Source organism: Falco biarmicus, chromosome 8 (genome assembly GCF_023638135.1).
Source record: "Falco biarmicus isolate bFalBia1 chromosome 8, bFalBia1.pri, whole genome shotgun sequence".
NCBI classification, from domain to species: domain Eukaryota; kingdom Metazoa; phylum Chordata; class Aves; order Falconiformes; family Falconidae; genus Falco; species Falco biarmicus.
The window spans coordinates 51,836,048-51,906,397 of NC_079295.1; the positions used below are offsets into that span (position 1 = coordinate 51,836,048).

Below are 70,350 nucleotides of genomic sequence, written 5' to 3' on the forward strand. Positions count from 1 at the left end.
TGGCCGCCACTAACTCAAGAAGGGAAACTTTCTAAGCTATGTGTCTCTACTCTCACCCAGCCTAGAGGGTTTTCCTTTAATACTGGCCTGACAGTTTTGAAAAGCCAAGTTGGACATGTCTTTCTTAGCACTTCCCTGGTCAGGGAGAAGCAGGAGGGGCTGCCCATGGGGCAGGCGAGCAGGCCCAGCTACCCATCTGCTGGCCACAGCCCCTCAGCACTGGCAGGGAGAGCAGGGGGCAGTGGTAACCACAGAAAGCCTGGGGGGCAAAGGCCCAGGGACCCTTCCCACAGCTCTTTCCCAGGGAGCCTCTGAGCAGCCTGATCCTAGAGCGTGCTGCATTGTGTCAGGGCTGACCCCGCACCACAGTCAAACCCAGCTAGGGCTAGGGAAAAGGGGCTGCAGGGCCGGTGGCACCCTCAGGCACGTGGTATCTACCTGCAGTACGCCCTGATGAGCCTAACACTCCACTATTAAATACATTGCCTTGCATCTTTCATACATGGTATTTGCTCCGTTTCCTATATTGTCCCTCACAGTTATTGCCCTGCTCTTACTCTTCCGTGTTATATCTCTCCTTTCCTCTTCAAAAATCAGCGAAAAAGAGACCAATCATAACCTGATATCTGGACTAAAATGGAAATGAAAGAAAGACTGAATACAGAGGGTAATAATTCTGCTAAACTTCATTAAAGTCCCCATGTATTGCCCCAGAAAAGGGAGGAAATAAGAGTCCTTTGCTCTGTACTGTGAGGGGCCTAGAGCCAGTGTTTCCAGAGTTTTGTCCGGACTTCTTGTTTCTAACTTGCTCTCTTCCCTTTCTCTGCCTTAGTTTCAACACTTGACTGCCAGAAGTGAAGCTTCTAGATCTGTAGTATATGCAGGCACTTAACAGGAATGCCCCCGTGGTCACAGTTTGATGAATCAGGTTTCTGGAGGCTGAAGAAGCTGCACGTTTCTCCTGATAGAATAAACTAGAACAGTTGTCAGCAGGAGGGAGGAAGGCATTGTGCACAGCTGCCCACAATTGTAATGAATAGATAATGAAGAGAAGGGGTGTCAAAAATACAAGTAAAGGTTCAAATAAGTATTATGCATCCAGTTCACATTGACTGGATATGTAATATTCTTTTTCTGCTTTTAAAAGTCAGGTTGAAATTAACAGTACGCTTAAGTATGCAGGCCATGTATAAATTGAGACGAGCCCTGTCTGCTGCAGAATGGTTAAAGACTTAGTGTGTATGATAGGTATTTGCATGTTCCACTCAGTGCCTGGCTCCTGAACAGCCTTGAAATGCCTTTGTAAAAGAAAATGATATAACATGTTGTACATTGCTTACATCTTAGTAGGATGAAATATCTCTGTAAGGCAGAGGTTTGCTTTTACAGTATTAATATATATTATTTACATGTAGTTTGCATGAAAGATAAGATGAATATTATGCATGTTAATATTTGAGTTATTGGGTTAGGTATATCTTCATTTATGCTAATGTCTTTAACTTGTTTCCAGAGAGAGGGCTTTGTTTAGGGATACTAGCTATCTTGTACTTTCACTATGTCTCTTTAGGATTTTTTTCTTCTTAACATCTGTTGCCTTTGTGTATTGCTGTCATCAGTGTATATGTTGTATGTGACAGTTGCATTTATATTGGAGCTAACTATCAGCTAAAGACTTTAAACAGTCATACACAGACTTGGTTCCTGTTTGTTTTCCTTTACTAATTAAAGTACAGTCCCCCGTAGTCCAGGACGTATGGTGCTCTAGGCCCTCAGGGAGAAAATGTGAAGCTACTTCTTCACCTACGTGAATCAAGAAACTCTTCATAATGCCTCTTTGATGTTCACACACCTGGGAGGGAATAAAAAATATCTGCTGCTGTCATCCACTGGGCTATGTGTGCTTGTATTGCCTGTTCTTGCAAGGAACAGTAGAACTATTGCAAGATTGTTGACTTACAATTTAAATTAATTATTTTGAGAAAATACACAGAACATCACACAAAGGAACATATTTTGCTTTCCTTTGGACCCTTCTCCTTTTCACATGCTCTTCCCTTCCTTCTATCTTCCCGTGGAAACTGAACTTGGTCAAAATAAAGCCCCCTTGTATACGAGGGCATGTTTGTTCATTTTCAGCTCTTCAGATCCACCTACACCCATCTTTTGAAGCTCCACTGTTGCAAAGCATGTGCTGCTCAAAATGTTTCTCTTCCCTCTCCTGCTAGGATACAGAAATATATAATTTATCTTGACCTTGTGCCTTGTCAGCTTTTAATACTTCTAATTGCCTGCCTGCTCCAGCATAATCATAAAACCTTTTAACATCTCACTTACTCTGGTTTCCAGAATTTGACCTTCTTCAGCCTTTCTCATGAATAGCGGGGTCAAATAAATTCGCTTAGACTACTAGGAGTGCCAGCAACATTCATCTTAATCTTTTCTTACTGGGTTTCCCCCTGGCTATTTGCTGCTTATAAATATAGAAGTGTTTCACTTATTTCTGCATTTCTTTAATTCTTGTAACCTTTTTCTATTACAGGATCATAGGATGACTCCAGTTAGAGGGGACCACAGGAAGTCTCTAATCTGACCTGCTCTAAGCAGGGTCAGCTCTGAGGTAAGGACAGGTGGCTTTATTCCATGTGGTCTTGAAAATATGCAAGGACAGAGACTGTACAGCCTCTCTGGGCAACCTGTTCCAGTGTCCAACTGTCTTTATGGTGTGAAAGGTCTTCCCTATGTCCAGTCTGAACCACTCATGTTTCAGTTTATGTCCATTGTCTCTTGTTCAACAGCTCCCTGTCTGCAGGACCCCAGGGCCTTTCCTGCAGAGCTGCTCCCCAGGCTGGGTCAACTACAAAGGGCTCTTCCTTCCCAGGTACAGCACTTGGTATTTCTCCTGGATGAGTTTCGTAAGGTCTCAGTTGTCCTTTCCTGCAGCCTGTTTATATCCATCTGAATGGCAGCCTCGCCCTTGAGCACACTGCTCGTCGTAATTTGATGCCACCTGCAGACTTGCTGAGCATGCACTCCACCACCTCCCCCAGGTCGTAGATTCATCCCATTTGTTTATTCCAGCTGTTACAGAAAAGGACACCATTTTCTTCACAGTAGAAATGGTGCACTTGGCACTGTCCTTCAAATACTTGTCTCAGGGCTGGGGTTTGCCTCAGAGATGAGTTCTTCAGGGTTATTGTTGAACTAATTGAAGTGATATGGGATATTTGTGCTACCTCTTCACATCTCCTGAGTCAACAGAACTAAGTGGCTAGGACTGGTATATAAATCCAAGCTGCTTTTTTATTGATTCTTTAACCTTGACTCCTGTTAAGCCTTTTTTCCATATCTTCTTTTCCCATCCACATGCAGGACTTTCAAAACTACTGTCTGATTTTTCCTATATTCTAATGACTCAGAATTTGCAAGCCACTCACTATTAGATGAAGATCGGTAATTGTGAAAATTAGGCCATTTGCTTGTTGAGTTGAAAATAAAAATGGAGTGGTTAAACCAACAGGCAAGAACAGAACCTGGTACGTGAAATTATAAAGCACAGGGCTGTTTGAGAAACTTCCCACACAGGCAGTGACAACAAGCACAACAAGCTGTGCATCAGCTGTATGAGGCAAATAAAACAAGTGTGTGTGTGTGTGTGTATGTATATATAAAATGAGGATCAGAAACCCCAAGCAGTTAAAATTCCTACTGATGACTAAAAAGATTTGTGTGCTGGAGTGCTGGTGGAGGGAGGAAGAGGACAGTAGGAGGTCAGAACATGTTTATGTGCACAACCAGGGGTTAAAAGCACATCAGTCATGAGGGTTCAAAAGAAGCTTTACCTGGACATATGGGTCAAATGTCTCTTTTCTGTCTTCTGTTACTGGGCCAACCAGAAGGACTAAGAGCCTGTTACCACAACTGCTAACCACATAAGGTGTTCCCTTAGCTGAAACGGTAAAAGAATGTGCTTTGGTGTAAGAGGACCATTTCCTATAAAATGTTTCTCTGCTTTCTCTGTTCTACTACTACTAACTGTGTGAGCAATTATTTTTCCCAGATTTTGTTAAAGTAAAATCCACAAGCTGTTTACACCCTCCTTTGCCTTTCACCAACACAACAATCCCATAAAATGCAGTGCAAGCCCTATCTGCACATATTCTTGCTGGTACAGAATTGTCACTGGGGCTGGGGTACAAGCAGTGGCTTTGGGGATCTGATCAGGTCCATCCCCCTGTGATTGCACCCAGCGCCATCACTACCACTTCCTAGACTGCAATAAAAAGATTTGGAACTTAACTACTCCACGCTTTGATACTGATATGAATTCCAGTAACCTCAACAGAGTACTATAGAAACTTAAAAATACGTGTGAGGGGACATCTGTATCTTTATTCACCTTTCATGAAGGTACTCCCAAGCATTGATGCTTCCGAGTTTTATGTCTGTGCTTCAATGTAAGCATGGTAAGGAACCCTACTGAAATCAGTCAAACATTAAGCACAGATAGAAATCTTTTCTATAATAGTTTTCTTAATGTAATTCCTAATCCCTGCTGTCTATACACTTTTTCTTTTTCCTTAACTATTAAGGACAATTTTTCATGCTGGCAAATGCCCTATAACATTACACAGCAGTCATTATTTTGGAAGATAATGTCACAAAACAGCCAAACCTCCTCGAGAGCCCTTTCTCACATTATAAAGAAGCCATTTCAGACAGAAGCCTTTCTCCAAGGTTTTAATTAGATACAAATTCAGGCAGGTAAGAGTTATAAAGTAAACAAACAACACTGCAAAGCCACAAAATCCCTGAGCTCAAAGGTGCAACTCAAGGTCCCTCAACATAGTGCTAAGCTTACCGTTCAATTTATCTCTGAACTCCAAAATCTCATCAAAACCAGTGTATATCGTAGGAGGCTATATATTTCTATCTTATTATGCAGTTCATCTAAGCTTCTGTTACTCTGTAATCCCTAGATGCTCAAGCACTTATATATGTGAGTGATTGGTTGTGAAGTTAACACATTAAACCAACAGCTTAAATAAAGATGTGCCACTTAAAGAGAATACCCAGTTTTGATTTAATTATAGAGCATGTGGGAATAGAATGGTTAAAAACTTGGATAATTTATGTCATCAGTGAGTTAGTGCAAATCAGGCTTACATAAATTAGGTCAGAAATCACTGATAACACTTGAAATCAAGTTACCTGACAGGTGTGCACAGGCCTGTCACAGTTCACTAATGTGTTTTCTCCATTCGTTTAGGAAGTAAATTAGATTTAAATTTGGATTATCCATTTTGGCATGCTATTGCAGCCAGTAATGAAAGAGAAAAATTCTAAGGCAAAATGAAACGCTGCTTTGAAACTTTGGTTCCTGCCATTCACCCCCAACATACACCGAGAACACCCCAGTCCTCATGGCCCTGCAGCTTCTGGCCCTGTCACCCGTCCATGCACAGCAGCACACATGTGAGCATCCCCTTCTGCCCTCATACCCCACTGACTGCTTGCCCTGCTTTTTGCCTGCTCTGACAGATGCCACACAGGCACGGGCCACCATGGAGCTCCTGCAGGTACCTCCTGAAGGTACATTAGGGTGGTCTGGAGCAAGTGTTAGCCTGCTGCCATCGTGCCCTCCACAGGCAGCATACTTCCTGAGCCTCCTGGATAGACGTGCACTCCCTCCAAAGCACGTACTGGGATGGGGTAAAATCCTTCTTTAAAGATTTGGTTGTTTCTTGTGCTGTTAACCACTGAAAAACCGGTTTCAGCCAACTGTCCTAATTCAGATACCCATAATCACCTCTGTAGCAGAAAAGACTCAAATGCAAGGAGTTCAGATACATGCTTATATGGTTGTGATGTTATAGGTGGGTGGTGTCAGCCAAGGCTGAGTAAATTATTTCAGCCATCTCTTAAAAGCTTGAACACAGAGAAGAACTTCATTCATAGGAATGAAGGAAAACTTTTAATGAAGTTTTCCTGTGAATCTGTACCAAGAAGTGAACACATTACACAAACACTGATGCCAATAAAGCCTGGACAGCAAGATGACTAGATTTTATGAATTAGTCTGCTTAGTGTATTTCACAGAATTTGAGATGGTCCCCGAGTGGTATCCTTCTCATTATGGAACACACACTTGAAAATGCCCAACCCCACTGCTTCAATTGTAGTGCCCATGTTTCACAACAGCTTTTTAAATGCATCTTCTCAAAGGCCCATAACGGGTACGGGAGGAGAAAGCGACTCATATGGCTGAATCCTAAGCCAGCTGTAGCTTGGCAAACCAGTGTATGAGTTCTGAGGGGACTACAAGACAACGGTAGCCTTGTGGAGTGATCTGGGTATGAGAATGTCGGCTCTCCTTTGCTCAGGGATGCAGCAACTGGTGCAAATTGCTTCTGTCTTCCTTCAGCTATAGCAATTTAATATGGAAGTGACAGGTGCATTGATCACTCAGCCAGATCCTCTTCCAGCCAGCAGATGGAAGACGGGAAAAATGCCAATCTGCCATTTTGTAACTTACATTTCTTTTTGTGTGATGAGAAATGTCACCAACTTCTGTCAACCTGGTTCATTTGAAGTCTACTGTATAACATACAGTAGGAAATGAGAGCTACTAAAAAATTGTTTTGAACTGAAACTATGTTTTCCTAGAGATTTTCACATATTTGCAAAAATGTGGGTCTTACCAAAAGGATTTCATGCATCATCTGATTTTCCTGTTTCACCCCAAAAAGTACCAAAGCAGAGTGGATATGTAGACCTATGACATTTTATTTTTCATTCAGTGTTTAACAGAGAACACAATAAATTTTGGAATTTAAGAGAATCTAGCAGTCCAGAATCCAGCAAGTTTTGTTCATACATTTACCTTATTATTATTATTATTAATAATAATAATAATAATATTTTGCAAAATCTTTAGCAAATTGGGAATTTGTCTATTAGCAAATTAGAAATTTGGAATGCAAACAGGCAGTTTAAACCTTCTTTTTGAAAAAAAACTCACAACAATTTGTTTTGTAAATCTGATGGGCATGAAAGTCTAGCTGTGCACAAAAGCCCTTGCAGATGACATCACTGGCACTTCTGTTACAGAGCTTCTACTAGAAAGCAAACACTTATTATGTCTTAGTGCTTCCCAAAACAGCCAAGAAATTTCCTCAAATAACTTACTCCTGAAAAATGTCATGTTTCTATTGAGCTCACCGGAGCCCGGTTTTCCGGGACATTAACAGTCGGTGTTGCTTCATGGCTTCAGGGCCATAGGGCTAATAAGAAGTCCCCACCTTTCTGTGACGGCTTTTCAGTTTATCAGTTACGAGAAAATAAACATGCCAGTTTTGGAACTGATCCATACTTCAGTTACTTACAACAAACTCTTAACAGCAAAATGGAGTCAAGTGGAGAGAATGACAACTCTGTGAAGGTTTACCGCAACAACCTTTGTGCAGTGCCTCAGCCCAGCAATAAACCAGAAGGTAGAGTTTAAAACCAGAGTTCTGTCACTGAAGAACAGTATGAGACTCTTCTCTGTGCACAGATGGTAACAGATATCACTGCCGTGCTAATAAATTTAGTTCTAGAAGGTAGAGAAAGGACACAACACTAGTCAACGAGTTACATTTCTCTTGAAATGGAGTAAATAGGTTGTATTATTTTTTTTTTAATTCCAATATTGTATTTCCCTAGAACAAGAGTGGAGACCTAGAAAAGAACTGAAACATTTATAAAATGGTAACTTCAGCTTAGTTTTACTTTCATTTTGTTTAGGGACAAATCTGTATGATCTTTAGCTCATCTTTATGTAGAAATGAATCAGAAGATACCAAGTGATATAACAAACTTTGTTTCATTCATGAAAATCTGCCCATTGAGTTTAGAAGGCCTGGAAGGTAAAAAGTAAAGTTCATCTTTGCGGTCTAAATAGAAAATGAGACTTTAAAACCAGTGATTTTTCTTTCTTTAGCCCCTCAGGTGATAGAGGGCAATGAATAAATGAATATAAACATCAAGGAACCCTAGAATGAGGATTCGAGCGGGACTGACTTTATATTGCTGTAATTTCACAATCACCAAGCTGGCAGAAATTGCTACTGCTTTTGAAAAAGAAGCTATTCTTTCCTCTGCACACAAAGGTTGCGTCTCAGGCAATCACAACAATTTTGACCCTGAACAGTTCCTGGGCTCTTGCTGACCAACACAAACACCTACAGAGCCACGGAGCCAGAGACACAAAGCCAGAGACCAAAAAGGAAGAGTATGACTGATTCTTTAAATAGCAACACAGCTCAGTGATCGGCCAGTACTAGTTCCACTGCCTCTTGCAATACCTCTTGGACATCCATCACCAAAGGAGGGAAATGTTACAAAAGCTGTCTGTCTAGCAATAAAGTGTCTTTGAGACTTGATTCTCCAGGGCAACTTCTGCTACACTTTACAGTGCTGGGATGCTGAGCATGCAGAGCCCCCTGGCAGGGTGTAATGGAAGGGTAGTCTTTTCTTCACATAAATGAGTTAATACATTTTCATTTCATACTAGAACCCTTGAAATAATGATTCCTTATTCCTGACTTGGTATGAAGAAAGAGGAACTGTTGTTTCCATGATGATAGACTGTTACTGATTTTGTAACTGTTATCATATGTAAACGCTATGATGTTCACCTTTTAAGCATTAAGAACAATTTTTCTTGGCAGGAAAACTATGTAGCAAAAAGACATAACATTTAAGAAAATACTTGCCTTTCACCTTTGTAAACTGTCACAGCCTTCACATTATGGTAGTAAAATAAAGAAATGATAGCCAGATGGAATTTGGTATTTATTTTTTATAGACTACATATGGAGCAAAATGGAAAATGCAGTGCTAAATAAATATCAATTGCTAAATTTTATCATTAACGTACTGAAATAAAGTGTATATTTATCTGAACAGAATGCGGAACTTAACACACATTTATACAAAACGACTGAATATCTCAGCTTGGGACTTCCCACATATTTAATCATGACAGCTTGATGTTCATGATCATTCTGCCAGAATTTAGACAGAATTTCCCCAAAACTCCTGGTTAAAAGGATTAACGTAGTGAAACTTCAATCTAGGTTATACTTTTGAGCCATGCTATAGGAATTAATGAATGAAAGGAGCTACCCATGTAATCCAGTTATAGTCAGCGTGACTTACTTCAAAACCTTTTAGGTCGATTTTCCTTACACTTGAACATAAATTTTGAATTGCCAAAACCACATCCAAGACATGTCTTAAAAGCATGAGTAGCAAGACCCTTGGACTGCAGTCTAGATGGCAGCCTAGTTTCCATTGAACATTGCCTTTGAATGTATCTAAACAATTTTTTGTGGAAGGGATGCAGTAGGAGGTGGGAAAACTCCCGTCGCCTTAACATTTGATTTTTTTGTACCTTTGGTCATCCAACTGTTCAGGCATGCAGCTAAGAGAATCACTTCTCTTCATCTTCATGTCTTCCAGTCATACTATCATCCTTGGAAACTTACTCCAGAGTTACAGCACTTCACTGTAACTAGCTCCAAACCCTTATCTTACACATGAATATATTCTCCCTCTTCTTGAGTGGAAAACTTAAGTATTGGGCTGGGTAACAACATATACAAGTCGCAATGCATACAGAAATTCAATCAGATTGCCAGCATCTTACATAGAAGTGTTCTCTGGAATGTTGCCTAGAGCGCAAGAGCTCCCCAAACCACCCCTTCCTGTTTGAACAATTGTCCATTTTACTGAACACAAAAATGATTCTGCAGATGTTGAGCTTAAGGAAAACAAATAAAAGTGCATACACATTTCCTTTGTTGTTTTGGGTTTGGGGTTGGTTGTTGGTTTGGGTTTGTTTTTTCCTGGGAAGTTCCATATACCCTAGGATGAAATGTAAATATTCATCCAATTTTAAGAGCAGGCAAGGTTGATCTGCTCCATATTTGAGAATCGAAACCAGTTAGAAACTCGAATAGTTAACTCCTATATTTAAGTGCTAAAAAAACCCAACAAAACCAACCCCAAAAACTGAAACAATTCCTCAATTAACTGCCATCTAAGTTTCCTTGAAAACTACGGACAAGATACTTTCAAGATGTAAGTTCCAAAATTCTGCTGCTGTAGCACATTTGGGTTTGTTTCAAGAGTATCCATAGGGCTGCAATAAGTGACGTAGGTGTTTGCCTGCCCACATCCCCTGCAGTAGTTGTAGCACTGGCTGCTGAACAAATTGTGGCAGGTTAAGGGGTAAATTACTTTTTATTTTGCAGTTCAGCATTTACAGCACTAAGACTGGGACTCATTCACTTGCTGAGTGTGAGAAAAATTCATAATTACAATTCTATCCTCCCAGTAAAATGCCCAACTCATCCCCATTAGGTATTTCATGCTGGGAGAGAAGTCCTCCTTCCTGGGCAAACTTCCCGGCTTACAATAATGGCTGTGGTGCCAACTAATGTATGCCAGTTGACGGGGATGGACAGTTAAAACACTGTCCTGCAGGTGGAACAGGCATTTTGCATCATCTTGGCAGGGGGTGGAATTGGGGGATGGGGGGGGAGGGCAGGGAGAGGTGGGAATCGAACTGACTAATGCCCTTGTCAGTACTGTAACACCCACATTCGGTTTTGTGCACCTAGCAACAAGCAATTTCAGAACAAAATTCAAATATAATTAACAAAAATCAGCAATAAATCCAGAATGGCATATACTGCCTTCCAGCTATTAATGTATTTTCCCACATTTTTAAAATGGAGATGAGATTAAAAGCTCCCTGATTTTAATAAAAACACTGTCACTCCTGATTATGTATGCCAAGAAAAAAAAAAAAAAAAAAGTTAAAAAAGGGGAAAAAAATAAATAGTAAGCCTACTGTCCACCTCAGTGTTCCTTAATCTTTTTCTTCTTGTGGCTTTTATCCCCACCTCCAATTGTTAATATAATTTTTAAATTTACTGTGATTTTTTTGAAAATACGGTGTCAAATTTAGTAAAAACTTAGCTGTCTGGAAGCACAGGGGATGTGCTCAGAATCTTCCTGCACTAAGGGTCAGGATGTTTCAGGCTCGTATTTTCAAAAACTTCTGAAGCTTTATTTTTGTGGGTGTACACTTATCATAGCCCCAAGGCAGTGGCACACCGATAGAGAAACACTGATCCAACGTAATTAACTCTGGAAATAGTTAATTGAATGGGGAGGCAGGAGTCACTGAAAAGACACACACATTTCAAGAAAAATTGCAAATATTTATGATTAAGATAAATCCTGATGGTAAAGAAAGACTCAACAACTGTTTCTCATGCTGGCAATATATATTTATTGTAATCTTGGAGATAGGTTACCATGTGTATATCAGGAATTCAGACTAAAAGCAAATCAAGATTATGAACTCTTAGCATATGACAGTTGGAAATTAAATAACTGGATGTAAAGCTGACCTTCAGAAGATCTTCAGTAGGTCTATTTTTGTGGGGACCCCCCCTTTTTTTTTTTTAAATCAAAAGCTAAACCTTTTCCCATCCCCCTTCTTTTCAACCACAGAAAAATATATGATCATCCAAATGCAACTTTTCTCAGTTTTACTAATAATCCGCTGGCAATATCAGAACATTTATAATGTTGATTCTAGAACTTCAGAAGGCAGCCACCATTTACAAACCATGTTCCGCCTCCACTTTGCCTGGCTACTGAGTCCAGCTTTAAGGACTAGACTTCAGCAGATTAAAGATTTGCTTATATGAGACTATTGTGGTTACATTATTACGGTGCAAACCCTCAACACGTGTGCTTTGCTGTTCCAGAACAAGCTACATCAGTGCAAGATCTGGCAGTCTGTGCAAAAGAAGCTGCAGTGTTGACTAACAAACATCTTCCTTACCATTAAATTCGCCGATCCCAAATACTGCCCCCCAAAAAAGAGAAAGATGAAGATATTACATGCTTCTATAAAAAAAAAAAAACAACAAACCCCAACTGAAAAAAAAATAATCCTCCAACTCCAGTCCCCCCCAAAAAAACACCCCAGGTCAAAACTATTTGTTCCCTACCCTCCCAGCCCTTTTCTAGCTTTTTTATGTCACCATTAAAACAAATGCATACAACTTACTGTACAAATATGAAGCTGCAGGCATTCAAGTTACAGAACATTCTGAAAATATTTCAAGCATAAAAAGTACACTTGATAATTGCAAAAATAAAGTTTCACTTTTTTAAAAAACATTTTGATCAGAGCTCAAGCAAAACAAACATTTAACGATTCCTACTTCAGTTTAATTTCATAAGAACACCACCTTCAGAAGTTAAAAACAAAAACCTCATGATTTTTGGTGACAAAGTAACTGACAATGTCTTTTAATGAAGAGAAATGGTATATACAACAATGGCACAGACCTTAAGCATCAACAACAGATTTCAGCCAAAAGTAAGTACACAAGTGATGAGTCATTCTTAGCATCAAATGGTACTTACTACTAAGAACCATAATCCGCTAGGAACAGACATGAAGTTAGACTGGTACGAACGGAAGGAAAGATCCATGATGTTGAATAGGCTCAGTTTCTGTCACTGAACTTTTTTTTAGGCTAATAATTCCACTAGTGCAAGACCTTATGTTTACCTGATTAAATGAAAACTCATAAATGTCACAATTTAAGAACACTCATACAAAACTATTTTCTTCTTTTAAAAAAGTGCCACATAACATACTTTTACTAAAAAAGTTACAAACTAATGGAAGACTGTCTGTCTCCATCTCTTGTCGACAAGGAAAGGCCAAAGTGATTCTTTGATCCCAGCTCGAAACGGTGTTCTCTGACCTATCCCCAGCATCTCCAACTTGGAGCAGTCTAGCTGAGCATTCCTCGGACGAAGAGCACCCACAACTGGACAATCAGTAATCTAAAAAATAAACAGAAAACAACCCCAACACACCAAGAAGTAAGCTGATATGACAGCAAAATATTTCTTCTTACATAAGCTCATTTAGACGTTTTCCTTCATAGCTGTATAGAAAGCTATGTTCCCCTCCTTCCTTCCAACTACTTGGTGGAGGATCTTTTTCTTTGTTTCTTTGCTTTTTTTATGGTTAACTTCATCGCAGTGTAAGAGACGTCAGGCAGAGCAATGGGAAATTTAACTTCTCAATTACTCTCACCATTTATTCTTTTCTACATTTTACTCCTATTTTCACCCTATAACCATAATCACAAGGTAAAAAATGCCCTAAAATGTTGACAGAATCATGTCTGGATCAATGTACCTGAAGAGAAACAGATCTGGGCAGAAAAAAAATCAGACTAACTTAAGTGTTTGCCGTTCTTTTTCTCTCCATCTTCCAAGCCACATTTCAGCTCCAGCCTTTACTAATTCAGAATCCTTGGAATTTATTTTGGATATAAATAAAGTCTTACTTACATGTTATGTTCTCACAACTTTACCAGTATGCCTTTAAGAGTACTCTTAAGTGTCAATAAAAACTGCAGGACAGGTGTTTTAAGCAAAGCAATAAATGATCCGAAGTTCTTAAGTGCATCTATTCAGAGACAAATCTGGACATTGACAAGTTCTTACAGATTCCCACCTTCAAATTAATATACTGTGAATCTGCAAGCTTTTTATAGGATGAAAATACAACAAAAAATACTGACTTACTCATGACTAAAGGGAACTGTTCTGCAGAAATACCATTACACTACAGACTATGAAACTGATTACTGACCGATTGGGTAATTTTTTTTGTAATTCAGCGGGTCAAAGCAGCTGTTGTTTTCCCAAGTTAGATACCAGGCAGCACCCTCTGCAACACATCTGCTGTGCCAGACATACACAGATGTCCCGAAGAGGAACCTTATTTGTATAGTTAGCGTGAGACCTACTACTTGAAACAACAAAGCACATCCACCTTTCTACAGGTGGAACACCACACCACTTACAGGTCTCAGGTGGCTGCTGGGAAGGTTGAAAGCATCTGCAATTGCACATGCCATTTCATACTTAGTCATCTGTTCATTGCCAGACCAGTGAAATGTTCCTTTTACTGATGGGTCCTACAGAAGAAACAGGAAACACAGGTGAAATAAAGCAGTTAGCCAGCCCTCAGACTAAATCCTGGGCAAGAATTGTGCAGAACAATCCTCCAGCAAGACCCCACCTTGAAAGGCACGTTACAGGACCTCACCGATGTTCTAGAAACATCTCGTGCATTTTCAGGGAACACCTGACTAGGGGTTGAAACTGAAAACCGGTGTTACATGAATTTGACCTGGCTTTTCACAGACAGCTTATATTCTGTAGAATTAACAGGAGGGAAAGGAGCAAGTGAACCAAGCAACCAAGGTCAAACAGCTGGGGAGGAGCAACTTGGCTGTTCTAAACTATTCACTATTCAAAAACAAATGCACAAGGCACCACACATTTTGAAAGTTAAACTGCAAACCATGTACGAGCCCAATCAAACTGACTGCGCTGCGTCCACCGTATGTGTATGGTCCACCTTTTTCCAAGTTACACGTACGAAAATTAAAGGTAGTTGGTTGGCTTTGTTACCTTGCAAAGGCGGTAATCTGAAGATGCTGTGGTGCATAAGCACAATAAAATATTCAAATCTAGTGGCTTATTTTTGCCACTTCCTTGTTCTTAATACAATAAACAAAGGCATCTTTGAAAATGACATCTAACCACCATGGATTATTTTTTTTAGTCCAAAAATGGCAATTTGTAAAAAGCGTATTAGAGTAAGTTTGATATTTGCATTTCTCTCCTCTATACTAGCAAGACACATGACAATTCTCAGAAGCATCTGTCCCATCACTTCCCTTGCTTTTGTTTCAAGTATCAGAATATCCACGGTCATGTGAAAATACAGCTAGTTCTTTACTCCCCCCGCAGTGTTCCAGAAATGCAAAAAACAATGCAGGTTATATGCAGTTCTCAGTTGTTCAGAAAACAAGCCAAGAACTCAAACTGTTTTTATCTTGAAGAGGCTTGTTTCTTTACATTCTTACCAGCATTCTCTTCTCTGCTAGTTGTCTACAAACAGTAGCTACGTCCTTGACGTTAGTAGGAAATCTTTGCTGCCAGTGGTCCATGTTGGCAGATTTATTACTGAACTGCACTTTATCAAACATAACAGTCACAGCACTTTCTTCCAGTCTTTCTACCTCTCCATACAAGACAGGAATCCTAAGTACCGCAGCACCTAAAAGAAAATTTAAAAAGTATTAACATTGTTATAAATGGGTATGAAGCATAACCTGAAAAGTGTTTTGGAAGCGTTAAGAAATATGTTGGCGATATTATGCATCTACAAATCACAAAGAAAATGCAATTAATATGTTTGCCCTCAGAATATAGTTTCAATTTGTATCAATTAAAACAGTTTATAAACACTATGTTTATATAAACTTATTTTCATTTATGCCATTGATTTCCAGAAAGTTAACAAGCTCTCATTAGCGCTGCAAGAGAAAAAAGGCCTGTTTGGGTTAGAACAAAAATTTAAAAAGCAACTGCACTATGCAGCTACTCCAGCACTCCCCATCCTCCCTGGGTACGAGCAAGAACAAAACTCCCACCAACCACAAATCACCGTATTCAGCCAGCAATTACAGACAAGAGATTTTTCACCCAGCATGCAGAAGCCTCCTGCATAAAGGAGGGTATTATTTACCAGAAAAAAAGACATGAACCTTGGAACGAATAATTAAAATGCTTGACAAATAAGGAATACTTTCACAGAATGCAGCAGTAAACAGTATTAGATTTCAAATAGTGATTTGAGAAATTAAACTAACAGTAAACAAGCGCAAAGAGAAAGACGTTTTACAACGGAATACATCGTACTAGTCTATCTCAGCCATGAAGACTCAAAAGGCTTCTTTGAGGGGAAATCCAAGAAGGCTATGACAAATTCATTACAAGCAATACGGATACTTTAGCTTAAAGAAAAGAAAAAAAAAAACATCAGTCCTGAAATGAGAGGAGGAAGTCATCAAATCATTGCAATTCATAAAGATTTGTAGGACAATGCTATAGCTATTAAAAAGACAAAAAGGAAAAGCTGACACACAAATTATTCTCACAGAAAAGTAAACTGAAAGAAGTACTCGTACAAGAAAAACAAATACAATAAGAAGTCCAATATGACACTGATTTCCTGCTGCTCTAAAAACAGCTATTTGGTCACTCAGCAAATATGTCTCTCATCTCTTTAAACAGTAGTTGAAATATCTCTTTTTTAAGTATCTTTAGAAGTATTCTTTATTTGAGGAAAAGACTGCCTGTCTTGTGTTCTCAGAGAGCATTAGCTTCATTACCAATGGCTCAAAAGACCTACTGAAACTTTTTTAGTTTTATAGGCATGAATATAAATCTAACTTGTATCCCCTCCTAACCAAAGTAAAATATATTTTTAAAAAAAATACGCAAAACCCCCCAATTTATTGGTGAGATTCTTACATTATACAACAGAAACGGATAGGGAAGTTTTCATGCATCTGCAGACATTTGATAGACTGAATTCTACCTACACAATACCAGCAAATTCATGGCTGGAATACATGTAAAATATTTATATTGGTATGAAACAACAGGATTTACATTTTCAAGCATCTTACTCAGCACCATCTCAAAACTCCTTCCGCTAATAATACCACTGCTGCAACCCACTACTGCCTGACAGGTCATACGCAAAGAGGTCAACAAACAGAAGTGAGGTGTTGAGTTGGGGGAAGGATCTAGCAAGATACCCACACGTACTTGAATGTGGTGCAGTCTTATCTTCATTACCAATCTAGAGGAGGGAGCAAACAGCATCACAGTCAAATTCAGAGATGATATTGCAGTTAGAGGTGGAGTGAATAACTTTTATTTAAATTGATTTTCACTGAAGTAAGACTTTTTGTATCAAAGTATCTTTTGGAAACTCTGTTTCTTACTAGTAATGACAAACCTATATTAAGGCCTATCATTTTGACACATCATATATACTTACTTACTGAAAGACCATCACACTAATTTATCAAGTTCTCTGGTTAGGCAGAACAGAATCACAGTGCGAGTATCACACTGACAGACCAGAAGCCTCTTCTGCAAGTGCACCGAGATTATTTTCTTCAAATTCTTCTAGAAAACAGAGGTGCTTCTTTCCTTATATGTGAGTGGAAACTGACAGAATACTAACTAGAAACAACCAAACCTCTTTTATACAAGAAGCAAGTTGTCAGTGCAAGGGAACATGTCCAGTCCCAAGCTTTTTTTCTTAGCAAGTAGAATTTTTAAAACTGTGTTTGTCTATTTTGAATGTCAACATTAATTAAGAAAAGTTTTAAATAATAAATAAAAAAAATAGTTGCTTAAAACAAGGAATACGTCACTAACACTTTAAGCAAGCAGAAACCTGACGTGTGTGGTACAGTAGGTGGGTTAAAGTAAAATAGATGGCTTGTTGGCTTATGTAACAAGAGCAAAACACGAGTTCAGCAAGAAAACCAAAAGAGTAACAACAAAAACCTATGCTGATTTTATCTGCATCATTACTGAACTGCAAGTCTGTTTTTCCCTTTAAGTAAATATACATTTAGAACAATTGCAACGCATCCCTGTAAATAACAGCAACTATACATTAAGTGTCATAAAGCTTGTGCCATTGCAATATATGGATGATTTTATCTTTCCCTAAGAATAGTTGATTCACAATAGGCAAAGGCTTGTGAAAGTCCATCAGCAGAAACTAGTAACACAAACAAGGATTGGAAAAAATAAGAAATAAAGCTTTAGTTAACCTATAAGCAACAGGAATCATTTATAAGTAAGGAGACTGACTCCTAAGCACATTCTTTTCTGAATCTCGTTTCCATGGTTTTGCAACTTCACCACTGACTTATGACTCTATTAAGCTAGTATACAAGTAAGTAAAAATAGAAAGCCTCTATTAAAAATGTGAGTATATTCTTACCTTCATTATTTTCCAGGACTGCCTTTTCACCTTCCAGTTTGGTTTTACCGTATAAATTGAGGGGATTTGGTACATCAGTCTCTTTATAAGGAGGGCTTGTTCCATCAAATACATAGTCTGTGCTGATGTAGATCAGAAAAGCTCCAACTCCAGCTAGAATGAAAATGTTTATACATAGCCTGTTTTAATTCATGCCTTGTTTGAAATCCCAATAAACCTTTAAACAAAACTCCAAAGGAGCTCATCTTCTAGCCCCATTCATTTGCACTGCACTGTCTGCTCACCGTCACACAGACAGGCAAGCTACCCGTATGGAAAACGGATCGACAGCAAACTGATCACACAAATGACATTCAGCACTTTCAGTAACTTATTTATGTCCCTGTACAAATAAATGTGGCATTTTTGCAAGAAACCAAATCCATTTGACTGTCTTACCTGCCTCTTTTGCCAAGTTCCCTGAAGCAGCCACATTGAGCTGAGAAGCAGCATCTGGTTGACTCTCTACAACATCTGGCCTTCTCTCAGCAGCACAATGCACTATAACATGAGGCTGAAAATTAAAGACTAATTTTAAACAACAAACATTGTCAGGAGATTGCAGTTGTACCCTAACTCTAGCTATGAACTCCCTTCAAACAAAAAGGCATTTCAGTAAGTTCTGAAAAGCAATAAATGCAGTAGTATTATTTTTAATCATGGCATTCTGAGGAGCATGTTTTCCCTGGGAAGTACATTAGAACCATGCTGCTTCAAGATACAAAAAAACCAGATCATGAATTTTGCAGTTATGATCTTCAGTAGCTTTGACTTTACAGCAAGATTGAGGCTGCTGTTTTTTTCTTTTTAACTCTGTACAGTAATAGAAAATATAATAATATAAGATATATCTCACACAAACACACAATGATACTTAAAATTTTTATAGACAAGACATTGACACATGGCTTATTTGACATATGCAGACTATTAACAAGGTATTTAAAGCCATTTTATAGAATGGCGCCCTTCATAAATGTATTTCAGGTTTTACATATTCCTCTTGCAAGTTAGACTGAAAAAACAATGGACTTCTTACTGCACTGCACGCCAGACAGAGTCACTGCTGTTGTATTCAAGTACCCTTCAACTTCCAAAGAAGTGCTTCACATCAATAACTCACATTTATCTTTTTTTTTTTTTTCAACTATCAATGCAAATGTGCTGGCACATACACCTGTTACCTACAGCCTGTCTATGGTGTTGATAGCAAAGTTCAGAACTATCTGTAGCTACAAAGCAAACGCCAGACGTGGCAGAACAGGCAGCTGTACATTTTTTAGAGCTCTGCCACAGCACTAGCCCCACCAAAGCCACATCAACTCAGTTATCAGAACACTGCTATTAACTGATTACTAGGTGTGTAACGTACCCTTTCCATCTACATCATACTCCAGAAACTTACCTGAAAATCGTGGATGATGTCATGAACTGCAGTAGAGTCCAGAAGATTAATCTGTTCAAACCTGGGCTGAGCTCTCCTATATCCACAGCCAACTGCATTCCAGTTATTTTCATTGAATTCTTTAAACACAGCTCTGCCAAGAAGTCCCGTGGCACCAGTAATCAAAACTCGCCTACTGGGAATATCAACATCTTCCTATGGAAAGGAGAAGAGGAAAAGTTTTCTTTCTACTATTATTTGTTACTGTTTTTTCTTACAAAGTATGCAAGGCTACAGTCAGAGCTGTTGTATTAAATAGCCTTCATTGCCCCACGAGTGTTATGGAGTGTCTCACGGAATACAAGAACCTGGGAGCACCAATACTGTACCTAGTTAAGTATTAAAACATATTTTTGAAGACAACAAAAACAAAACTTAAAGGGGAAACTCATTCACTTCCACAACAAAAGGGGAAAACAAACCGAACCAGTAATGAAGAGAGAATTTTAAGTTCACTCAAAATCTGATAACTACGTGCGAAATTTGAAAGCAGGGAAATAACAGCTTCTGAAAACGGACCCAAAACATGTAACATTTAGGGTCCACAACCTGCAACAAGTAATTTTGGATAGACTGTGCCTGTTAGAAGCTGCAGCAATACAATACAACTCACTGTGGGCCTACCTACAATGGCTGTGAGAACTGAAGACTTGAATTTTACTTTTAAAGAGAATAGTAATTCATTGTTGCTCAACACAATGGTCTAACAGTAAGTAAAACCAAGTTACAGCTCAGTTTTACAAGATGCATCTTAAAGTGATTTGATAATTTAAACTCTCAATCTATAAAACATACTAAAGCTTTACTTCAGCTACCACACATTCCAGTACTTGAAACAGTTGCGTACATCACTTCAAAGTTCATTCCCCTCCACTACTCACTGGACCATCAAGCTTTCAAGATGGCAAACATAAGATTCACGTCCGTCTGTGCAATCTTTATTTTCCTTTCATGCTTTCCTTCTGCATGTATCATGAACATGGACCCACTAAAACCAAAAATAAAAGCATATGCTTACATGCCAGTCCAGAAGAAAACTTTGGGTGTGCAGAATCCATAAATCTTGGATTTCCTGACCACTTCAGGGACAATTTGCAATAATTTATTATAATTTTTGGAAATGCTCTCTACTATGCAATTCATATAGCCCAGTTACTTCTGAGCATTCTTAATACTCAGCATTGTAATAGGCCACTATTTTTTGACTGCACTTTGTTACTTCCAAATTACTCTCTGTCTTTCACTCTTCAAGTTAAAAAGCTTTTGCTCCATAACACTACATGCAGAGGTTTGTTATGGAAACAGTCTTTCCCAAAGCAATTGCTGAAAGGTCACAGCACAGCACGTGCACTGATCCCAATCCTAAATCTTCAGGCAAAGGATAGCTTATTCCCATCAGTACTAAATGAAAATTAGTATCTGGAGTTTCCTGAAAATAACAAACTACAGCAAGTGATGTTTTAAAACCTTAGCTTTATCTTTACGGTCAACTTGACCTCAGAACACAAGTTTGTTTACAATTTTTTAGGGCTACCCATGTTTTTCTGAAAAGCATATGCAACAACAAGCAAGTGCTGTTTTCTTTTTTGTTATGTACTTTTTATCTTAGCGAAGTCCAGACAGGGCATCACAGGACAGGTTATCAGCGCCTCCACAGCCAAAGGGTACCTGCTAATCACTACCAAAAAATAGCTTAAAAAATAGTAGAATGTGATGCATTTCAAGGGGAAAACCAAGGCACAGGTACTTTTTAAGCTTTACATAAAAACTTGACAAAGGTGACTACTCAGCTCTGGTGAGACCCCACCTGCAGTGCTGCATCCAGCACTGGGGCCCCCAGCACAAGGACATGGACCTGTTGGAGCAAGTCCAGAGGAGGCCAGGAGGATGCTCAGAGGACCGGAGCACCTCTCCTGTGCAGACAGGCTGAGAGAGTTGGGGTTGTTCAGCCTGGAGAAGAGAAGGATCCAGGGAGACCTTACAGCGGCCTGCCAGTGCCTGAAGGGGCTACAAGGAAGCTGGAGAGGGGCTTTGTACATGGGCATGTGGCAAGAGGACAAGGTGAATGGCTTTAAACTGAAAGAGGGGAGATCTAGACTAGATAGTAAGCAGAAATTCTTTGCTGTGAGGGCGGTGAGACACTGGCCCAGGCTGCCCAGAGCAGCTGTGGGTGCCCCATCCCTGGGATGCTCAAGGCCAGGCTGGACGGGGCTCTGAGCGACCTGCCCTGGTGGAAGGTGTCCCTGCCCGTGGCGGGGGGGGGAACTGGATGATCCTTAAGGTCCCTTCCAACCCAAACCGTTCTGCGATTCTAAAATCATGATGAACTCATTAACAGTGGTAAGGAGCGCCCACTAAAACCAGAAGCCAGCAGGTCACGCAGACTGCACCGAAGCCAGCCCAGGGAAGGCACCCGGAGCCCGGGCCCTGATCCAGCCCCGGCATCCCAAAGCTCGAGGCGAACCCCGTGCTCCCCGCAGCCCCGGGCTGGCAGGCGGATCCCTGTCAACGCTGACAAAAAGTTACTCCGCGTTAACCCGCGCGTCAAGCACCCACAGCCGCAGCGGCGCGGAGCGGCGGAACGCTGCTGGGAACAAGCCGCGACCGCGGGGGGTACGCGGGGAGGGGCCCGCGCACAGGGCCCCGGCAGGGCCGCCCCGCCACAGCGCGGAGCCCGGAACGAACGCGCCGGTGCCGTGAGGAGCCGCAACGCCTCCGAGGGCCCCGACCGCGGGGGACTGCGCCGGGGACCCGGAGCGCCAAGGGCAGAACCCGCCCCGGCCCGTACCCAGGGAGACTCGGCCGCCGCCGCGGCCCCGCCGCACCCCGCCCCTCGGCCCGGCCCGGCGCCGCAACTCGCCTCCACCAGCTCGCAGCGGCCCGGCGCGAAGCGGATCTTGAGCTCCTTCTCCCGGCCGACCATGGCGGCGGCGGGGCCCGGCGGGGCCGCGGCCTGGGCCTGCTTCTGCTGCGGGGCCGCCCGCGGGGCTCGCCTGGCGCAGCGGGGGCCGGACGTGCCCTACGCCGCGCAGCAGGACGCGCCCTCATTGGCCGGCGGCGCCGCGACCGACGCAGGCGCCTCCTGCCGCCGCGCGCTCATTGGCGGAGAGGCGCGGGAAGGGCGGGGCCCCAGCGGGGTTTAAAGGGGCGGCCGGGGCCCGCCTGGGAGGGCGCCGCGCTGGGGGCGGGGCCGGCCGGGTCGCGGGGCCCAGGGCGCCGCGGTGGGACGGGAGGTGGCGGGGACCGGGCCCCCGGCTCCCTTCCGCCGCACACCGGCGCCCCTGCGTCGGGGGGGGAAACAGTGGGGCAGCGCAGCGCGTGCAGTCACCGCGCCGCGGGGGGGCCCATCCAGCGGCGAGGGTCGCGGCCGGAGCCCCCCCCCCCGGGCACAGAGCAGCGCAGCACCGGAGGCCGCAGGTGCAGGCGCCCCTCTGCGCCTTGTGAGCGCACCCAGCAGCGAGCGCCCCGCGCTGGAAATGGTGACCCAGCTGGGCTGCCTTGGTCATAGACAGACGGGCACTCCCTGGCCTCCACGTACAGTCTGCAACCCCAGTCTCCACAGGGTGCAAGTCCCCCTAAAAACAGTCCGAAAAGCAGCCCCGGCCCGTGGTTTCCCCATGGGACAGGAGAGAACAGGGCACCCTTTGCCCAGGGAGCGGCACCGGCGCTGGGCAGAGCGCCCTGGCCGCGGTGCCTCGGCAGCACTCGCAGATGCTCCAGCAACCGCCTGCTGGAACCGTGTGCGACCTTCCGTGCACATGAAGGATCAGGTCCCACCCTTTCTAAAGTGAAATTTCATAATTAGGCCAAAATATCGCATTTGGCTTCTAAGAAATGCCATTAGTGTAACCCTGGCACAAACTTAACAGAAAGCACATAGTTTTCCTTTTAGAATGGTAGAAAACTGCATGCATTTTCCCTTTGTCTTAATCCATAGCTTTTGTGTAAAAGCAACTGGTATATCCCATAGCAAAGTAGGGGGGGTGGTTTTGAAAAAGCAAGAAGTGATTATAGTCCTTACCCTCTACATGTCATTTCATGCTTACAGGATGATAAAGTTGTGTAGGTTTTTTTAAAAAAAGCAAACTTTGGAAGTTACATGAATGTGTACACGAAGCTTTTTATATCTGACTCACACAAAGGCAAAGAACCTAAGTTAAGCAGATGCATATAATTAGTGTCTATGACTTAATTTAGCTATTCACACACATATTTCAGCTTGACTTCATTAAAATTATTAGTAATCAAGGGAGAAAACCAGCTGATACTAACTGTATGTTAATTCCTATAAAGAGAAATGAGGAAGTCTACTAAAATTGAGTAGAATCGCATTCTAAGCAACCTTTACTTATGACTAACTACTGACATATACAGGACAAAGTTATACGTATATAAACCCGTTTCTGCCTTCTTGAAATGCAGATGCCCTATTTTTCTTTGTACTAAGCTGTGGACATTTAATCCCCTTTCACTAACCTGAGATTTCTATTGAAAAAAATAATCAGTAATTCATAACTTGAAATTCAGAAGAAAAATCTACAGCGAAATACTGAACTGCTCAGCAGCACTAAGGTAACAACTCCAAGCACATTTCAAGTCACACCTCTTCTTCCCAACACAGACCAAAATGGCACACTGGACATCTTAACAAAAGCAACTGCCTGGAAATAGAAATTTTGCCTTCCAGGCTTAGAGCAAGAGGAAAATAGGGAAAGCATTAACACAGAAGGCACAACCTAGACCCATAAATGGGCCTCTAAAATATCTTCATATTTTTGTCTCCAGCGTAAGTTACAAAAACTATGTAATTTGTTACCTTTGTGACAGTATTTTTTTTTTTTTTACATTGAATTCAGTAGCATTCCAGCTTATATATTTTCTGTATTACACTCACTTTGTGGAACACTACGATTTCATGCATTATGTTTAAATAACTGATATGGTCTGGAATAAAATTTTTGTTTATCTATTCCATCACTGGGTGACTAATAAATGCACTACTCATTAAATTAACATTTCAGACTGTAATGCAGGGACTAAAGCATAATTAACTCACTCTCTCTCTCCCTTCCTGTTTCCTTTTCCCTAGATTCTGTAATCAAAGCGTGGCAGCAACCCATTAATGCAAATATCCAGAGCCTTACCTGCTCCATTTCCACCAGCATTTCAGGCATTGCCTCAAACTACAGAAGGAATCATCAGCCTTAGGAAATAACTGTTCAACTGCACACTTGTCCCTTTGTCTGCTTTTGCCTGCAGAGAGCACATGGACTGAAAGCAGTAGCTCGGTTGACCTTTGAAACCAAAATGCTACTCCAAGCCCTGTATCATGTGCAGCCTGAATCCTGTTAAGCTTTTGGTTTATCCCCAGTGGTACCATTTAAGCAGCTCAGGATGAACTTAAATTTTCACTTCGTAACAGCCAGCATGAGGCAAGTGCAGCCATTGTGTGTACACGATTTAGTCAGAGCACCGGCACTGAGTCTTAGGCAGTTTTCCTTTTACGGGACACAGGAGGAGGGCTCTAATTAGGTCAGCCAGGTTGAGGATGCTAGCAGCTCTTTATTTTACATTTAAACCAAGTACAACCCAGATCTTGTGACAATATAGTGAGATGGATGCTCAGAGAAATAATTTCTTGTTAAATTATATATTTTTTCAATAAAAGAGCAATTGATTCCTGCAGGGAATACTTAAGTCAGTTGAGCTACCAGTATGAAGGTTTCAGTTCTTAATATGTATTATTTCATGCATGCATGAAACTGGCAGAACGACTGCAGTTCACACAAAGCACTGTTTCCCCTTTACTTCTCTCTCCAAATCTGCTCTATATTATTCATCTGTTTTAAAGCTAAAACAAGTATCAACATTGCAGTAAGGCTAGTATAATTATTTGCTCTACTTCCCCAATTCTTTTGTCTATATAAGTATGCTCTTGATAGCCTAAAAAGGATTTAAAATGACACTTAGAGCTTTCTAGCTTAATTGGCAGTTTTGGCTAAGAGCAAAGGCTGTATGGAAAAAGTAGCAGCCATCATAAAAGCAGTCTCTTGTGATAACTGCAGTATTTGTTTCACTTTGTGGGCTTTCACCCTTCAACAAACTTTTGCTAACTTGATATCACATGCAAACATCAAAAATGAGGTTCAGATTGCATTAAAGACTGGGGGTTTTTTTCTTAGTGTCCCCATTTCTATGTTTTGAGTTTTGTGGAACCTTCTGTTAACATTCACTTGCCCTAATCTACTCTCTCCTGAAATAAAAGGCTCATTTACATTTCTGAAAAATGACATTAAACTAAGGATGCCTTTCATTTCTTGGCATGAAGGCTTCTCAGACTCTGACATTCTGATTTATGAAGAGTGATTTTGCCTTAAAAAAATCCCCATATGAGTAGAACAGCACAGAGCATGCAACTTCCAGCAACCTCACAGCTAAGATGTATGCCATCTTGTGAGAAGACCTCTAGTGTAATAGCTGTAGTGTTATTACTTCTATATTCAGTTGTTTACAGGTTCCCCCTGACCCATCCATTGCTCTTTGCCCTGCTGCTCACTAGATCAAGTTTGGTTTAACAAGCTGCTCATTTCCTATCCACTGACTAGTGGATATACCATCAGGATTTCTAGTAAAACCTTATTCTCATCCAACAAGTCAGGCTAATGCCTATTTCCTCAACAATTTTCTTTTACCCCAACGACACCTTTCAGACAAGAAAATTTTTATCTTTTCCTCCACAAGGAGAGCTAACTCCAGTCTTAAATCATTTCAGCAACTTCTTTATTAAAATACACCTCTCAGCACTTCAGGCAAACTGCTAAATTGAACACTAAGTATTTCTCAATTCAAACACCTGAAGTTAATCCTCATTCTTGGTCATCAGAAGTTCAAGTAATCCAGCAAATATGCTATTTCTTTCCTTGGACTTAATACGCATTTTGGTATCTCATTTCCTAGGTATTATCAATTCTTTGTAAGCTTATAGTATCAGTATAAATGGCAGTATATTCAACATGCTAAGCTTAGTGCACTGTCTCTCTGCAGCACCCATATGCAGGATATTAGTAGATACAATAACAAGAACACCGAGTTCTACATTTTGCTTAATACAAAAGTAAACACTGGAACTTAAGAAAAATTCACAGGAAATGAGAGGATAAAGGAATTGCAGGTTGTATGTATTGCACAGTTCAGCCCAATAGTGTGTGTTCTCTAATCTCACAGAAATTGAGGCAAGACTGACATGGGCTTTGTTGTGAAGATTTAAGACTAGAACAAAGAACATCAGGTCAATTACACTATGTAATCTGATCTTTGTTTCCTTCACAAACCAGGGATAAAAATAAACTCTTTAAATTTAAATTTTTATTGTGCTAAAATATTCTTCATGTTAGATGCAGTTAAACCAATTCTTTCCACTTTGCTAAAATTCAAGCCTGTACAATAAATGCATGTACAGCAGTTACCCTCCCACCCCATTAAGACAAGTTCAGTTATTCCTCTTCATATTGCATTGATTAACTACAACAGCTGGCTACAAAGATATGACAATTTAAGAGCCCAGTGACCACAGCATTCATAAAATAGACATTTCTCTTAACACACTAATCAGCCACAGCAAGCAAACCATTTAGGTAAATGCAGTCAATTTGCATTTGACCTGAAAATCCTCTTCTGAAGATGAACAGCTGCAATATCTAGCTTCAGGATTTAAAATTAGCTTGTCCTGAATATAGATCCCATTAAGAATACAAAAACTAACTTCACAGACCAATTTTCTAGATTGGATATATATTATGTACGCCAGAGAGGAAAAAGGATCTTTTGGCAGCATTCCCACCCTTAGCATTGAAGCAACCATGAACAGCAAAATTATTTTAATATAAGTTTTTATGCATGAAATTGATGCAAAAAACATCTTTTGCGAAATCAGATTTCATTTGCATCCTTATTCTTCAGTGCTTATTCACCTTTTCTGAACAGAAGCAAACTAAGCAGCTTCAGCATATAAAAAACCCCAGTGTAACTGAACACTTTTTGGAATTCAGGAGTGCAACGATGTTACCAGGGGTCTGGAACACACAGTCACCTAGGGCTTCTCAGTTAGAGTACAACCAAGCATAGCTTTCGTAAAAATACAGTTTTAGACCATTTCTCTAGTACTGCTACTAATTTTTACTATATATTGCATCCAAGTTCATCTTGAATAAGTAGTCTGTCAAAGTCTTCCGTCATACACTACTATTGGCGATTTTTTTTTTCTTAATTCCAAGAAGAGATTAAATTTTGTTTTTATTACCTGCAATGGAAAAAAATGTTACTAAGGTTGGGGTTTTCACTATTGCTTGCATCACATGGAGTAACTATTTGTCTGGTGGGGTGAGGAAGGCACTACACTAAGTAGCAGGCAAGCCAGAATTTCAGACCCTGGAATATAGCATAAAATGACTATCTGGCTGTGATCTATACCCTCCCACACCCTCTACTGCACTGCTTCCCTTTGTGGGCCCCTAAGCTTTTGCCATCTTTCTCTCTGCTCCACACCCATCAGCAGGCCTTTTGCATCTTACCTTTACACCTACAGCAGTATAAGGTCCTGCCAGGTAGCAGCTGAAGAACCAGGGCTGAAAACTCTTGGCTGAGACACTCCTCCTACCTACCACCTGTGCAGGAGGTAGAGCCCGCACAACCTGGCTAGCTGTCACGTGTAAGCAGTACATCAGAACTGAGAATATTGTAGACAATACACAGCAGCTAAGCAAGTTCACATCTTGTGAGATCGTGCAAACCAGCTGATGCTCTAACTCACTCTCTTCCTCTTCACTGTGTAAAACACTCTCTGGTCTCTGACCTGATGTGTCCCCTACTCAGGTAGGCTGTAAGAAACTGGGCTAGAAAGCACAATAGCAAACCGTACACTGGAGACACCCATTGACACAGCCTGCCAATACCTGCTGTGAAACACACCAGAGATGCCATTCCCTTGCCTTCCCCAAACGCAGCAGACTATGCAGGAGTGTCGTACCTTCTTTGGTTAATTTTAAGAGGTACAAGGACGTGGTTATCAATATCTAAGCTTACCTTCTTTTAAAGGAGTTTTTGGAACAATATTTTCCTTGCTATCATGCTGGAAAGCTTTGGAATAATCAAAACGCCTAATGCCCTGAATCGCATACAGCTGCTCCTGAAGATCTCTGCTGGTCTGCTTTTCTTTGGCTAGCAACGCACGCAGTTTTGAGATATCCTAAAGAGAACATAATGCTTGGAAGTTAGATTAAGCACAGGAGAAAAGCCTGCTTCATCATTTACTGAAGTAGCCCTGTTGTCTAATGCTAAATACAACCACACACAATTATCGGTGGCATTAAAAAAACACAACCAAACCCACATCATCCAGGTGTAAGGAAACCAGCACCACCATGTAATTGCTGTATAACACCATAGTAGCAGTATAGTAGCCTCAAGCCTCCAGCAGGTAGTTTACCAAGTCTAGAACCTCCAAAAAATATAGGAAAACCCAACCAAGCTAAGAGTGAGGGTAGTTATTTGCACTTGTGATCGCTCTGTATATCATATAATCAGTTGAAACTAAACTAGATTCTTGTGGTTTTTCTGGAGGCCAGTGGTTTGTTCTAATCTAGCTCTTGCAGGGAATTTGAGAAGCATAGAAAACAAGTAGTTTGCAGGATTAGTCTACGAATATTTAGAGCAACAAAAAAATAAATCAAGCAAATAATTTAGATTCTAATTTTTCATTTCACAAACCTGCTTCAGGTGGGTATTCTCTTCTTTCAGCTTCATAACATGCTTGATTTTTTGCTTCTGGTTCTGGTGGCCAAGTAATTTAGCATATGCATCACTTAGCTTATTCAGTTCTTCTTGGGTTGCACCATGCTCATTTAAAAGCGCAGTCTTCTCTGCTTCAAATGCATCTAGTTGTTGCTGAAATACATATTGAATCTTTTAAAAAACTTTAAACCTAGCTTTCTCTGCACTCTAGAACAAAAAGATTGGTTGAAGAAGGGGAATAGCTGACTCTAGGGATACTAACGTAAGCAACCTTAGAATGGGAAATAGCATGTTTACTTCTCAAGAGTAGAACTTGAGTCAACTGCAGAAGCTTTTAATCTGATACTAACAAACAACTACTCCACAACACACCTGAAAAGGCTTAGTTTTGTTATGTAAATCTTCATATAGATTACGCCAGGTCTTTATCTCTTCTTTTAAGCTAGAGGTCACATCCTCGTTTATGGTTTTCCTAAAAAAGCAAGAAGTGGAGTTTCATTATGTTCATTGTTAGCTCTCTGCACTTCTTGACACTAAAACTTTGATGTGCTATAACATGCAGGTTTAGATTCAGAAGTCACCTTGATCTTTCCACTTCAAGTTTTCTTTTCAGATCTTCAGTTTGCCTTTCCAGTTTTTCCTTAAGTTTAGCAATTTGTGCAAGGTAAGACTCTTTTGTTCCCTCTGTTTCCGCTTCTTTCAGTGCAAGCTTTGTCTGGACTTCCAAAAGCATCCTGAGGAAAACATCATCCATCCTTAATGAACCCTTTAGTTTAATTTTATTTGGGTTTTTTACACTACTCTAAATTTGAAAACACAAGTAACCATGATTGAAAAATCTGTTAGTAGAAGAACTGAAATAAAGGTTTGCATAAACAGTGTTTATGAGAACAATACAGAAAGCATTCAATTTCAAGGTGTGGACTATTTTTAACTTCTCATATGAGGAATCAAGTAATGCTTTTGAAGGAAGGGAAGATAGAACGCTTCCTATTTATGGCTGCTTAATGCCAGCAGCTTTTAGTGGAATACACTTTAGCAGTTGGGCTTCACATGCAGAAGTTTGCCCAAGCAAAAACTAGTCAAGACTGTTCAGTGTGGAAGTACTCCAGGATTCAAAAACTCTACATCTACCAACACTGCCCTCCCTCTCCAGCCTCAGCTGTTTGTTATATCATGTAGGCAGAGGCTGAGAATCCCTTCCCTACCACACACAACCAGCAAATCAAACACAAAACTCTTCAGGTGGTTTTCTTTTTGCCGGCTCTAATGGCAATTGAAAGCAATGTTAAGCAGATGGGGAAGACAGAAAGAGCAACATCTTAAAGCAGCACAGGTGTTCTAAAATAAGCTGGGGTATTGGCCTTTGGACAACCTTAATATACCAGCTATAGGTGTACAAGACAGCAGAAGCATTACAAAACTTCAAAGGCATTTTACAAATCAGGAAAGAAAGAGAGTGGGGAAGATCAGAAATGCCCAACTCAGCTTGGCCAAGAGAGCATTTTAATGCAGTTAATTAAATTACGCATGTGTTACCCACATGCAACAATTAAAAACAGTTGTTGATTAAAATTTGACTTCAACTTCAGAACCTTGCTAGGGATTGCATTAAAAGAATTGAGAAAGGGTATCTTCCAGCAGATAGACAGTATGTTCTGTAACACAACTAATGTACAGATAGTCACCACAGTTGCCTGGTACAGGTAATTGTACTCCAGAACCTTTTAAGATCAGACTCCCCCACTTCCTCAAACAGCTTCTTTCTGTGGGCACATTAACAGACTTTCTCATGCTCTGTGCAGCGAGCTGCAAGAAGAATGTACACCACTAAGCTGCTGTTAGCCAGAGAAACATCCTCAGCTAGTGGCCTAACACAACTTACCGGGTGTTACTACTTACTAGCTGCACTGTGTGCTTCATATTAGGCAGAGAGGACCTTTGTCTACCTCACCACAGTGTGGTAATTCATGGATGGTTAACTGCCATCTGCTTGTGAGCAGAATTTGAGGTGACACATTATTCAGAATAGAGCAGCAAAGGGTGAGCTCTGCATTAAGTACTTTTTTGCCCCTGTAGATCTTATTTGTGGAGCAGTCACTGTAACTGGTATTTCTGTTAGAGACAATATTGCAACGTATTTCAGTTACTTATTTCCCTTTTACTATATGACCCACAGAAGGAAAGTCCAAGTAATTGATTGAATGGACCAGTTTTCTAAAGCATATAAACTTGATTAATTTTGTCTGTCAATATTGTCAACCTTCTGCACTGGGAGAACAAAAAAACCTTAAGGCAACACCAAATAATGATTTTATCTGGCAAAGCACCATGTTAAGTTCAAGTTAAGAAGGCAAGCCTAAGGAAAAGTTTGTCTAGTACCTTGCACATTCTTCTTTTGCTTTGTTTTTAGTTTTTTCTGCTTCCTGAAGCAGCTGTAAATTATCTTGGCCTATTTTCTTTAGGTTAGCAACTTCTTCTTGCAGAGAGGTGTTCTCCAGTTTAAGACTGTGTATTTCTTCAGCTATCGTCTTCTTGTAGCTGACATGACAATGCAAATAAGAATTCTTGTTACTTTATGCAAAAAACCGATTGACATGTTCAGGTCCCAAGAGCAATACAAGCTCATGCTAACCAGTATAAGGGATTTTACAGTCTGGACACATGAGATGTTCTGACACTGATAAATCCAAAGTTAAACCCCCCCACATTTCTGTAAAGCCATAAGCAGTAACATGACAAACTGCACGAAAACACACACAAAAGACCTACTAAATCTGAAGCTTATTTGAAACACCACAAGACCTGCTATCTGCAACTTGCCTTGGCAAACACCCCCTGGATCCTTCATGGGTGTCTTGCGTACTTAGCAATAACAGTACCGCTTTTTTTTCCATAGTTACACAACCTGAATATTTTGAGAAGAAAGATCTGCAAGAACTGTAGGAAAACTATCTTGATTCAGTGCAAGTTTTCAGCCTAAACAGGAAGTCTTTTTGCAAGAGATTTTAGTGCAACATAACACCATCACTAGTTACAACTCGCATGGACATTCAAAACCACTTGAGTGTTTTAACTGGTTACACTTGGGAAGAAGAAACATCCAGTTTACTGAACTGGATACAAAGTATGTCATTACTCTTGGCTAGTACTCGAAAGGAATAAACCCATTTAATATCATCGAATGCTCCACCACAAAGTCCTCTGCTCTAATACTGTACCAACACTCATATACAGTGTTAAGTACCAAGGAACGTGAATAAACATCATATTGTTATTGTAATCCTAGAGATAATCCCCATCCTAGATCTTAATTAAACTCAAATACCTTTCAAACTCTGCAACACTCTTTCCAAGTTTACATAATGTATTGCTGTGCTCTTCCTGCATTTGCAGAACTGCATTGCTGTGCATTTCCTTGATTTGCTCCAACTCAGCATTCTTCCTACAATAAAAATTCAGTATTCCACACTGCAGTTAAATATGCCTGAATACATTACCAAATGCTGTTATCAGTTACAGAAGGCTTGCAGTGGCAGCAATAAACTGTGACAAACTACTAAATTCAAGTATTAAAGCACAATCTTCATAGGAGATTTAACTGAGCATGTCCACCCCTCCCCTCCTAAGATGGCTATAGAACAGATCAAACGCCTGACGATAAACTTTCAATATGTTAAAGGAAGAAACAACTTGCTTGAACATCCTTCCTAGTCATTGCTGTCCCCAAGGCAGAAACATCCGATACAACAGGCACGTAGCTTACCCTTCACAGCAAGGTCATATTACTGCAATATTGGCATTTCAAGCAAGTCTTAGCGGTTTTAAATTAAGACAATATAAAACTGATTCAAGTAATTATTGATATTAATTAGATCTAATCACTATCAATAAACAGCAAGAAATAAGTCTAGATCTGTTCAGGTCTCTAAAACATGAATTAGGCTCAGAAGCTTTGTTTATACTACTGATTGAACATTCTTCCTTTCAAAGCTTTAGAATCAGAAAGTTTATTTCACAAACCCATTTAACTTGACTTCCATCTGTGCAAGTTCAAGAGCTTGAGATTTCATTTCTTGTTCCAGCTGCTTCACCAACTTTTCAGCTTTCTTCTCCTTAGCATGTAATTTACTCAGCTCATTCATTGTATCATTCAGCTCTTCCTCAAGAAGACGTCTGTCACTTGTTACCTCATCTTGAAACTCTAGTAACTTCTGATGCATTGATGCAGATGACTCCTGCATACCAGAATACCACAGATTTTAAAACTACCACTACTTTTCTACATATTAAAGGCTAATTTGTAGTGTTCAAACTTTAAATCACAAGTATAAGGTCAAATCTACAGAAGAACCAACGCACCCATCACACCAGCTATGACTCTTAGACCTACTACACCACACAGTGTCTGCTGGCTAGCACACACTCATACATTCCATAGATTAAGCCATTATTTATACAGCCATCTGATGTGTAACCAAAATCAGAACCTTTAGTGCCAGTCATTGGGATTATAGCCTATTTCGGTTAAAGTCTGTATTTACCTTCTCTTGCTGCAGCTGAGAGACAACCTCCTCATGCTTCTGAAGCAGCTTTTGGTGTTCTTGTTCTTCTAAGCACATTTTTCTTTTCAGGTCTTCTATTTCAGCATTCAAACTCAAGAATTTTTCTCTTGTTTCGGACAACTCTTTCTCTGTATAGAGGAATTGTCAATATAGCACAAATTCCCTTCCGTGTTCAAAGAACTACATCTGTTCTTCATAGTACTCCCATTCTAGCTTTAACATTAGTTAGGCAAGGGGTGGGGTGGAAATAAAACACAAAATAAAACCGTATCTTTAACCCATCTGGAAACTCCTCAAAATTGGCTGAAAGTGCGCTGCTACAAAAGTGATTTTAACAGCAGGAATCTTTAGATCAAGCAATTAGCCTTCATCAGAACAGCAGTATGGCTGGACAAAGACACCGAAATAATTTCCCCAAAGCTTTTCCCACATAATAGTAGCGCATAAAAGCCAACTGGTACACAGAGAACTGATTACCCATCTCAGGCTACAGAGCTGCTGGTTTGGGGCAGGGGGCATGTGTGTCTGAAGGGTTCCTAGACACATCTCTAATACCTGAATGAACTTATGCACAAGCTGTTGACAGTGAATTGAGACACTATCATACTGCTTCTCAACGAAGAGTGAAGAAAAATAAACTTGTGTTCACCTTTCAGATTAAAGCCATTCCTACTATGCAATCAGATTTCATTCCATACCATCTACCTTAGTAACCCTCCATGGAAATACTAATCTAAACTTAACAAGTATCTAATTCAAGGTAGTTTCATTATTGTTAGAAATATGCCTAGCTGTTTCCAGCTGGAGCTCAGAGACCTAACTTTTAACTTGCAACAAACCAGTCTAAATTGACATTTTCAAACAAGCTTATTTGAGATGCTTTAAGACAGCTCAGTGATCCCAGATATGCCAGCAGCATACAACCACTAACAATTACCTTTTTCTTGTTGAAGCAATTGACACTTTTCATTAAGTTCTTTTATCAGTTCAGATGATTGTTCCTCTTCTGTTTTGAGAGTATCCCTCAGGATCTCAATATCTTGGTCTTTCTTTATCAGTGTCTCCTCCATTTGGGCAACATCTAGTTTGTATTTCTCAACAGTTTCTGCAACATGACTATAGGAGCAAATTCAGGTATTTGTTACCACTAAGTTTTGCTTGTACGCTTACACTTCAGCACAAAGGAAAAATGCTTAGGACTGTTTGTTTCCAACAGGGAAACTGCCTTCACCTACTTTCCCAGACAAAAGTATTTGCACATTTAAAAATATTATATAAAAAAATGCAAGGATTTGATCAAAACAGAATAGTCACTACAATTTACAGATGACTGCTACATCTAGGGCTGTTGCTTGGTTTGTTTTTTTCACAGAGCTGAGTTTGCACAGAAAAGCATACATATTAATAAATGAAATTTTACATGAATAAGCAGAATCTTACATAGCCAGTAAATAATGAGTAAATTTATAGTGGCAGGAGAGCAAATAGTTAACTAGTTAAATTTAAACACTTTAATATTTTTACCATGTTCTAAGCTAGGGACACATTACTGAAGACTGGTTTCAACCAGTTACAAAGGACTGGATTAGTACTTTTTAGAGTCAGATTGATGCTCATCCACACATAATTATCACAACTCTTAAATGCAAATCAGACTATTGTAAGTTTCACTGGAAGCCATAATTGGGGGTGGGGTGGGGGGGTTGCTCTACTGTACATGGATTTACAAGAGAGGGCTAAAAGACATTACTGTCGGTAACTTAGAAGATAAAGATTTCTTTATTTTTGTACAAATAACTCAGGCTAAAAACATGATTTTGGGAACCCGATGCCAGAAAAGCACAGATATATCTAGGAAGGTAATTTATGTACCATCTTACAACTTCTTTTCATTGTTTGGAAAAATATCTAACCCCCTCCCCCTTTTACTTTAATACTGTTAAACAGAACTGTTGCCAAGATTCTACTTCACCAGTCATAAAGGAGACTTACTTTTACTGCCTTTTAACTTACGCAGTCCAATTCAAGAACAAGTTGTTGTTACCTGAGCTCTGTGATATATTCCAGGAGTTTTTCAGTGTCAGATTTTTCTTCAGCTTTCCCTCTCTCGGTAGCAGACCTAAACCCAGGAAGTTTTCATGATTGATGCAATCACACACAGTCAGTGCTACTTGCAAGCTATTTGTTTACAGATAAAGTAGATATAAACCATTGAATCACAACTTATTGCTACTAAGTACTTTTCATAATCCAGTTTGGCTGACAAACTGGTATTGGCTCTAAGAGGTGATTCTGCCTTCTTTTGATACTTGTTCTATATGGTCTTCTCATTTGTAGTGAAGATGCTGAGCCATATTCTGCCACAAGCAAGTATGCTACAACAGCTGTATTAGCCAGACACATTACTATTCCCTCCCTTTGTGAATTGTACTGCCTGCATTATTAGCTTTGTGTATTTTAACTCTAAGTATAAAAATTCTGCTCAACACTTGCAGGCTAAGTAAATACAGAAAAAGCACAAGAAGGATGCTGCAGTGCCAGTCATGCAAAATTGACAGAATATACATCCTTCTCAGAGTGCCATCCTCAGAAATAGCCTATATGTTAGCGCGCTGTTCCTGTGCGGCAAATGACATTGTCGGGGCAGAATAGAAAGCGTTGATATAGAACTCTTTTCCTACATACAGCTACTTAATCCAAGACTCTTAGCAGTCTCCTTTCTTCAGGGAATATGGCTACTATGAATCGACTCTTTGTTGTATCACAATACAAGCTCTTCAGTACACTTAGCTGGAGAACATGCATGTCTCTATTAAATCTGTGTCATAGGCCCGGCTACTGAATTAGGATTTCAACTCCTGGTCCAATGCTTGTTCATTATTTGCTTATTCCCCACTTACTGAAGTGGCAGACACTGAAGTATCCAACTCCATGAAAGCCTTTCTCCAAGATGAACAACAATTCTTTTTGCAAGACATGTCCTCTCTTCCCACCCTGTATCCAAAACAATTCCACCCATACCACACCAGAAGACTAAAGTTTCAGATGATACAGTTTGCCTTTTGGAAAAAGGTTAGATACACTAGAGGAACGATATTTTGTATGTTCAGTTTACAAGAACACAGCAGTTGCTAAAACTTAAATTCCATCAAATTTATTCCAGGCTACAAATACTAGTAAATTCTGTTCCTTCTCAGCAGGGAGATGACCTGTATTTTCCCTAAACTACATGCTTACTATAAAGCATAAGCATGTCAGCACAGCTAAATGACATGACATCTGCGTAGGCTCTCTTCCTTACTACTTACAGTTTTTCTTCTAACTGTGCTACTTTGCCTTTGGAATGCTCTAGATTCCTTTGTACTTCCTGCAGCTTCATTTCCATGTTTTCCTGCTTTGCAAGTGCAGTCTTAAAAAAAATAAAAAGACTAATATTACCACCAAAATGAGATTTAGTAAAAAAAAAAATAAATCCATTGTGTAAGAGATAGCGTAAACTGAAATTCATACCAAAATACTGTTTAATGATAGCGCTTGCTATTATACTAGATGTGATTCAAAGTATCCCTCTATAAAGATATTACCCATTTGTTAAAACAACCACTATCACCCAAAAAATGCAAACATGTAAGAGCTCCAAACTATACTCAGGACCACTGGCTTTCAAAGAAGTTAAGTGTGACCAACAGATTGATATTTTAACAGAGGTATTTGTAGGCTTCCTTACTTGAACTCAGATTTACTCTGCACATCAACAACAAAATCAAAAGTATTCATTGTTTGATTCCCCCCCCCCCCCCCATCCCCCTCTATTTTCACTCCACAGAAAGTAGAGGAAACTACAAAGTTAAGGACAGAAAAAACACATAATCTGCATTTGTGGTAAGCCCTTCATTGCCCATCCTGAACAGCTCGGAATTACTACCCTGTGCAGTGCAAATAGTCATACCTTCTCCTTAGCATCCCTCTTGTTTCTGAGCTTCATTAACTCCATGCACAGGCTGCTCATTTTCTTCTGCATGCCATCTTCAGACAGCTTATTAGAGATGAACATAAATAACTCCATATTAATTACTCTTCATATAACCCTTCAAAAGGCATCCCTCTCCCGCTTACAACACTAATCTCTACCCGTCCTTGAGCTGGATAGTAGCAGGTTCTGCTCTGCCTTTAGACAGAAGCACACAAGATCCCAAACCAGATGTGCTCTATCTCTGTGACAATGAAGGAGCACAGGGAACGTGGAAACGGATGCTGATCAGCAACTGAAGCTTCCACTTGCCCAGGACGCTTAATAACAGCAAAGGCAAAGTAAATATGCACTTATTTGTCTGAATACCTTAGACTTTAAAAATTCATTGGTCCTTGTTAGTTCCAGAAGCTGTTTTTTCAGGCATGCAACATTTGCCAAAAGAGATGTCTTCTCCTGAACTGCAGCACTCAGTTTTGCTTCAATTTTAACAAAATCCTCTTCCAGAGCCTGAAGTTTCTTATCCTGCTCTCCACGCTCTCTAACTAAAGCACGAATCTAAAACAAAAGAGGTATTTTATTTATTTCCTACTGTTATTCTCCTTAAATAACATCATTAGTTTATACCTGTGGTTTTCTTACAGAGGTTAAGTATCCGAGGTGTATTAACTTTCAGTCAGAGTATTTATCTCCAACTCTGTCATTCACAGGAAAGGAGTTAACAGAATCACCACAATTCTCTATTACTACACACCATAGATTCGCAGTCCTAGCATCTCATCTGACTTATTTTATGCTACTGAACCAGTACAACATGGTAAAGTTAAAATAGTCTTAGCTTCAACTTGCAACAGAAGCCAACTGTTCTTGTTGGCTGTGGAACAGAAAGACAGAATGTGACATTTGCGACACGATGCGTAGATTAGTACACAGATGCATACTGATAAGGAAAAGCTCACTGCCTCTTAAACTTTATGTCAATTACTACGCAAAAATCTCAGCAAACAGTTATTAAATAAAACAAAACCTTTTTGGGGTGGAGAACATAGGACTTGCTTCTCTTAAAGATAAAAAGACTGAATGCATAGCAGTTTACAATCAGTAGGAATTAACATAATTCCATTAACAAACCCAATGCTTTCTACATGCTATAACATTTGATAAACTCTGCTCTGTACAGAGCTGTTTGCAAACTACTTGTATGCCTTCTTTTGCCAAAGAAGCTAATTTTACCAGCTTTTATTTTTTATGATGGTTAGGTAGGAAACATTTTACAGGATTGCACTCACATAATGTATTCATACCTCCTTCTCCAGTGTCTTCTGTTTCTTTTTCTCTTTCATAAGCATAAGGTCTTTTTTAGGCTTCAGAGTCCCATTAGCTGGCTTTTGAAAACAGACGTATTAGAAGTATTTTAACTGATCTCTAGCTGCATAGTAATTTAACACCCCAGTTAAATGTGAGGAGTGTAGGGCTTCACATAGACAATACTATTAAAGATACACACACAGAAAAAGCAAACATCTCTCTCCCAGACACAGGGACAAGTATCAGGTTACGATGGGTTTTACCATTGTGCTTCCTCATAAGCAGTACTCTGAATGGACATCTCATAACCATTGTGACAGGAAGGAGATTAAGCAAGTTTGAGACACTAGCACCCCCCCTAAACTCCATAAAAAACATTTTAATCTCTTCACCACCCATTTCCAAAATTTCATCCTACATCATGAGTACTAGTGAAGTAAACTAGCATGTCAGGGTTATTTTTCAACTTGTTAAGCTATGCATCTTCAAATCTGTATCCTCACATGGTGCGCTGAGCAGGTGTGTGTTGAGTAACATACCCTCTTTGTTTCTTTCACCACTAGATTTCTACTCTGCCCTGTCCACTATACAAAAACAGAAACAAACACAACCTTCTTAAAAAGGAGCCACACCATAATTATGTAGTGAGCAAGAGGCAAAAAACCTCAACACTGTAACACCAAAGACAAGCCACACTGTAGTCCCAAGTAATCACGATACCCCAAAACACTGCAATTTCATTTTTCCTTCTTAGTTACCAAGGAATACAGGCACAATAATATGTTTCATAGTTTGCTCAGGTAGGTCAAAAGTAATTGTATAAAGGGGCTACATGATTTCACTAGTCACAGTGAGGTTTAACTGGAGTTTAACAGAGCTACAGACATCACAGAAGAGTCTTACTGTTGATTCAAGGGATGCAAATCTTCTGGTCACAGGGGTAGGTGCACTCTTCTTACTGTTCAGATTTGCCTCACCTTCAGGAGGATTCAGAAAAGAAAGATGAAGGAAGAGGGTGTGCACGCACGCAGCGAGGGAAATTTAACCCAACTAAAGATTAATTGACTTTTTATACAAAAGACAGAATACCACCCAATTATCAGTCTATCCACTTTACAACCCAATTTTCGTACTTCAATCAGGCAGTTCAATATTAGTCATCCAGGCACTCGACAGTTTAGTGAGAGACTACCAGATGACAGTCAGCTTTGAGAATCCAGCTTTAGGCAAGTTTCCCCACCACCATCCAGATCCATGTTGTCAGTTTTCCACCAAGGGATGCTTTTTATATGAAAACCCCATAAAAATATCACTAAAGCCCAGGGTAACAAAGTAGTTAAATAATTTCTTTCATCTCCAGAGGTCCCCCTAATTAGGAGAAGTCACATATAAAGCTATTTTCAGTTAGATCTGTTTTTGCAGCTGCTGTCCCTGTAAGCTGAAAGGTAGACAGTGAGCCCCTGCAGCAGAAAACAATTTATCAACAAGAACAGAGCAGAAACAGCACATAAGCACTAAGAATTACAGTCTTCAAAGATATCATACCATTGTGTCCTGTGCGACTTTTATGACTACTTACAATTCTGTTTCCTGACCCGTCGACACACCTCAGATGACAGAGAACTTTTCAGAGCATCTGAAGATTTAATACCACAGGATCCTGGCAGTGGGGTACATGCTGGAAAAGCTATTTTCAGAAGAGCAGAAAATTATGAAGTCAAATTATAAGGTTTTCAACTTCATTGAGTTGTGGCTGGTAACATATCTAAGTTAAATTAGCTTAAAAAAAATCCTCCCCATAAACATGAGGAAAATATATAGCACACATGGTGGGAGAAATTATTTATTACACTGCTATTAAAATTAGCAATTGTGATTTACATATACAGCATTGCAAGACACCTTACTAGTAACAGCAGTACAGTAACCTCTATGAATTAAAAATCCAAATGGTTTGGGGATGTTAATGCTAACTTATGAAAAAACCAGTCTAAAGTGTTAAAGGATAAAAAGCAAACTTAACTGGAATTATTGTTAATCATTTTCTTCCAGTTTAAAAGAGACTCCTTAGATGTCACTGAATGCCACACATCTTTTAAAGACCTAATTTTTATATTTTTTTTGATTAAACAATTTTAAGGGAAACAGCAAACAGAAAAAAGATGGTTATAAATTCTTCATACAGTTATCATTAGTCAGAGGGTCTCAAGCCCAGTAAAGGCTTATTTATTTGCTGCAGCTTTCTGCAAATGAAACCCACTTAATTTAATATGGGAACAAGTGACTGCAGCACGAGAGATATTCAGCTACAGCCAAAAACCCATTAACTGTAACCTTGGCAAACGCCCTCAGCAGCAGCCCTTCAGTTGAGGCCGCCCGGCCCCGCTCCCCAGGCCGCCCGGCCCCGCTCCCCAGGCCGCCCGGCCCCGCTCCCCAGGCCGCCCGGCCCCGCTCCCCAGGCCGCCCGGCCCCGCTCCCCAGGCCGCCCGGCCCCGCTCCCCAGGCCGCCCGGCCCCGCTCCCCAGGCCGCCCGGCCCCGCTCCCCAGGCCGCCCGGCCCCGCTCCCCAGGCCGCCCGGCCCCGCTCCCCAGGCCGCCCGGCCCCGCTCCCCAGGCCGCCCGGCCCCGCTCCCCAGGCCGCCCGGCCCCGCTCCCCAGGCCGCCCGGCCCCGCTCCCCAGGCCGCCCGGCCCCGCTCCCCAGGCCGCCCGGCCCCGCTCCCCAGGCCGCCCGGCCCCGCTCCCCAGGCCGCCCGGCCCCGCTCCCCAGGCCGCCCGGCCCCGCTCCCCAGGCCGCCCGGCCCCGCTCCCCAGGCCGCCCGGCCCCGCTCCCCAGGCCGCCCGGCCCCGCTCCCCAGGCCGCCCGGCCCCGCTCCCCAGGCCGCCCGGCCCCGCTCCCCAGGCCGCCCGGCCCCGCTCCCCAGGCCGCCCGGCCCCGCTCCCCAGGCCGCCCGGCCCCGCTCCCCAGGCCGCCCGGCCCCGCTCCCCAGGCCGCCCGGCCCCGCTCCCCAGGCCGCCCGGCCCCGCTCCCCAGGCCGCCCGGCCCCGCTCCCCAGGCCGCCCGGCCCCGCTCCCCAGGCCGCCCGGCCCCGCTCCCCAGGCCGCCCGGCCCCGCTCCCCAGGCCGCCCGGCCCCGCTCCCCAGGCCGCCCGGCCCCGCTCCCCAGGCCGCCCGGCCCCGCTCCCCAGGCCGCCCGGCCCCGCTCCCCAGGCCGCCCGGCCCCGCTCCCCAGGCCGCCCGGCCCCGCTCCCCAGGCCGCCCGGCCCCGCTCCCCAGGCCGCCCGGCCCCGCTCCCCAGGCCGCCCGGCCCCGCTCCCCAGGCCGCCCGGTGATGGCTGCAGGCCGCCGCGCACCTACCGGCACCCCCCTGGGAGCAGCAGCGCGGGGTCCCCGACGCAGCCATGACAGCAGCGCGCAGCTCCCTCAGCATTCAAAAGCACGAACGGCCGCCGCCACGCGCCCCGGGCGGCCAATCACCTCCTCCCGCTCGGGGCTCGCTCAGCCAATCAGGGAGCAGGCGCCCTGCCGTTGGCCGGTGCGTTGGGGGGGGCGGTGCGGCGGCACTGTGCGCATGCGCGGGCTGCGCGCGGCCCGGCGGGGGCGGGGTTGCGGTTGCGCAGTCGTCGCCCATGTCGGCTCCCTTCGAGGAGCGGAGCGGGGTGGTGCCCTGCGGGACGCCCTGGGGCCGCTGGTACCAGACCCTGGAGGAGGTGTTCATCGAGGTGCAGGTGCCGCCGGGCACCCGCGCTAAGGACGTGCGCTGCAGCCTGCAGAGCCGGCACATCGCGCTATCCGTGCGGGACCGGGAGGTGCTGCAGGTACGGGCCGCGGGCACCTGAGGCGCAGTGGGGGCGGAGGGGCGGGGGCGGCGGCGGCGGCGGCGGTGGGGCTTGGCGGTGGCCCGCGGACCACGGCGCTTCCCCCCGCATTTAGATACCTAGCGTTTGATACAAGGGAGCGTTATTAGAGTAGCTTGGTCGGGCTGCACCATCTTTTAAAGGCGGGGGGAAAAATAAAGACCCCCAACTGTCTGGGTTTGCGTTCTGACGCGGCGGGCGGTGTTGAAGCGCGTTGCTTGGGCCGCTGCAGAAAGCCCAAACAACCCGAGCAAAAGCAGATTTTCTTCAGAAAAAAGTGGTAGCGAGCAATCTGTTCTTCTGCCTCGCACCACGGCTGCACCTCACTCCTGGCAGAAAGGCTGGCAAGTCCTAAAAATGATATTGTCCTCTGGGAAACAGAAGCCTTTTCGATTAATTGAAGTACCGACACGGTGACAGGTACTTTTACTGTTTTAAATGCTTAATTAAAAAAGAAAAAAAGTTGTGTCACAGAAACTTATTCTTTCATAGTTCATGTGCAAGTCTGTACTGGTAGGGCCAGATCAGAAAACAGGAAGGTAGGTTGTTCAATTTGCGCTGGATGCTGAACAGCTTTGCCTGTTTTGTAACTTTGTATATGTGTTTTGCAGGGGAAACTCTTTGACTCTACGATCACTGATGAAGGAACCTGGACGTTAGGTAATAACTTACATCTGAAGTGATGTTATGAGGGCAGTAGAACTCAAGATGCTGTGGAAGAGTTCATCGCCTGGTTTGTTTTTTTGGTTGGGTTTTTTTTTTTTTTTTTTCAAAAGGAAAGATGACTTTATTCCCTGCACATAGCTTAGTAAAAAAGGCAACTGTTGTGGTACCAAAGTCCCAGAGATTAACATTAATGGAAAAATGCTATCCCTTGGAAGGCAGTGGTCAGTGGATTACAAATGCTTCCATATAGTGGGAATTTTTTTGCAAACCCTCGTTAAAGCTAGACAAGTATGGTACAGTTATGTGGTCTGTGCCTCTCCATAATTGCTACTTTTCTTAGTTTTTTGTCTCTTAAACATCATATTTTTGGGATAGGTGACAAAACCTACAGTCTGAGAGAATCAAAAAGCAATCTAAAGATCACCTACAGATGAGAAAAAACAGCTGCTCTGATCATTAAATCATAAATATTGTAAAGCGTTTTGAATATTTTGGGGTTTGGCAGTCATATTTGTGGACTGTGCCTCTCGTTTAATGTTTTCCTATGTACATTTTGTTTCCCGTTCAATATTTAGTCTAAATATTGATCAATAATTTAGTAACTTAAACTAGAAGTGTAAATAAACACTGTGCAGTGAAGCCTACCCTTTGCCAGTATGCAGATAATCTTCAAAATACATTTTATAACGCTGTATTTATTCCGTTAAGTAGAACTAAACATCCTACATGTTAACTTCGAAATTTATGTCCAATATATTGTCTATAGGCATACAATCTGCATTTAAATAAATTGATTATACTTCCATATGTTGCTAAAACTTAGTTCTGGCTTTTATTGATAATAACTCTGTAAAGCCTGAGCTCAGATCCTTCATTACTGCCTTAGCTCAGGTGTATACATTAATAAATTAAATCTTTTCTCTGTTGTGAGCCTTTCTAACAGGTTAGTCTATATTTGCAATGGAAGTACTTATGAACTGTGTTTTAATCCCTTAAAACATTTTCGGCATTTTACAGGACAGAAAGAGGAGAGATGTATAGGCTATGTTTGCTTCAGTCTGTTTCTTGTTAATCTTTATGTATTTATCAATATCCCTGTTGGCATTGGCATTAAGATTTTAGATTACTTCACCAAAAAAATCCTATGCTTGTTAATGCTGAATTCACCAAAACAATGAAAAAGACTAGCATGTAGGATCGAGTTTAACAGTTGTTTTATGTGTCTGTTTTCATTCAACAGAAGATAGGAAGCTGATACGAATTGTTCTAATGAAGACGAATCGAGATGCTGGAAATTGTTGGACATCACTGTTAGAAGATGAATATGCCGCTGATCCTTGGGTACAGGACCAGATGCAACGGAAACTTACACTGGAGCGATTCCAAAGAGAGGCAAGCTGACCATAATTACTTTTTATATTTTGTGTTTGCACACAGAGGTTGTGGCTTGACAGCTGAATAAAATTGTTCTGCTCTCCAGTGCCATGGAAACATATACTGTAGTTCACTATATATGGAAAGCTCATGAGACTTAATCAGTTTACTTTCAAGAGGTTATTTTGTCTGTAGTCTCTCTTAAGGTTTTGTGTAAAGTTGGATTTGGGGGTGGTACTGCTGTTGTAAGGTTTGTTGCATAATACTAACAACTTCTCACTTAAGTTACACTATAAAAAATTTCTGTTATTATCTGGATTTGTGACATAGCCATATTTACAAGAAACTTCTAACATCAAGCTCTATTGAATATGTTTGTTTATAATGTCAGATACTGTAGAGTAGTTGGCTAGGAAATATGTTCCTTGCCCTTTTACTGAAATTACTTAAACTGGTTTGGTGCACCTTTAGCATGCAACTATACCTATGCAAGTCTGCAGAGCTGTGTAATTACAACTTGGTACTTAACAGCTGAATCAGCTGTTAACACTACATACTACAACAAAGAATATAATTTTTATGAAACTTGTTATCCAGTATGGCAGGTACTTATATTTTCAAATAGTCATTTCAAGGGATACCAGGAGCCAGAATTTTTTCTTGAATTTCCGTTAATATTTCTTTACTGGAGGATATAACTGCTTGCCAAATTGAGAACAGCGTTACAAAGTCACTTCAGCAGAAGGCAACGAAACAATGACAATTCAAGGTTTATTTGTTGATGCATTTTCCAAGAATTTCAGTGCCGTGAAAATGGATGACAAGCTGATTGTTATATGTCCTTGTTACAATGGCAGAATATTAACAGAAACAGTCTGGGACTTTTTGTTGGTTGGTTGTTTTTTTAAAAAACATTTTTATTACAAATAATCTGTTAAACTTTTTTCTTACCTCCATCAGAACCCTGGATTTGATTTCAGCGGGGCAGAAATTTCTGGAAATTACAGCAAAGGAGGACCGGACTTTTCCAGTCTTGAAAAGTAAACTGTTTTTATCATTGTTCCTTGAGAGGAATTACAGATTACACTTAAGGACTGGAATCGTGTAACTGGTGAAGACTTCAGCAATCGGCAATCTTTTCAGCACATTGTTGTCAAGTAATTACTTCAGTGACTAGAAAGAAGGTATCTTCCAGTAGAACGAAGACAAAGTAACCTACGATAACTTTCTAATACTAAGGGACAAACTATAGAGAAAGCTGTACACAGAAAAAGTAGTATCTTTAAGCAGTATGTTGGGTTTGGATGTTTTGGGGTTTTTTAGAAACACCATAGCAAACTAGTCAGTTATGAATATACCACTTGTCTTTATGCAAGAATATCTTGTTCACCACTGAAGAATAGAAGTTAAAAGAAAGATGTTTAATATTTTCTCTTAACTTGCACCGGGAAGGATATTAGGATAGCTACAGTTACACTTTCTCTCTGTAGCAACCCTCTGAGAACTCATAACTGTCATTCTAAAAAGTGATTTAAATAAAGCAACTACTGCATCTTGCCTCAAATAAGGTTTTACAGTCCACCGTGCTGTCACATATAGCACTAATGATTAATACTTGCTACCAGGTAAGTGATGCTAGAAAACTGAAAGGTCAGGTGTGAGTCTGGATATAAATAACTTTATGTGTTTATGTGATATAGTCTTTCAGTATAAATATTTATGATTTTGAAAGCAATAGAGTATAATGACTTTTGAAAGGATAAGGCAGTCCTTTAGTAGGAAATGGTATCTTGCATCTATTCATTACCAGCATATAGCACAAGTTGTTAATAGCATATATAAGAAGCTGTAGATTTTTGTATATACAGTTTTAGTAGCTACATTATAAACTTGGCTGTATGCATGATATAATATTTTGCATGTGCCAATTATGTATCAGAAATTTTCTACTCATTGTTAAGGATGCAGCTGAGAAGCACTCCAACCACAGTAATATACAGGATGAAGGCTGTGTCAAACGGACCAACAGAGCAAGAAAACATGATTGCCAAATCCTGTTGTTTTCTGAACACTGAACCTCCTGCCTATACTTAAGTCCTAAGCAGAAGTCTCACTGGAGATAAATTGCCAGTAGCTGTCCGTCATACTGCTGAGCCTTATTTCTAAAATTGCAACATTGTTTCAGTTGGCATACGGCAAAAATAAAGCAATAGTAGAAGAAAAATGCTTTCATTATAATTACATCCACTGCTTTCTTGTACAAGCAAGCAGGCATTAATACTCCTGAAATAATCAGGTGTGCTCCTTCTACCCATGTCATCTTTACAGAATGTAAAGTCTGTATGCTGTCCTTGGGTTTAACTTGCCATACTATACAGAAGACAAAGGAAAGTAGCGTGGTATCAAACTCTGGTTTATGGCTATGAGGATTTGTGTCCTTTACCATGATCCTGGTATAGAAGGTGGATGGCGCAGTTAAAAAATGAACAAGACTGCTGCAAAAGTAACTGAAGACAGAAAGATGATAGAAAACAGTTAATGTTGTGTCAGAATGCTGAAGCACTGTCCAGTGAAATAGTATTTTTTGTTACAGGGGTTGGTTTACACAGGATGGTTTTGCTTGTAGCAGAGGTTTAGAATGGCATCTACACTTAGTGCGTGAACTTGATTTCACTAAATGCACTTCCAAAGCTAAACTTTATTCCCGTGTTTTCTGCTTTATGAAGCAGCATGAGAGTCATCCCACAGCTAAGCCCAAGGCTGACATCAAGGAAAGAGGACAGCTTTGAAGTACGTATTCAGGCATCACGACTCTGAATTGTTTAAAGAGGAAAGGTTTGATCTACTTGATTAGCTACTTCGGTCGCCTACTGTAAGGTAACAGACCTTCAGTTTTAGAATAATCTAGATGAAAATGAAAGGATATTTGATGCTGTGACTCTCCTTAATCAGTATCTACCAGGTTCTCAGTCTGTAACAGATGGTGGTTTGTGTTCCGTCTCACAGCAGTTCACTGGGATTGAATCCCTTGCTTCTTAGACAAATAGTGACAGGTATTTGACAGATGCATAGATTCGGGTATGTGATACAGTATCCAGAGCAACCCACTCTATAGGAGATAGTCCTGTCCATTGTGTGCTACTCTACTATGTAAATGACTGGAGGACAGTCTACTGGATTTTTTCATGTATCTGGTTCAATATCAGCTCAGAGTAGTGCCACAGAATTGCTCCTTTTCTGGAAAGGACCATAGCTGCTCTGAGTCAGTCAGGCACAGAAATGTATAGCTAACCTTGCACCTAGTCAAGCCAGGATGCTTGGATCAGTGCAAAAACTCAAATCTTGGCATTAGAAATGCCTGCCAGATTCTCTTAAGCAGGCATCATCCATCCATTGGTGTGAAATGAGTGGTTTAGGTTCGGTGGCTTGAAGTTTAACATTGTTTAACAGTGTTATGGTGGTGGGTTGGCCCTGGCTGGAGGCCAGGTGTCCACCAAAGCCACTCTTAGCACTCCCCTCCTCGACCAGACAGGGAAGAAAAAATGTAACAAAAGGCTCATGGATCGAAATAAAGGCAGGGAGATCACTCAGCAGTTACTATCATGGCCAAAACAGACTCGAGTTGGGAAATTAATTACCATTCAAATCAGCACAGGATAATAACATCCAAAAATCAAAGCTTAAAAACACCTTTTCCCCACAACCCTCCCTTCTTTCTGGGCTCAACTTCACTCTCAAATATCACCCCCTCCAAGCAGTGCAAGAGGACAGGGAATGGGCGTCATGGTCAGTTCATCACACACTCTCTGCTGATTCTTCCTCCTTGCATCCTTACCCTGCTCCAGCATGAAGTGCCTCCGATGGGAGACTCCATGAACTCCTCCAACGTGAATCCTTCCCATGGGTTGCAGTTCACACACTGCTCCAGCGTGGGTCCCCTGCGGGGTCACAAGCCCTGCCAGCAAGCCTGCTCCAGCGTGGGCTCCTCAGGGAGGATTGCATTATCCGAAATTACCTTTTGAATTTCAGTGGGTAAGGTGCCCTCTTCACCTTCTCTTATAATTGCTGTTACAGTAGATTGTACCCACACCTGAGAAACACGTATGCTACAGAACGGGCTGTAGTTACTGGGTCAATTAGCATAAATGAAAGAGGTGAGGGTCTCCACCCTGTGGGTTGAGCTTGTTAATGTGTGAACTGAATTTGGTTCATGCTGCCAGTGATTACTCCTGCAAGAAAGATAAGCAATCCTTGCATAGTTAACTCCATCTCCAGCGACGGTGTGTTGGTATTGTTCCCAGTATCATTTCTGGAAAGGGAAAACGGTATGTCTCAGTGGGTTTTTTTCCAGACAGGTTACCCCTTATTGGTTCAGCTTGTTTAACTGCTCAGACTAAAGACATAAGTCCCTTTTCTGACTCAAGAGTATTTCTGTTCTATCTCTTTAAATGTGGTTGAGCTGTGCAGTAAAGTTCTCTTCAGTCCATTGGAGGCAGTTTGGAGTAGGTTTACAATAAAAACCATGTTCTGCAAAACCCCATGCTGCTTTAATAGGGTTGTGGGGAGGCAGAGATCCCAAGGACTGATACAACTTTTAACTCCAATGTTAAGAGTTTTGACTGCTTCTTCATGTTCTGGATTCCATCTCCATAGCTTTCCTTCTAACAAAAGCAAATATAATGGGCAAGCAATGATTGAAAATCTAGGTACATGTTTTCTCTGATATCCTAGGGTACCCATAAGTTGTTGGAATTCTTTCCTGGATTGGAGTATCTGTAATTGTTGCTTTTTCCAAGGTGTTTGGAGGGATCAACATATTACCCACAGAGTACCCAAAAACTTCACCTCTCTGCTCAGTCCCTGACATTTTTCAGGTAGGATTTCAACTTCTGCTTCATTTAGTGCTTGCCTTAATGCTCTTGTTTCTCCTGCTTCTTCAGGAGATTCTCCTCTGATTAGAATATCATCTATATATTGGTATGGTTTTACCTTTTAAGGAAGTGGGGCTGTTTGTAACAGTTCAGTAAGCGCCATCGTGGGTGTTTATACCCCTGTGGGAGCCTGTTAAAGCTGTACTGTATACCTTCCCAAGTAAAAACAAATTTATCTTCTTATTGTAAGGGGGCCATAAATAATTTTTCTTTTACATCTATTGCTGCTATTCATAGGTGGTCAGCTGCTTGTAGTGTGGCTGTTAGGGCTGCAATATTAGGTACTGGAGTTGTTAGTGGGGCTGTATTGGCATTCACACACCAGTAATCAATTGTAAGGTTTTGGGGCTGGCCCAACTGGTGAATTATATGGGGAGTGGGTTCTGGAGATGATTTGTCATTTTTCTAAATCAGCAGTGACTTCACAAATTCCCTTTCGTACGTCAGCTGAAATTGGGTATTGCGATGCATTAGTGATCTTTGGGTGGGGGAGTGCAGGTGCTGGGCAGAGCACACGCGCTGTGGCCTCCTGGTGTCTGTTCCGGGGGACTGTCAGTATTTGAACCGAAGAACCATATGGTGCCATGTGGCAGGCACCAGGTTTGGCCGTTGGAAACATCAAAACCCCAAATGATTTCATCGTGATCTGTAACTGCAAAGCGGGAACAGCACACGTGCCTCTCACCTGCGAGCTACAGATGAACAAATAACACTCACTTCATTTACTGCAGTGACTTTAGCTCTTTGCCATCCAGGTCGCACACCCAGCTTCTCAGCATCGTTCTTAGTATTGAACTTCATGCTCCTGTAGCTATTAGAAATTTCATTAATTGTTGTTGAGAACTGACTGGAATCAAAATATATTCTGTTTTAACGATGAGTCTAGCCTTATATTCAGAGGAATCTGAGGGGAACAATGAGTTATCATTTCCCTCATCATAGTCATTAGGATCACCCCAAATATCACCATCCCAATGCTCTGGGGACAGTACCGATTTCTTAATTTGCATGCTGTTAGGCAGGTGTGGGGCCCACATGAGCACCATCTCAACCTTTTCTTCCAACTTTTGTATTTCTTCCTTTTCCTCCTCTAAATGTTTCTGAAGCTGCTTAGTTGCCAAAGGCAGTATTAATTCAGCTGCCTTTCTGCCCTCTATGTCTTCCTTTAGGTCCTGTTCCTTTTTATTGCCATTCTTCCTATACTGATAAGCAGCTTGTGGGCAGGTACCTAACATTTTACAAATAATTCCTCTTCCATCTTTTGTATTGCCTCTGGCTGCCTGTAACTGTTCTTCTACAGCTTTCCCATCATGCCAGTTATCATGAGCTCATTCTTCTGAGAATTTAGGACTTGGATTTATTCCATGTTTTTCTAAGTAATCAGCAACATCACTTGCCATCCTGCCGACCATGCCCATTTGTCCCGAAATGAGTGGATTAGGCTAGGTCGCTTAAAGAATCTCCATCAAAGGCATAAGCAAAATAGTTTTACTGTGAGCTTGTGGAAACGTGACTTCACAAAGTTTGATGGCAAGGTCTACTCTTATTACTTATTCCATGAATAGAACACATAAAGATAAATCAAATTAAAATTGAGTTAGAATTCAGCCAAAATTATTTACAGAGGGATCACAGATGTAGAAGGGTAAGGGAGATCCTCCCATTGAGTCACAAAGTTCAGAACAGACCCCCTTTGCTTTCTAAACTCTTAACAGAGCTTAGGTGCAGCTAGGTCCAATCTTAGTCTCAGACTTGGACAACGGTTTATATCTAAAGAATGTCTAAGGTTAATTCACAGTTTAAGATGGAATGTAAGATTTTAGCAGCACTTAATCTATGACTATTGTAACATTTATGAAGTGAATCGATAGGATTTATTTAAATTACAGAAGTGGTTTACTATGGATTCAAGATGGTAATACTTGTACTATACTTACGAGATACCTAAATCAATTCACACACACCACAAGCACTAGATGTATAGAGATACATGCACAAATGTACCTGTTAAAAGTTCCCCTCGAGTTCAGTGAAATACATCTAATGCCTTTGTGCTTCTCAACAGGCAAAGTGCTCAGCCTCGACGAGCCTGGTTATCAGCCCAGGCCCCGTCAGCAACTTTCAGTCCACCTAGTATCACAAACTTGGGAGTCTGTGAGCTCTGAGCAGCATCCCGCTCAGAGGGAGCTGGTCATAGCACGCTGCTGTTCAAGAGAGCTCAAAGGGTTTTACTTAGGACCACTGTTTATAAGATTATGAGATGATTGCCTTTAGTCATCTATAAATTTCCATCCTGGCCATAAGCAGAGTTGCTAATTTTTCAAGATTCCAGTAACAATGGTACTTTTCTACTCTGGCTACAATCCAAGTAAGGAATGTTCATGGGCTGTCAGTGAATAACCAGTTGTCCCAGCTCATTGCCTGCCTTGGCCAGCCAATAGGAGCTCCTGGCACAGTGTCATTCCCCACCTTAGCCACGCAAGAGTTGCTCCTATGGTCAAAGGGTGCTTAAACACCCAGCTCCTTACACAAACGCTAAGGCCAGATGGGGATGTCACGGAGTAGCCCAAAGGAGGGGGTGAAATGTACCACTGCATCCATGTATTCATTGTGATGTACAGAAACAGGTGATATGTACTATCAGGTACATCATGGAAGAGAGTTGATGACAAATTTGAACAGTCAAGGCTACTTAAAGTCAGTCTTTTCAATTTTGAGACTTTCATATCTCAAATAGTTTAATCATGGGCCAAGTTGAAATAATTAAATCAAGCACCTTGAGTTTTTCCTGTTGATTCACTAGCCTTTCCCCTGCAGCTTCAACCTCTTAAAAAAATTCTCCATGATCTCTTGCCTCCTGCATGGAAGTTTTCCACAAACTGTTCAGATGTAAGTCACGTTATGGGCTTCCCAGTAAGATGTTTTATAATAAACAGGGGAAAAAGTTCCTCCATTAAGCACAATTCAATCTTTAATTGAAAGGTACAGCTTAATATTGAGACATGACAGTTGCACACAGCATCTTCTCGACCTCTCTCAGCAGGCTGACCACACCTTTGTCCGAAGCACTTGTATGCTTTTCACAGGCCAGCACAACGGCAATAGCTCTGGCAGATGCAAAACCCAATTACACGTTATGTGGTGTAATCACTCCCATGAGTTCAGGAGGCGGCTCGTTTTGTCCAGTATAGAGCTTTGGTATAAAGTCTTCTGTGAAAGGTTTAATCGGTTTGAGATACACAAGGAATGGTTTACCCCTCAGCTAATTACCATAAAGGAGAAATAACTGGTTGGCCAACATCTAAGCCCATACTATATTCAGAACTATCTGATCTCTCCTTCTCCACCAAGTCGGTTCATATGGCAATTAATTAACAGCCTATCACTAACAGCCTCTGCTCCACAGTGACACAGAATTCAGGAGGCCATTAGCAACATTCCTCCAACACCCCTATTCATTTTACATACAATACATTCTTATTATTCACTTCATTGTTAGTACCAGGAGCATATGCCTCAAGTACTGATCGGTCTTCAGAAACAATCAGTTGTATTTTACAAAACTTGCCATCAAAGAGATCACAGTTGAGGCACTCTTCAGTGTTTCACAACTAGATTGCTCCTACACATAGGCCAAGATGGGGCATTAGCCCTGCTCCTACTGTGCCTATAAAAATGCACCCATTCAGCATCAGGATTTACCTCTTGCACAGTGAAACTTGAGAAAACCGATGTCAGATTTAGGGCAGGTGACCCAGTACTTTCCCTCAGCCTTCATTAGGTATCACAAAGGTTTTACACTTCAAGAAATAATTTTTAATCTCAGTAAACCACACCTCTTTGAAAACACTGAAGCTACTGCTGCTGTATTAGTGTCTACCTTTTATAAGGCAATGGAATACGGCTTCTCTTTTCTCCTGCTCTAGCTAATTGACATGTTCAGTGGATATCACACAGCCTAGTTTTATTTATTTTTAATGCTTCTACGGCAGAAGGCCAGTGCCCTGCCCAGCAGGAACAAGTGGACACATGATGGTGCCCAAACAGCATTTGCTATTGTCATCAGTACTGAGCAGGATTAGTCTTTAGTGAGAGAGACACTGCAGGACTATGCTACTGCACGTGTTTTCGTAGGGTCACGTAATCTTTGGAAAGTAAACCAGAGTTTTAAACTAAGTATGTAACTCAGCACCTGCAGTTACAGTAAACCAAGGTTAGACTACACAAGCTGCTCTACAAACTATAAGAAGTTAAAATTCCTTGTAACAGTATTGTGGCATTTCACTGAACAGTAAACAGTCTAACAATTAAGACTGAAAACTGACACTGAATATTGTTGTAATCATCATGAAAAGAACATTTGCTGGAAGGATTTTTATTACATATTCTTCCCAGGAGTTGAGTTCTTCATTAAGATGACATTTCAGACTTTGTTTCTCAGATTCATGTGTCTGTTGACAAGGTCACAGGATGGGTCTCTCCTCATTGTATTGTATTCCTGTACAGAAAAAACAACCAACCAACCAGTCAACTGAAAGGCTTTCCACACGAGCCAAACAAAGCATCAGACTTTAATATAGCAAGACAACAGCAAGACAGCTGTTTAGAAAATATGCAGCCTTAGGAATTAAAGTCTAGGAAACACAATTAGATCACAGTATCTACAGAGTAACAAAACCAGCAGTATGAAAAACAGAGTTACAGTTTTTAGAGTTTACTGACAGTTATGCAAGTAAAACTGTATAAAACAATCTTCCTTTGAAGTGGTTTAAGTCAAAGATTACAATAAACTCATTCGAATACGGAACTGTTTCCTCTTAGCGAATTCTTTTTAAGATAGGAGCACGCCAAGTTTTTTTCCTCTGCCTTTTTACCAGTTTTACTCCACATTTTAGTTTGAATGAGGTCCCAATGTCTGTAGAACACATTTCTGCTCCGACAGCACACCAGAGGATCAGTTCTGTCTCCAACATTCATATTTCAGGTTGCCACTTCTTTAGGTACAGCACTGGCTCAATCATGAGCATGACAACAGATCAGCCTCTATGATGGGCCTAACATTTACGTTAAATGTCTTCAACAGGTTACCTATACAGAATAAGAAACTTTGAGGTAGTTAACAGCTAATTGCTTCCACATTATCAGAAGTTTATTTTACAACGACTTACCTATTATGAGCTCGTCTCTGGAATTGTAGGAAGGTGTGTTATTCTGTAGTAGCTATGTTTAAGCTGCCGTGCTGTACGTCCAGACACAATCCATTTTAATTTCTGAACATTTGGTTTGGAACACTTGCTCGAAGAATATTCTGTAAGGCACTTCAACACCAGTTCCTTCCAGAAGGTCAGCTCTCTGTTATTTATCTACAGAGCAAGACAGAATCTCATATGTTAATAGGTCGTTAAATCCTTATTTCATACATGTACTTTCAGCTTCTTCACATAAAATAAAAAGCCAAGGATATCAAGCCAAATGGAAAAAAAAAACCCAAACCAAAAACAAAGCCATAAAAGAAACCAATATGCCAATGGATCTCCCCCTTCCCCACTGTGTAGGCCCTTGCATACATTTTTACCTCCTTCCCTGAAACTCTATCTACACATACCCTGGAATGCAACTGCAGAAATTCCAATGCCTCTGTCAACTCCGGCAGTTTTTGTTCTTCTATCTCTAGTGCCATAATAGACAGCGCCAAGACAGAAGGCTGGAGAGAAAGAAAATATTTTAAAACACTGCTTTGTTAAGCTTCAGCAGTCTCATTGCCTTCATGCTTTCAAGCAGTTTACCTTGGCTTTAGAAAACATGATTCTGCAGTGACATGCCTTAAGCTGGGTCTCAAGTCTCTCAAAATTAAGGTATTTTCTCCTATAATAAAAAACATGAGTGTATGTTAAAACAAAAATGCATGCTTGATCAAGATAGCACTACCCTGGCAACCCAAAGAGGTGGCAAGAATGTTTCTTATCTAAACAAAAGCCTCATTTGTTCCAGAAGTTCTAGGGTTACAGTCAAACAGGTGTTCAGTTTTGGCAGTCCTAATGCCAAAAATAAATCTTGTGGTCCATTGGGGAGAGTCACATTGTCAAAATAGGCTTATCAACAAGAAATTTCAGTACTTACCAGCTAAAGGAATTTTTTCTTAGCTAGATTTTGAAATCGTTGCAATGAGGCAATACTTAGTGCAGCATAAGCAGAGATTTATTATACCATCATTATTGAGCAAGTTTGGTTTTTGGATCAGAGCGTACTACTCTTCAGATCTACTTATGCAAACATTTAAAATTATCATAACGTTAAACCACAAAATATTTATGGTATTACCAATAAGGGAGAAGTTAATTTTTTTTTTATATATATAGAAAGGCCAATTACTCAAGTTAATTCCCCCGCTTACTTTTCTACACAGACTTCATCATAACCAGCCATAGCAAAATAGGTATTAGATATTTTACCTTTCACAGCTTAAATTCTCATGAATAAGTGAATGATATAGTTGTAGAAACTGGAAGGCTGTTGTAGCTTTGACTTTCCAACACAGCTTCTCCAATACGATTTTCTCCATTCTCATCATATCAGAAACGGTGAACCTATACTGGCTTATTCGAATTAAGTCAGTGGCCAAGGGAACATTTCTCTCTTCTTCCGATGCCTTCACAGCCAAGTAGAAGCAGCTGAGTCCAACACAGCCCAAGTGTTTAGGCTGTACCTAAAAAAAGTCCTTGTTACTTTCCAAGAGTAAGCACCAATGTATTTCAGGAAAAAATTATGGGGGGCAGGTGTGTGTGTTCTGTTTTTTGAAGATCAATTAAGTCCTTTATCTACTTAGATTCTTCTGTTTATTTAACTAGATGAGAAAACCATTACATCTAAAAAGCAAGAACGCAGAACTACATATTTTGAGTGAGGCAGAACAGTTTTCTTAACGAGGTTTTATAATAGCCTAATCAGAACCTTTAAGGACTTAGTGTTTTATACATTGGTTTACGACAAAAAAAAAATTTTTTTACTCTTTTATGTACATATATACACACAGACATATATGTGACATATATGTAACATATATATAACATATATATATAAAATGAGTGATTTTATTCCATAGCACTACATTCCCCACTTTTACTGCTTATTTTGGATTCAGAAGTCTTTCAAATCGTGATTTTCCTATCCACTCCATCTAGCTTTCTCATTTTTGTTTTAACACACAAGGAAAACAAGCTTTTGTTCTTGACCAAATAGTGCAGTGGTAATCCTGTCTTGTTAGACAACTAAAACCAACCCAGGTCAGCATGGCAGAATGGAATGCCAACTAAATGTTTTACCAGATTCTAAGTGATAAACAGCATCGAGCCTCTCGATATCCATGAGGCTTACAGGTAGGTTGAAATGCAATAAAGAAAGAAGTAATTTAAGGTCTTCTTGTACACATGTAACAGGCAAGACAACCTGTCTTGATCTAATCCATTAATATGGCCTGCATTTCTAAGCCTATCAGCATTCTTAACTTGAAACCAATGCCCTCTTCCTTCTTTTCTCCAGAGGTAACAGCTTTCTTAACAATACTACAAACCTGAACAGGGAAAGACATTTTTTAGGTCTTGTGCAATCAGAATCTGTGGAAGGAGCTTAACCTTTAGCCATCTAAACCCAACATGTTCTAACTTATAATAGCAACAAGGCTGCAGTGAGCAGAAGCTAATGACTGACAGCTTATACTTTAAAAAGCCTTACCTTCATTTTTGACAAGAATCTATCTAAGAAATTCACAGCCAGTGAAAACGTCTCTGTATGAAAGCCAAAGAACTGAGTTAAGCTGAGGAGATCTTTCACTTCAAAGTCTCGCAGCCTTGCAGTCATTCGGAGGCCATTATCATGAGCAGATTCAATTAGTCTCAGGCCAGAGGCCTTTGGCTGACATCTTAACTCTTGCTCCAGGAGGGCTGTGAGCTGGTAGAGCAGCTCCTGAGCTTCAGTAGTCACAAGTGTTTCAATCATCTGTAACAAGAAACAAATGTAACAGCTGAACGGAGCAGAGCTGACCAAGTTGCAGCTGTCTCTACCGCAGAGACAGAAACTTCCCTTTCTTTGTAGGTATGTGAAGGACTCGTTTCTAAGTTTTTTTACCAATTAGCAGCACATGTGGAACACTCCGAGGCACCAGGCACGCCACCCCCCCACCCCCCCGAGCCCCCCTCACACTGTCCCACGCCCCCCAGAGAAACCCTCACACCCGCCAAGGAGCCCCTCACACCGCCCCACACCCCCAGGGAGCTCCACACACCGCCCCGCACCCCGCGGAGACACCCCCCCCCACCGGCGGCCGGCCTGCGGCGGCGGTGCCCCGCAGACCCCAGCGCAGGCCGGCGGCAGGCTCGGGTGCGCGCAGCCACCCCCGGGCCCCCGCAGCAGCGCTTCTCCCCGCTCCCCTCCGAGGCCGGGCGGCCCCGCACCGCCCCCCCTCCCGGGCTGAAGCGGCGGGGCCGCGCACCGCGCACGCGCCCCTGCCCAGGACATGCCCGGGCCTGCCCGTCGCCGCCTCGGGGGGCTCCGCTGCCGGACCAGCGACCTGCCAACCACGCCGGCGGCACGGAGAGACCGCGGCCGCCCCACAGACGGGCCCGGCGCAGCGCAGAAAAGCCCAAACCCGCCGCCGCGCTGGTGGGACGCGGCCCTACGCCCTCACCTTGCTCCCGTCGCTCCGCTCTCTTCAGTGGTGGGGAGGACCCCGAGCCGGCGTGCCCCGCAGCGGCGCCACCAAGTCAGGGCGAGGCGCTGCCCGGCTCCCCGGGCGCCAGCGCCCACCGGCCGCACGCTCTCCCACCGCCGCCCCGCAGGCAGCCCGCCGCGCCCCCGCGCTCCCTTCCGCCCGGCCCGGGGGCGGGGCTCAGGGGCGATCGACTTCCAGACGGGCCAGTCACGGGGCGCGGATAGAGGGAAGGGGCGGGGTGCCCTCGCTAGGGGACAGGCCGAGCCGGCACAATAGCGGCCTCTGGCGGCGTGTGCCGTATGCTGAGGGCGGGCGTCGCTCCGTCCGTCGCGCTCAGGTTGCCGGGCGGGCTGGCGGGCGCAGGAGGCCGGTCCCTAGCCCCGGCGGGCGCCCGCGCTGCGGTAGCTTTCCGCTCCGAGTCTCAGGCCCGCAGCCTCTGTGTCCCTGTGGCAAAAGCCACAGTAAGGTCGGGGGCTGCGAGGGGCCTGGGTGCGGCCGCTGGTTGGAGAGCTGGCGGCCGGCCGGCCTACGCCCGGGCCCGTATGTAACCGTGTAACGTGTGTAACCGGCCGTTAGGTGCTCGTTTTCTTGGCGGGCGTTCGGTGTGTGAGGGGGGGCTCCCGCCTCCTCTAGGGCTGGAATCTTTTAGGTATAGATCAGTAAGGTTTTGGGTTTTTTTTTAACACTTTCTAGTCCCTCAGAGATATTTTCGTGTTTTCATGGGAGGTCAAGACTCAACAGAAGGACCAAATCAACCTCTTGCTTGCAACAGGCAGCAGTCGGCAAGCTTTGGGATTCGGGCGGCTGTTCACACGTATACCTGCCTCTGTCTCCCTTGTTTGTGTGGGTTCCCTTCAGGGAAACAACAAAAGTTACTTCAGCTCAGAAAGCGGACAGGAGTTATTCAGGGTTGTGATAAGGTGGATCTGTTGCTGGTGAAAGTTATTTCTAGTTTCTTGCAGAAATCAGGTCAGGTTAGTGTATAAACTTCTTTTGTTTGAGATCAGTAGTTATGTTGCAAGATCTGGAAAAGATATGCTATTGTTGAGAAACAGTTAAAATGGCTTTTAAAAGTATTCCAGGAACAGAAAATGTTCCACTTCTGAACAAACTTCAGGCAAGCGAGGGAGTTGCATGCTATAGAGAGCTCCCGTTTAGGACATGCTCGAGGCTTGAAACTTATTTATTTATTTAATAAATGTTTTGTCATTTTATCAGAAGTGAATACCATTTTTTATAAGGCTGAGGAATGGCTGAAGGAGGTTTTTGCAGACCTGTAACATCTTTCAAATGGATCGAAGGTGCTTAAGGACTTGCTTTCCTAAAACTGCTGAGCAGTTAGTTTTAGACTGAAGTAAAATTTTTCAGCTATTTTGTGATGATTACTATGAATTGGCTGAAAAGCTTAAAGTTTTCTTAAGGAGTGAACCGATGCTTTCTGTAACTCAAGGGAGGCAAACCTCCTAGCTATATTTGACCTGACTCCTCGAAGAAAATATATGTTGACATATGACTAATAAATGAGGTGATACGCAGCCCTAAACTGTTTGTACCGTTAAATATATAGATATTCAAGATGTATGCATCTTGCAGATGGGAGGAAGTGATACAGTTAAAAACCTAGAACTCTGCTGCAGACAGAGGCCACGTAGATAACAGAAAACGTTAACACCCGAGAAAGAGCAAAGGGCTGGAGCTTAGCACTTCGCACTTCGAGAAGGGACAATTAGTACCGATGTAGGTAAGCTCGACAAGAATGTAAATAAGGAGCCTTCTGAGGAGGACGTGCTAACTGCTAAAAGAAAATAAGCCAAGGTAAAATAATTGTGGTAGTAGTAGATCAGCGACCTCCTACTCAAAAGGTGGATCCCTCCCCCCCCCCCGCCCCCGCCCGGGATCATGCTGATATAGATTAAAACCAGCCCAGTGGGCAGGTATTAGCTTGACACGTTTAGAGTGGACAATAAGGATGGACTAATCGTTAGCTAGCAGATGTTTTAAGATAACAGAAACTAAATAACAAAGACTGCTAATGTATGCAAAGATAAACTAGAACTTCAGGTAACTGCCCAAGAAGATGAGAAGTCTATCTTGAAGAGGCGCCAGAGGGAGGAGATTCTGAATGTTCGGAGACCATATGTATATGCATGACTTGGTATAATAAATATTGGACTGCTTGTTGAAACGGTATGCAAGTTAGGAGGAGCGATCCCACTGGCACCCGGCGCCGCAATAAACATGTCTGCTTTATAACTCTCCTCGAGTTGTAGAGTTCGATTCTGCACGTCAGAAGTTCCCTGAATCTCAGTAAGGCTGAAAGAGTTCAAATCCAGGTCGGCTTTATAGTTTTTTGAAATTCCCTTAGGGAGTCCAAGATTCCAGTACAGCCTAGGTGATAACTCTCCAGAGAAAAATTCGTCTTTTTTTTCCAGTGAAGCCTATTAGCTTGTCTTTTCAAAAAATTTGCTGAAAGGGATTCTGAATAATTTATTTAGCTTTCAGGCAGCATTCCTGGCACCACTTCTAGCTAGCTCTACTGATAGTCTACAACTGAATGCATGAGTCAAAGAAGCCATCCTATGTCCTCTGAGACTGTTTTTCTGTCACTGTTTTTTCTGCTTATGAACATGTTTGTTTTGCATTTGCTGTAAATACTATTTCTAAAGTGCTTTAAGCCTTTCTTTAAAAATGGAAGGAGGATGAGTTTTACTTTAAGTCATGGCAGATGGCTAACAGCCAACCTGTTCCAGGCAGCATTTTACCTCCCCTATAGCACAGAGTTGTCTTTATTGTACTGCTAACAGTAGAACTTGTTGCACCTGTCAGCAGTAGAGGGCAAGATGAGTTTAAAGCCTGTGATAAACGCAGTCATGATTCATGTCAAAAACAGAATGTACTGTGGTAAGTGTAATTGTTGTACCCTGTGTAAATCTGGGACCTGTACCGCAGTTGTGGTGAGCGGGCACCTGTGGTTCTCCTTTAAGACAATGTGATGGCTTCCCCTGAGGCAATCGCTGCTTGGAAAAGCCCGCCAAAGGAGATAAGGAAAGCAAAACCACGCCAGAGAAGACCCGCCGAAGGAGACAAAGACCTTGAGATTTGAAAAAGCGCGCCAAAGGAGAGCCAGTAGGAGGGGAAGGCGTACCCTAACGGCCCAGTGGGGAAAGAGCGGGACGAACATCCGGCGAGAGGAGATTGGTCAAGATCCGGGGATAAAAGACGCTGCTTTTAGCACTCAGGTGTGCGTGTGGTGGAACTAATCGAGTGCTCTGCGCACCCAGCGCTGTTTTTGCTTATTGTTTCTCAACCTAAATTGATTGAACCCAAAATAAAATTGTTTTAATTGTTATCATTTATAACAAGTCCTTTGGGGTAAAATTAGGGTAATCTTTGTGTGTGTGTGGGAAAACCCTAATAATATCTAATAAGGTGAGACACTTCAGCTGACAGATGTGACTGATAACACAGCAATTGTTCAGAGCGGGGCACCTTTGTGAGCCTGTATATCTAATATAGTCACACCCAATAGCGAACTATGGTCTGGTGTGCATAAATCCTGGTCCCTTCTGCCTGCAATTAACAGCATTGTGGATTTGTTCTTGGAGGTAAGTCTTAGCATTACAGCTATGAGAAACCGCAGTTGTTTTTGTTATCTTTGTATGTTTTGGATTAATGTTGTGGAATTACTTTCACCTTAAAGCGGATTGTGTAGAAATTGAAGATTATTTATTGGAGATTTGTGTTCAACAAAATTGTTCCTATGTGGGTTTTTTTTTACTGTTTAGAAACACTGGCTAAATACCGGCAAGAGTATTATGTGTGTTTTCACCATGAGGGAGATTTGCCAAAACAACAGTTAGCCTAACTGGCTCCAAATATGGTGATTCAAACTCGATTTAAAAAGCACTTTGTACATATTCCCTTTTTTGTATAAATGGCTGTCATTACCGGTATTCATTGGTCTGTCGTTACAAGCCGTATTCATCCTGCTTTCTCCCATTGTACTTCTCACTGATTTATTATGGGTTTCTTCTATGACTTTTCTTTGGAGATTAATTAAAGCTTGTTATATTAGAAGAATCTTTGTACTTCAGAGGGCTGGAATGAATGACAAGCCAGGCAAGACCAGAAAGAAGCATGGTTAGTAGATGCAGAGATTTTTAAGAAAAATGTGGTTTGCATAGTAAGTGCTTGGATTTCTAGAAGGTTCAATGGAATTCGGCATGAGGGAGCTTGAGGGAGCCCTTGGGTGTGAAGATGGAATGACCAAATAGTGTGTCTTTCCCTTCTAAACGCCCTTCACTTGCATAGAATCAAACTTAATGAGTTTCCACTTGCTATTTATTTAACTTTCTTCCTCAGACCTTTGCTGACTATTGGTTAGAGTGAATGCACCTAGAAATCACCAGTTTGACCCTCATTATAATGAACTTGATTTGTATGTCTATTAGACAAGAAAAAGTAATTTGTTTGAAAAGGATGGTGGAAGGCAAATCCCAAATCCTGTGCCATAGTCTTTCTGAAAGAAAATGAATTGGCTTTCGGTGCTACAAACTTAACTATAAATCAATCTGTTGCTGCTCTGTGAGATTCCAGTGTAATTGCCTGTGAATGCAAACTCAAGTACTTGAAGTATTCACAGATGCAGAACATCAGAAATAAAGATTATAGTAAATCAGTTCTCATGAATATGCATATTTTTGTTGCCAGTAAATAATCCAAGTTATCTAAATTAAAATTCAAAATTACATATTGCAAAGGAAGTGTTCTTTTTTTTTTTTGGAGTTGGAAAACATTTGCAGTAGCCTTCCTGTCATTATGATGCATATAATAATCATGTGAAGCAAATGATACTGCTTTTTATGCTGCTTGTTTTAAATAGCTTTTATTTCTTAAATTGCTGTTAAAAATAGACTGAGAACTGTTAAGGAGCAGCGGGCCGTGGAGCTGTTGGAAGCCACTGACAGTAGCCAAAGCCACTGGCCTGTTTTGTGTTCCAGTAATAAAAGACTCTAGACTGAAGTGACACTAAGGAAAACCAGTTCATGTCGATTAAATGTAATGTACAGGATTTGATTTAAAAATGTTCCTAGAGTTTAGACACTTAACAAGTGGAAGCCCAGAACACCTTCATCAGTGCATGTAGTTAAAAACCCTGGTGCAGAGTCTAGGTTGCTGCTAGCCATTTGGGTAGCAGCTGTGGTGTCTTGCTCTGAGGTGCCAGACTTGGTGCTGAGTGGCTGAAGCGAGTGCACCGCGTCCCCCCCGCGCCTGCTGCACAGTCTGCTGTGTGTGGGCAGCAGACTCTGCAAGGGAGCAGCAGCAAACAGTGAGGGCACCAGGAACTTCTAAATGTGTTGCAGCTGTCTCCGAGTAACTCTGGCAGATAAGAAATAGAGGATTAAGACTGGATAGCTGAAGGTGTTAAATCTTCTCTGCTAGCTGTCTGTTCTACCTCTTTGGTGGTTGTCAGGCCTGGGGCAAGAACATCCAATTTTCTTGTGTGTCTGGTGGCTGAAGGCACATTGATCCCAGTATACACGGCTATGCCAAGTGTGCTAGTAGTGGGCCTGCGGCAGGGATGGGTAGTGATCCTGCTGTAGAAGTGGTGTGTGTAGCTGTGGGAGTGATATCTTCACCTCTCCTCTGCTTAGTCGATGTCTGTGTTTTTCAGAAATCTGTGTAAATGTCTGTTTAATCCCTACTGCCAGAATCAGAGAGCACCAGTAGCTCTTAATTACCTGGACTAGCCTCACCTGGGACTTCCACCCACACTCCCTGCCCAGGGATTCAGGAGCCTCACTGAAGCTCAGCCCGTGCTGATCCAGGTGTGTTGGTTGGACTTCCCAGACTGACCTTAGATTTGTCACCTCTTGTCTGTCAGGTAATCACAGGACCAGGACTGTCAGTGCAGCTTGTGGCTGTCACCAGGCTGGGTCTGTTTGCTCTGCTGTGGGGTGGTGGCTTTGTTGATGAGGTCCTGCCCTGCCTTTGCCAGGGTTCTCCTCAGCTTCTGGCTAGTCTTCTCTGCTGGAGCAGTGCTGCTCCCTGTCTCTTTCATCTTTATGAATTGCCTCTCTTTATGAATTGGTTCTCAAAACTTTTGCCTTATTCTATAGAATATCCCAAAGTGTCCCTTGCACTTCGCTTCATCTAGAAATGCCTGTTATTAATGGGAAAAACCCTCTATGTGTCTTGCTGTGAACAGTATCAATATAGACAAAAAAGCTTTAATCTAAAGCAGGTTTTCATGGGGAAGTCTTAGTACTTTTTAGTATGTAATTTTCTCATTATCGTTCTATTATACTTGTGTTAAGTAACACTCACAATTCCCCCTGCATGTTTATATAAGACTTTTAAAAATGTTTCTGTAAGGGTACTTGCTGAAATGAATAGGGCTTCCTTTTGTGTAAGCTGTTCTGGACAAAATCAAGAGTTTATGGTTAATAGATAGAGGGCAGATCCTGTTGTTACCTCCTTTAGAGACTATAAAACCTGTCATCAGCTAGGGGAATTTCTGCAACAGCAGAAATATGATTACTTTGTGATGGGTTACAAACTGATACTGACTTGCTTCAACCACATTAGGAAGCAGTACACCATTGTGATAAACTGTGAACAGTTTGTTAATCAAAGTTTGTAAGAACAATGGGAATTTACATGGAATAGGCAAAGATCAGCCACAAGTGTCCGGTCAGGAAGGGTTACGAAAAGAAACTTGAGAAGGAAAGAGGGGGTGGGGCTCATGAAGACAAAGAGCCTTCATCCCCACGACCACCAGGAAGCCGAGGAAGGCAGCAAACGACCCCCTAGCAACAAGCAGCGCAGAGGGCCCCACTAACACCGGAGGCCGAAGGGTGTAAAACCAGTGACTCTCGGGAAGGGAGGGTGCGCCGTTGGTGGAGCAGGAGACTCCCCGGCCGCCCAGCGCCGTTTTGCTTACTTGTCGCTTGCTTTAATAAATCAAATTTTCTGATTGGCCAGTATCTGTCATTTAATTGGACAGGTAAACTATGACAGCATAGTTGTTTTATTTGGATAAATGTGTATGCAGACTGAGGAGTGGGGAATTTTTTTTTTTTCTTACCGTGGAAGAACTGTGTATGTACTATCACTGTTCTCAAGACAACTACGGAAGTTAATGCTGGCTTTTTACACTTCACTGTATAATGTTTTATGACTATAGCATCAGAATTAAGATAAACCTTCTTGAAACTATTTCTGCTGGGATTTCAGTAAAAAAAAAAAATATTACTGTAAGAATGGGGAAGTTTCTCCTTTGCCCCTTCTTTTCTGTTTCATATACAGTTCAGGTATACCCACACACAATGAGAATGGGGGTTTTGGTTACAGTTGTCAGTAATTATGTTGTGCTTGTTCCCTTATTGTAACGACTGTCTTGAGTTAGTTCATTAACATAATTATAAAGAAGTGCACATGAGAAAGAAAGGGAAATAAAAGGGAAAAAAGTAAAGCTTCCCAAGTAAGTGTGAGGCCCTGTAAGAGATGTGCTTTGTGTGGCACTACTTCTTCACTGAAGCTCATTATATCAAATACCTCAGAGTAGAGGGTATCTCTGGGATGGATTTAAGAACAAGCACTTGTGAATACAGCCTGGGAGGCTAAGGAGACAAAAGTCGGTAAGCCATTTGGGCTTGCTTTAGGGAATGTCTGTTACCAAGATCCAGGTTCTTAAAGGTGTTCATGCACCCCACTCCCATTATCTTTTTGTCGATCTGAGGTAAAGGATTTAGATGTCTGACCTTCACTGGAGAAGAAAGGTCATGGAGATGAGAGGGGGCATCAGTTAGCCCTAACATTGATACATCAAGTGATTTCACTGAAACATGTTATTGGAAGTTTCTTGCGATTTTTGCTGTCCAGTGCATTCTTTAGCTTTTAATTAGAATTTTACAGGGCAAAAAGCAAGGCCACGGGCTCTGCATTTCCGTGTTATAAATCAGTTGGGAGAAGAAGTTTTGTCAGACTGAATATGGAGACTGTAACACTTTACATAAATACCAGAACTTGGCATGGATCTGAAAGTTGTAATTAATTCTTACTTGATGTTCTTATACTGATCTTAGCCATGCATCTGTTCCATACTTTCTTCTCCCTTTATTTTCTTAATAAAAAAATTTTAGAAGTTAATAACAGAATATCTACTTTTTTCAAGCTGGAAACTTATTATTGCATACTTAGATGAAATTGCTGAGCTAAGTAGACTATTACGTGTTTCTCCACTTTGATTGCAATGATAATGCACAAACCCCTGTTTTGGATAGGGATAATAGCAGTCCATTAGCTTTTTTTTATTAGTGTATTGGAATAACATGTAATCTAAATGTCCCATTCCTTGTATGTATTTGACCTGTATGCTTGCTGATGTTGTAATCTCTTTGAGTTGTGTTTGTGATACATTGGTGTAAAAAATATGAATAGATCTCCTTTTATCCTAAAGGGATTTAAATTGAAAGTCATTCAGGAAAATTCTTTGCTGTTTAACACCCTTACCCCCCAGCCTTTGTTAAAACCTTCAACAAGCATCGTAATGAGGGCTAGCATGTAGCTAGCTGTTAGAGAAGAAAAGAGAATGGGGTATGAAATCTTAGATGCTGTGGTGGAAACTGGAAAAATAGCAACAGCCCTGAGCTCTTCATGGTTGCACCTTCTCTGCCCTTAATTTTAATTTTCAGCTAGGTATTTCCTCCCCCTTTGAGATAATACAGGACTGCTTTTCTAGGAATAGTAGTGTCAGCTGGATTCAGAACAAAGAGTATTTTCCTGAATAGACAGGAAAAGCTGAGAGCAGGGACTTTTGATGACTAATAAGCCTGCAAAGGTGTGCCTGTGTGTGTTAATCACCCCGTGAGGAGCAGCCTGGGGACTGTCATTTTTCTTCAGAGAGAACTGTTTGAAATACTTCTGTCATTACAAGACAGTACAAAGTCATGTTTTGTATTTCAGGGTTTTTTTCTTGCAGAGTAAATGTTTCCAGTGATTGTGTGGGTGCAGCACAGTTGCTGTAGGCTTATTGATAATGAGCTGATTGTTCCCCATTACCCTGGAACAGCAGTGTGTGAACCCTATTAGCTGCATCTTGACATCATGGAAGTATATGGCTTGTTGTTTCTGTTAAGATAAAATATTGGGAAGCTTTTTACAAAAAAAAATAATCTATTTTTCAATAAATGCAACTTGAAAGTCTGATTTGAGAGCTCAGGGGCTTAAAAATGGTTGGAAATACTTTGCTAAAAGGGCAAAGCTTTTGCACCATGCTTCATTGATGGACTGAAGAAGTATTTATCTTTGATGGCTCATGTAGTACTTGGAAATAGGCAAAAATACACAGGAAAGATTGTTGGGGGGAAAAAAAGTAACTGGGTGAAGGTGTTCCCTCTGCTACACCCTCCAAAAGCAAGGTAATGCCCTGGCAGCGCTGTTCAGGGGAATTCATCTGTATTGGCTTTGTGTCACAAGGATTTGATGCTCTCAAAGCACTGGAATTGAATGTACCGGAATGTGGGGTTAGGTTTCCTGCCATTCACTCATCTTTCCAGTTCTGAGCTGATTCTTCTCCCCACCGCCAGGATCTGATCTCATGGCCAATTTTTTTAAACTAATTAGTGCCTTGATTTCACTACAGAGTAATATTTACAGCTTAAGCTTTTTCCTCTGGCTCTAGTTCCATCTGACGTCAAGAGCTATTAACTCAGATATATTTGTAAAGAAATGGACTCTACGGTGAAGTTACTTTAAGCTTTTTTCTAGAGAAATGTACCTGTCTCGTCGTTATAATGCAAAGTCCTTTTAATTAGTTCTAAGATTAGGGGACTGAGGGTGTGTTTCCACACTGATGTATTGGCTGTTGTCCCTGGCTGCACATGAATGGCCTTTCTTGGCCTGGCTTTAGCACTTAAGTGGCAAGTTAGACTGGAGAGCAGTTTCAGTTGAAACCTGTTGTTCGCACACCACCCCCCACCCCCCACCCCCCCAGTCATTGTATTAAACCGACAGTAGAACAGTATCTTTAAGTGTTCGATTCTGTGAATGTCTTTGCTTGATGGCAAGGAAGAAACCTCTCAAACCAAGCCCATACCTACACTTCGTGCAAGACTGTCGGCCAATAAATTCTGCTGCTTTTTTTCTCAAAAGTGGAGCTCAGTCACACTCTGCAAAGTGTCCCATAATTAATCTGAGTATTGAGAAGATTGCTTCATGTCAGATTGGAATAACTCATTCTCTCAATGCTCTAGTAGAGTGATCTTTTTTTAAAGTGGTGATTCTTGTTACCTATGACTTATTTTCAAGATAAGAGGATCTACTAATTGATCGTAATTGCTAATATGCTTTACCAAATGAATAACTCGTTCAGGTAGTAGTTTAAACAATCAGGAGTTAAATATCTTTTCCCAAAGCATAGACTGAGAATACAGCAGTTTGCAAGTCAGTTAGCATCCATGCTATTGTGGGAACTCAGTGGTTAGGTTGGTACACAGCTCAGAACACGAATCATTAGGACATTTCAGTTCATGTGCAGAGCTACATCCTTCTTTGCAAAAGCTGCTTTAGGAGAAAAATGGACTGGTTTTCACAAAGGCAGAGCTGTGATTAAAGGGCAGTCTGCTTCCCTGATGGACCCTTTTAGTTTAGTAGAGGAGATCTTCAGATAACCTAATGAAGCGCATTTTATTCTTGCAGGGGGAAACCATAGCAACCTGCCGCTTTTGAATGCATGGTATATAATCTGTCTGTCCTTCAGAGTGTATTTTGCAGTCCACAAACAATCATAGTTTCCTAATGTGTGAATGTAAAATGTCAGACACGTGTAGCTGGAGTGACAGTGTTGCCTCTGAGGTAAACGTGAACCTTGTTGTGCTGCTTGTCGGGTGCTGCACACTGGAAAGCAAGTTCCAGAGAAGGGAAAAGGTAGTAGTTTTTTTATTTTGTACTGTCTAATTAATAGGTTACATAGTTGCTTTGAAAATTAGTAGTTGAAAGAGCCTTGCTGCAGTCCCCTTAGTGCCACCTCTACCTTGCCCTCCAAACGGTACATGTCCCTGCTTGTATTTGCCAAGTTACAATACTTGGAGTTCAAAGTTTTTTGGTTACTGGTTTCTTTGATAACGCCTTGTTCAGGCTCAAAACCCTATAGAAGTACTTGTAATTATGTAGTGGGGCAAGTGCTTTGCATCTTGGTCACAGTTGGCCAAAGCTGCTGCTGTGCTTGATAAAAACACAGAAAGCATTCGTCCTCGGTGAAATAAAACGTGTGTGAGCAATCGCATTGACTTTTTTCTCTCTTTGTCTCCCTCCCCCTTATAAGTTCTAAAACAAAGCTGAGAAAGGTATTTTCTGTAGAAACTAGCACTGATTACTAAACAGGTAAAATTTAGCTTGAGGGTCTTAGAATCTGCTACCTAGAGACTGGGCTACCTGTCTGGAAGGGGATGATTTGGTCAGCTTTTGTGTAAAGAGGACAGAATGAGTAGTGTATTGAAGGAACAAATGGCATATTTTTAATGATATTACTAGGGACTGATTGAGACTAAACACCCTGTATTTCCTTTAAAATATTATCATGTCTCCAGGTTGTTTAGGCGTGTTTAGGAATCAACTTCAATAGCACAGAATGCTCTTTATGAATGTACATTTTGTGGAATAGACGTCTCAAGTCTTATTTTTATAAATCAAATCTTAATATCAGAAATGTACTGTTTAAA

General features: G+C 41.6%; 4 protein-coding genes across 9 annotated transcripts; 1 reads left to right on the plus strand and 3 right to left on the minus strand.

Moving 5' to 3' along the window:
* Positions 1-11,320: 11,320 nt before the first annotated feature.
* On the minus strand, positions 11,321-25,186 carry MAT2B (methionine adenosyltransferase 2 non-catalytic beta subunit). Of its 3 annotated transcripts, none has more exons than XM_056349074.1 (7): positions 24,608-25,186; positions 19,425-19,619; positions 18,419-18,533; positions 17,981-18,133; positions 15,030-15,223; positions 13,959-14,072; positions 11,321-12,924 (listed from the first exon to the last, which is right to left on the minus strand). In XM_056349074.1, the coding sequence occupies exons 1-7, from the start codon at positions 24,635-24,637 to the stop codon at positions 12,754-12,756; spliced, it is 972 nt and encodes a 323-aa protein (XP_056205049.1). In that variant the 5' UTR covers positions 24,638-25,186; the 3' UTR covers positions 11,321-12,753. The 3 variants fall into 3 exon arrangements, with proteins under 3 accessions (XP_056205049.1, XP_056205048.1, XP_056205047.1); XM_056349073.1 differs by lacking the exon at positions 24,608-25,186 and adding an exon at positions 22,320-22,489 and having other exon boundaries at positions 19,425-19,615; XM_056349072.1 differs by lacking the exon at positions 24,608-25,186 and adding an exon at positions 22,324-22,488.
* A 1,627-nt stretch (positions 25,187-26,813) lies between these two features.
* Positions 26,814-42,568, minus strand: HMMR (hyaluronan mediated motility receptor). Of its 3 annotated transcripts, none has more exons than XM_056349076.1 (18): positions 42,450-42,568; positions 40,675-40,782; positions 39,999-40,072; positions 39,092-39,172; positions 38,157-38,345; positions 37,767-37,853; positions 37,126-37,226; positions 35,862-35,936; positions 34,755-34,933; positions 33,797-33,945; positions 33,276-33,490; positions 32,581-32,697; positions 31,635-31,793; positions 29,834-29,986; positions 29,625-29,724; positions 29,229-29,405; positions 28,545-28,707; positions 26,814-27,762 (listed from the first exon to the last, which is right to left on the minus strand). In XM_056349076.1, the coding sequence occupies exons 1-18, from the start codon at positions 42,520-42,522 to the stop codon at positions 27,743-27,745; spliced, it is 2,220 nt and encodes a 739-aa protein (XP_056205051.1). In that variant the 5' UTR covers positions 42,523-42,568; the 3' UTR covers positions 26,814-27,742. The 3 variants fall into 3 exon arrangements, with proteins under 3 accessions (XP_056205051.1, XP_056205053.1, XP_056205052.1); XM_056349078.1 differs by having other exon boundaries at positions 42,446-42,540; XM_056349077.1 differs by lacking the exon at positions 31,635-31,793.
* A 114-nt stretch (positions 42,569-42,682) lies between these two features.
* On the plus strand, positions 42,683-46,556 carry NUDCD2 (NudC domain containing 2). Its single transcript, XM_056349504.1, has 4 exons — positions 42,683-42,910; positions 43,561-43,609; positions 44,856-45,007; positions 45,950-46,556. The coding sequence occupies exons 1-4, from the start codon at positions 42,722-42,724 to the stop codon at positions 46,031-46,033; spliced, it is 474 nt and encodes a 157-aa protein (XP_056205479.1). The 5' UTR covers positions 42,683-42,721; the 3' UTR covers positions 46,034-46,556.
* A 6,317-nt stretch (positions 46,557-52,873) lies between these two features.
* Positions 52,874-58,800, minus strand: CCNG1 (cyclin G1). Of its 2 annotated transcripts, none has more exons than XM_056349502.1 (7): positions 58,604-58,799; positions 57,652-57,915; positions 56,373-56,626; positions 55,707-55,785; positions 55,526-55,624; positions 55,089-55,283; positions 52,874-54,418 (listed from the first exon to the last, which is right to left on the minus strand). In XM_056349502.1, exons 2-6 carry the CDS (start codon positions 57,913-57,915, stop codon positions 55,092-55,094), a joined length of 888 nt encoding a protein of 295 aa, XP_056205477.1. In that variant the 5' UTR covers positions 58,604-58,799; the 3' UTR covers positions 52,874-54,418; positions 55,089-55,091. The 2 variants fall into 2 exon arrangements, with proteins under 2 accessions (XP_056205477.1, XP_056205478.1); XM_056349503.1 differs by lacking the exon at positions 52,874-54,418 and adding an exon at positions 54,485-55,008 and having other exon boundaries at positions 58,604-58,800.
* Between the last annotated feature and the right edge of the window lie 11,550 nt (positions 58,801-70,350).

Coding starts and splice junctions, on each gene's coding strand:
- NUDCD2 (XM_056349504.1), top strand. CDS start 42,722: ATGTCGGCTCCCTTCGAGGAGCGGAGCGGGGTGGTGCCCTGCGGGACG. Junction 42,911..43,560: donor GGGACCGGGAGGTGCTGCAG/GTACGGGCCGCG, acceptor TGTGTTTTGCAG/GGGAAACTCTTTGACTCTAC. Junction 43,610..44,855: donor TGAAGGAACCTGGACGTTAG/GTAATAACTTAC, acceptor TTCATTCAACAG/AAGATAGGAAGCTGATACGA.
- CCNG1 (XM_056349502.1), bottom strand. CDS start 57,915: ATGATTGAAACACTTGTGACTACTGAAGCTCAGGAGCTGCTCTACCAG. Junction 55,625..55,706: donor TCATGTTTTCTAAAGCCAAG/GTAAACTGCTTG, acceptor CTTTCTCTCCAG/CCTTCTGTCTTGGCGCTGTC. Junction 55,284..55,525: donor TTCTGCAGTTGCATTCCAGG/GTATGTGTAGAT, acceptor CTTGCTCTGTAG/ATAAATAACAGAGAGCTGAC.
- MAT2B (XM_056349073.1), bottom strand. CDS start 22,386: ATGGTCGGCCGGGAGAAGGAGCTCAAGATCCGCTTCGCGCCGGGCCGC. Junction 18,534..19,424: donor ACATCATCCACGATTTTCAG/GTAAGTTTCTGG, acceptor TTTAATTTTCAG/CCTCATGTTATAGTGCATTG. Junction 15,224..17,980: donor AGTCCTGGAAAATAATGAAG/GTAAGAATATAC, acceptor ATTTTCTTTTAG/GTGCTGCGGTACTTAGGATT.
- HMMR (XM_056349076.1), bottom strand. CDS start 42,522: ATGCTGAGGGAGCTGCGCGCTGCTGTCATGGCTGCGTCGGGGACCCCG. Junction 39,173..39,998: donor TTGCATCCCTTGAATCAACA/GTAAGACTCTTC, acceptor TGTTTTCAAAAG/CCAGCTAATGGGACTCTGAA. Junction 29,987..31,634: donor GCAAAAGAAGAATGTGCAAG/GTACTAGACAAA, acceptor TGTTTTCCTCAG/GATGCTTTTGGAAGTCCAGA.